The 72,089-nt window shown below is 35.2% G+C and overlaps 1 protein-coding gene across 2 annotated transcripts; it reads right to left on the bottom strand.

Annotated features, from left to right (window-relative positions):
- Positions 1–36,143: 36,143 nt before the first annotated feature.
- On the bottom strand, positions 36,144–68,187 carry LOC149552299 (transducin family protein / WD-40 repeat family protein). 2 transcript variants are annotated; one of them, XM_089787821.1, is made up of 6 exons: positions 67,998–68,187; positions 66,705–67,551; positions 41,879–41,980; positions 40,595–41,224; positions 40,119–40,365; positions 36,144–36,441 (listed from the first exon to the last, which is right to left on the bottom strand). In XM_089787821.1, the coding sequence occupies exons 2-5, from the start codon at positions 67,500–67,502 to the stop codon at positions 40,144–40,146; spliced, it is 1,752 nt and encodes a 583-aa protein (XP_089643947.1). In that variant the 5' UTR covers positions 67,503–67,551; positions 67,998–68,187; the 3' UTR covers positions 36,144–36,441; positions 40,119–40,143. The 2 variants fall into 2 exon arrangements, with proteins under 2 accessions (XP_089643947.1, XP_089643946.1); XM_089787820.1 differs by lacking the exon at positions 36,144–36,441 and having other exon boundaries at positions 39,939–40,365.
- Positions 68,188–72,089: the final 3,902 nt, after the last annotated feature.

Here is a 72,089-nt window from a genome sequence, read left to right as displayed (position 1 = left end):
CTGGACTGGCATAATTGAAGAACTTAATTACTTATTCAATGTGTGTGGCAGCATATTTGATCCGCCATGTGAGGAAAGGTCTTTGAATCACATCAAGGAAAAGAAGATATTGGTGGTCATTTTGCATTTGAAGAATAGTGAATTATCCACTATCATCACTATTGAGATATGTTGGATGTGTCATGCTTCCTAGATTGACCAAAGCATCAATGGCATAATTTGCATAATGACAAAACTTTTGATTCATTCCTTGGAGCAAGCATTGTCTTTGGGCAATGTGGTGTAGAGAAGAGAAAAGAACATTGAACTCTTTTTCTATGTGGAAACCATAATATGGAGGCTGAGAAGGATTTACCATAAAGACTCCAAGAACTTTTCTACTGAGGTAGTCTGCAACAATATTTTCTTTTCCTAGGATATGTTGTACTTCATAATTATACTAATTTAGATATGCTTGACACTGAACATATTTTCCTCTTCCATCCTTTTGACCATTTTCCTTCTCTTTAAAGGTAAGAAATATGGTGCAATCTGTTCGAATGATAAACTTTGGAAAATGCATTAACCTTAAGGAAAACTTTTTGAGACAGTAGATTACACCATAAATTTTCTTATCAGAAGAAATCCATTTCTTGGTATCTATAGGAAATACTCCACTGTTGTATTTAGTGATGTATTCCTTGTTGTCTTTGACAAAACATAAATATCCTCCACATGTTGTATCAGAAGCATCTGTGTAAAAGATAAAATCTTGGGTTGTTGGTATTGTTAGTGTGGGAAGATTTTGGACTTTGTGTTGGATCTTCTGAACTACTTCAATGTGGATAGCTAACCACTGCAGTTTCCTCTTGGTAAGAAGTTGTTGTAATGGCTCTCTGTCAAAACCTACATTTGGATAGAAATTATTTACATAATCCAATATTCATAAGAATCCTTGCAGCTCCTTAGTATTTAATGGAGGCCAAAATTTAAGGATCTTATTCTTAATATGAGGTTGGACCTCAAGTTGTCTAGCTTTAACTATCATTCCTAAAAACTTACGAGAGTCTTGACACCACTAGATTTTTGAGAGGGACAGAACAATCCAAGAATCCAAACATAATTTATAAAAAATATTCAGATGAGATTTATGCTCATCAATGTCTTTGCTAATAAATTAAAATATCATTTATATAAGCACAAAGAAAATAATTGCAACCATTGAAGATCTTATCCATTGTCTCCTAGAAGTATGAAGGCGTGTTGATCAAGCCGAATGGCATGACAGGCCATTCAAAGTTTTTGAACAGGCAGCTGAATGTAGTCTTATGTTGATCTTCCTTCCTTGTGTAGATTTGATAAAACCCTGATTTACAATCAAAGTGAGAGAAGATCTTTGAATTGTCAACCTTTTGCAACAAATTAGATTTATCTGGTATTGGATAAGGGAATGGAGTTGTTATATCATTTAAAGGTTTATAATTAATAAATATTCTTTTCTTTCCTCTCTTTTTCTCTAATTCTTTATTAACCATGCATGCATAACAATTGAAATCAGATTGAGAGTGAACAATATACTTCCCTTTTTTTAGTTTTTCGATTGCCTGCTACATATCATCATAATGATGTGTTGGGGTAGGAATCTTTTTCCCATTCTTCATTTTTTCTTTTGGCTTGATTTTTATCTCCATTTCTAGCATTTCCTTTTCCCAAAATTGTTGTGGGTTGTCAAAACAAACATTCTATATGATCAAAGCCTTTAAGTCTACAAGAGGCTTAGTAGTTTGGATCATATTAACAGAAGGATGTTTTTCTAAAGCATATACAAATCTGAGAGTGCTTATTTTTTCTCCTTGTAGAGTAAACATAACACTCTTCATTGTACAACCATAAGGTGTGTACCTATCTATAAAATTTCTTCCAAGTAGTACATCTACAGGCATTTTTCGCATGGCAAAGAAATCACACTTAAAGTTTTCCCTTCTATTTGTAGAGCTTGTTGGTGGCAATACTTGTCACAGCTAAATTGGTTGCCTTGGACATCATAGGTAGTATAAACAATTTTTTCTGTTAGTTGTTCCCAATTATGAAGGATTTTGCTTTTATAGAAAGAGAGAGAAGCTCTAATGTCAATCTAGGCATCATATTGTTTTCCATTTATTACTATACTAATATACTAGAAAAATTTCCAAGAAGGAGATGTACTAGATATTGTGGTTCTAGTCTTGGAGTAGGTTCTAGTAAGATGGTCATTACCATTCTTATTGTACTTGGATTAGGAATGTTAAGATTGATAATATCTTCTTCTTCATATTCTTCTTGGATTCTAGAGGAGAAATCATTGAAACTTAGGCCAAAGTAAGAAGGTCCTTCATCTATGTCTCTGATGATAACATTGGGTTATTTACTAGAGATTATGGGCTTAGAACTGGAGAGATTTTGGTATCTATTCAGTGCTTGTACAATGGGGTCTGGTTGTGGCTCAGACTTGAGAATTTTCTCTATTTTTGTTCTATTGTGACAAGATTGAATACAGGGGTTTTTTGACATACCTATTCTGTATCTTCATACATGTTGAAGTTCTAAAATTATTCTATGAAATTGCAAACATGATGCTTCTTTTGGAAAGGTGGCTGATATGACATCTTTGGTGGTTGTTGATGCTAGAAGTAATGGGAAGAATGGGCAGGTTCATCTTCATCATCTTCATACTACCAATTGTAACTTCTTCATTTGTTGTTGTTATTGTGCCAATTATTGAATTGGCCTTGTCCTCTTCTAGAGTGATTCATAAAAACACCAGGTAAATACATATTTTCTTCTTCAAGCTATTGTTTTGCAGCTTGCAAAGTGTTAGCAAGATCTTCTAGAAATTCATCATCTTCTTCAGGAACTTCTTCTGCATCCTCTAAGATAGGTTCAAAAATGTTATCTTTCATATACAGGTCTTCTTCTTCATCTATAAGATCCCACCATGATGTTGTGGTTGGATCAAAGTAAATAGCTTTAACAGCTTTATTCTTGCAATGACAATTAAGGGCTTTATGGCCAGGATTATTATGGATATAGAAAATTATCTGATTGGATGCAAATGAGGATGAGAATGCTTGCAAAGAAAGTGATCTTTGGGTGCATAGGATTTGCGACGACGAAAAGAGTGAGGCTGAAAGTGAATTTATTTTGTTTTATTTTTGGCATTTTTTGGTTACACGACGCTGAGATTTGGTGAAAGAATTGCAGCCAAAAGTATCAAGGAATGTAGGGGCAATGTGTTGTGCTTCATGCTTAGTAAACTTCTGTTGGTATTTACAATTGTCAATAAACTAGAGAATTTGGTTCTTGGAAAACTAAATAAGGTTAGAAATAGGAGATTCTTTGAGGGTCGAGGATCAGAGATCCAGATACTGCATGACCTTATCAGAAATATTATAAGGTAAACCTTCAAGATATTTGGTTTTTGCCATTGTGACTTGTTCTTCACTAGTTAATTGATACAAAAGCTTTCTAAAATTCTTTGAATATGCAAAAAAGTCCTTTAAATCATAGTAATTTAGCTGGAGGATATCCTTGATTATCCTTTCATGTTTATTTGAGAATTCAGGGCAAAACTCATTCATTAAACAATTAATAAGGACTAGTCGAACTTGTTGCTGTATAGTTTGTCCTATAGGATCAATAATAGTCTGGAGCACAAACTTCAAATAGAATTTGGCATCCTTTTTGGTAGTTGTCTTGTTGTTCCACCATGCTCTATTTATGCCTCATAAATAGTTAACTACAAATCTACAAGTATTGTCTTGGTCTGTTCCAGAAAAAGTTCCTATGATCAAAAAGGTATTGATCCAACTTTCAATTTTTTGTTTTGGATCATCATCATTGTCAATATCTAGATACCAAGGTTTTATATTCCAGCTTGTTCTCATCATTAGAAGGTGGTATCTTTGAGAATGCTTCTCAAGAGCTCACAAGGATGTTCACAGCACTAAGGTTCTCTAGAACGACTATTTTTCTTGGTTAACTAGCCAATCTAGAGATGTAGTCAAATCTTGTAAGGAATGATCTATATGGGAAAGACTATTGACTAGAGTATCATGATTTTGTTGTGTGTGTTCTACTTGGGCTATAATAGCTTGTAACTCATCAACATTCTTATGAAAATTATTTAAGAGTTTCTTTGTTTGTAGCTTGATTTTGCTCAATGAGTCCTTAATTTCAACTATTCAGATATGGTTTTCTACAGCAATATTTCCAAGCTATTGTACATTGGTATTTAGAGTAGCTAAAGACTATTTAAGAAAAATTACATCTATACAAAGATCATCTATGTTTTGTTGCAAATGATCATAAAATTTTCTAATAAAATTCTTTTGCTTATGATCAAAAGAGGGTTCTTTTTCTTTGGCACTTTTGGGTTGAAAAGCATATTGAAACATTGAAATTGTCCCATGTTCATGTTTAAATTGTCCCTCCATAGGGGGCCATCTACCACTTTATCACAACTTCAAATGACTCTTTAACTTTAAGAGAACCAGCAATGGATGTTGTTAGCCAAATGCTTACGGCTTCAATATTTCTTAAATATCAAGACATACAAAGAAATAAGACACTAGCAAGGTCTAATTTCCAATTCTCTATGTAGAGAAGAGCATACTCTGTACTTGCAAATTGACTCTCTAAGACTCTAGACTCTAAAAAGAAAGGGAAATTTGATGCCCTCTATGCTTCCACATGAGCTTATTTATAACTATCCTAGCAGGTAAAAGTTACTAGGAACCTAATGACCAGGTAAGGCGGTATGTCCTTTAAAGTAAGACAGTCACAGCCATTTACAAAAAGAGATTCCCACTAACTACCCGTACTTCCACTTGATGAGATACTAGCTAGTGACAGTAGTGGAGAAGTCATTTGACCATGATCAAACACATCTTCCCATGTGAGTGGTCTCCACATTTCCAATAAAGTAAATTTGTGATGAATATTCCAATCCTATTGGTTTTCATCATATTTTAAGTGGGGAGCAAAGTAAGATTCCCATCTTAGTTGCATTTTGGTGATGACAAAAATGCAAACTTCAAGATCAAGATGATGATCTGGGTTAACTTTATCTGGACTGGCATAATTGAAGAACTCAATTACTTGTTTAGTGCATGGGGCCACACATGTGATTCGCCATGTGAAGAAAGGTCTTCAAATCACATCAAGGAAAAGCAGATACTGGTGGACATTTTGCATTTGAAGAATAGTGAATTCTCCACTATCATCACTATTGAGATATTCTAGCTGTGTCATGATTCCTAGATTGACTAGAGTATTAGTGGCATAATTTGCATAATGATGGAACTTTTGATTGATTCCTTGGATCAAGCATTGTCTTTGGTCAATGTGGTGTAGAGAAGAGAAAAGAGCATTGAACTCTTTTTCTATGTGGAAACCATAATATGGAGGCTAAGAAGGATTTACCATAAAGACTCCAGGAACTTTTCTACTGAGGTGGTCTGCAAAAATATTTTCTTTTCCTGGGATATGTTGTACTTCATAATTATACTAATTTAGATATGCTTGACACCGAACATATTTTCCTCTTCCATCCTTCTGAACATGGTCCTTTTGTTTAAAGGTAGGAAATCTGGTGCAGTCTGTTTGAATGATAAACTTTGGCAAATGCATTAACCTTAAGGAAAACTTTTTTAGATAGTAGATTACACCATAAATTTCCTTATCAGAAGAAATCCATTTCCTAATATCTATAGGAAATACTCCACTGGTGTATTTAGTGATGTATTCCTTATTGTCTTTGACATAACATAAATATCCTCCCCATGCTATATCAGAAGCATCTGTGTACAAGATAAAATCTTAGGTTGTTGGTACTATCAGTGTGGGAAGATTTTGGACTTTTTGTTGGATCTTCTAAACTGCTTTAGTGTGGATAGCTAATCACTGTGGTTTCCTCTTGGTAAGAAGCTGTTGTAATGGCTCTCTGTCAAAAATTGCATTTGGATAGAAAATATTTACATAATTCAATATTCCTAAGAATCCTTGCAGCTCCTTAGTATTTAATAGAGGCTGAAATTCAAGGATCTTATTCTTAATATGAGGTTGGACCTCAAGTTTTCTAGCTTTAACTATCATTTCTAAAAACTTACGAGAGTCTTGACACCACTAGATTTTTGATATGGACAGAACAATCCCAGAATCCAAACATAATTTATAGAAAATATTCAAATGAGATTTATGATCATCAATGTCTTTCCTAATAAATTAAAATATCATCTATATAAACACAAAGAAAATCATTGCAACCATTGAAGATCTTATCCATTCTCTCGTAGAAGTATGAAGGTGTGTTCATCAAGCCGAATGGCATGACAATCCATTCAAAGTGTCTAAATGAGCAACTAAATGCAGTTTTATGTTGATCTTCCTTTCTTATGTGGATTTGATAAAAACCTAATTTACAATCAAACTAAGAGAAGATCTTTGAATTGGAAACCTTTTGCAATAGATAAGATTTATCTGGTATTGGATAAGGGAATGGAGCTGTTATATCATTTAATGGTTTATAATTAATAACCATTCTTTTCTTTCCTCTCTTTTTCTCCGATTCTTTATTAACCATGAATGCATAACAATTGAAAATAGATTGAGAGTGTACAGTATACTTCCCTTTTTTAAGTTCTTCAATTGCTTGTTGCATATCATTATAATCATGTGTTGGGATAGGAATTTTTTTCCTATTCTTCCTTTTTGCTTCTAGCTTGATTTTTATCTCCATTTCTGGCATTTCCTTTTCCCATAATTTGTGTGGGTTGTTAGAAAAAACATTTTGTATGATCAAAGCCTTTAAGTCGACAAAAGGCTCAATAGTTTGGATCATATTAACAGAAAGATGTTTTTCTTAAGCATATACCAATCTAGGAGTGCTTATTTTTTCTCCTTGTAGAGTAAACATGACACTCTTCATTGTAAAGCCATAAGGTGTGTACCTATCTATAAAATTTCCTTCAAGCAGTACATCTATAGGCATTTGTTGCATGGCAAGGAAATCACACTTAAAAGTTTTCCCTTCTATCTGTAAGGCTTGTTGGTGGTAATACTTTTCATAGCTAAATTGGTTGCCTTGGACATCATAGGCAGTATAAATAGGTTTTTCTATTACCTATTTCCAATTATTAAGGATTTTCCTTTTACAAAAAGAGAGAGAAGCTCTAGTGTCAATTTGGGCATCATATTGTTTGCCATTTATTAGTATACTAATATACTGGAAACATTTTGTAGTAAGGAGATGTACTAGATATTGTGGTTCTAGTCTTGGAGTAGGTTTTGGTAAGATGATCATTACCATTCTTGTTGTACTTGGATCAGGAATGTTAAGACTGGTAATATCTTCATCTTCATATTCTTCCTAGATTCTATAGGAGAATTCATCGAAACTTAGGCCAGAGTAAGAAGGTCCTTCATCTATGTCTCTGATGATAACATTGTGTTGTTTACTAAAGATTACTGGCTTAGAACTGGAGAGATTTTGGTATGTATTTAGTGCTTGTACAATGGGGTCTGGTTGTGGCTCAGACTTGTAGAATTTTCTCTATTTTTGTTCTATTGTGACAAGATTGAATACAAGGGTTTTTTGACATACCTGTTATGTATCTTGATACATGTTGAAGTTCTCAAATTCTTCTGTGAAACTACCAACATGATGTTTCTTCTAGAAAGGTGGCTGATATGACATCTTTGGTGGCTACTGATGTTGGAAGTAATCGAAAGAATAGGCAGGGTCATCTTCATCGTCTTCATACTGCCATTTGCAACTCCTTCCTCTCTTGTTGTTATTACACCAATTATTGAATCAGCATTGTCCTCTTCTAGAGTGATTCATATAAACACTAGTTAAATCCTCATTTTCTTCTTCTTCAAGATGTTGTTCTACAACTTGCAAAGTCTTAGCAAGATCTTCTAGAAGTTCATCATCTTCTTCAAGAACTGTTAGATTGTGGTGACATATTATGGCCGACATATGGCCGACATGTTATAACCCTAAAATGGTTTAATACTTGTATAAAAGGGCTTAGGGTTGGGTATTTTTCATTATCTTGTGATGCAAAATTGGTTCTTGCGGTGGTATTGAGTTGTAAGGGATTACTGATTGTAATCAGGTTGTAATCACTGGATTGTAATAAGATCAGACTTGCTGTTTGGTGGACGTAGCCCAGGGATTGGGTGAACCACGTTAAATCTTGGTGCCTTGTGTTCATTTCTATGTGTTCTATTATTTTCTGTTATTGGTTATATTTGCATGTAGTTTTTTATTTTTGTTCATGGTTTATCCTAACAAGTGGTATCAGAACGAGGTTGTCTTTTAGTTATCCTTTGCAAGAAAGTCTCACGGTTAAGTGGGAGTCTCATGGTTGAGTGGGAGCGATGGCAGATGAGGGTAAGCTGAGGGTTGACAAGTTTAATAGGTAGAACTTCCAACTATGGAAGATACAAATGGAAGACTATCTATATCAGAAGGATTTATGGAAGCCGTTGGAAGGCAAAGCCAAGAATCAGGGAACTATGTCAGAGGCTGAATGGGATCTCTTGGACAGAAAGGCACTCAGAAGCATTTGATTATGCTTGGCACCATCGGTGGCATTTAATATTACAAAAGCAAAGACAACAAAAGATTTGATGAAAACCCTAGCAACACTGTATGAAAAGCCCTCTGTTTCAAACAAGTATTTCTCATGAAGTGTTTCTTTAATATGAAAATGGCAGAAGGTGGATTTGTTGTAGATCATTTAAATGAGTTTAATACTATTACTAGTCAATTATCTTCTATGGGTATCAACTTTGATGAAGAAATTAGGGCTCTCTTGATTTTGTGTTCTTTGCCTGAAAGCTGGAATGGCGTGGTAATGGCGGTGAGTAATTCTGTTCCTGGATCTAGTACCCTAAAATATGATGATGTGATCGGTGTTATTTTGAGTGAGGAAACTCGTAGAAAATCCTCAAGTGGATCTACATCAGGAAGTGCTTTGAATGCACAAAGCAGGGGCAGAACGACTGAAAGAGGAAGTAACTCTAGAAATCGTGGGAAATCAAGAGGAAAGTCAAAGGGAAGGAGGTCTCAATTGAGAGGACCAAATGATTGCTGGTACTGTGGGAAACCAGGGCACAAAAAGAAAGATTGATGGAATCGAAAGAAAAATGAAGGAGATAAATCAGATGGAGACAAGGAGGAAAATGTGGTAAGTAACAAATCCGAAGAGGATGCTTTGCTTCTATCTTTAGAGAGTGTTGATGATTCATGGGTTTTAGATTCTGGTGCTTCATTTCATGCTACACCTCATAGAGGTTATTTCATTGATTATGTCCAAGGGGATTTTGGGCTTGTTTATTTGGGGGATAATGAACTCTGTCAGATTGTTAGAAAGGGAAAAATTAAGATTAAGTTGCAGAATGGGAATCATTGGCTACTACATGAGGTAAGGCATGTTCCAAAACTAAGTAGGAATTTAATTTCAGCAGGGCAACTCGGTGATAAGGGTTGTGTAGTTACTTTTAATGATAAAAATTGGAAGGTTTCAAAAGGTTCCCTTCTAGAAGCAAAAGGTGTGAAAGTAGGCACCTTATATCTTTGTACAGGTCATATTGTTCCTTCTACTTTGATTGTTTCAGAAAAAAATGAATGTTCAAGAACAATTGCTGCAATTGAGCAGGGAGAACAAATAGCTGCTGTAGATTCTGATACAGCGTTGTGGCACAATAGACTTGGGCACATGAGTGATAAAGGTATGAAAGTAATTCATTCAAAGAAAGTTTTACCAGGTCTGAAATGTGTGAATATGGATTTCTGTGAAAGTTGTGTGTATGGAAAAAAAAATAAGTGAGTTTTGTAAAGACTGGGAAGGAAAACAAAAAGGAGAAATTAGAGCTTGTGCATACAGATGTATGGGGACCAGCTCAGGTATCTTCCCTTGGTGGCTCTCATTATTATGTTACATTTATTGATGACGCAACTAGAAAAGTATGGGTTTATTTCCTTAGACAGAAATCTGATGTATTTCAAACTTTTAAGAAATGGAAATGCTTGGTTGAAAATGAGACTGGTAAGAGATTAAAATGTCTCAGATCTGGTAATGGTGGTGAGTATTACAGTCATGAATTTGAATATTATTGCTCCACTAATGGTATTCATAGATAGAAAACTGTTCCAAGGACTCCACAGGAAAATGGAGTGGTTGAGCGCATGAACTGGACTATAATGGAGCGCGCAAGGAGCATGAGGTTGCATGTTGGGTTTCCCTTACACATGTGGGCAGAGGCTATCAATACTGCAGTATATTTGAGTAATAGAGGTCCCTCTACTCATTTGGGTTGTGGTATTCCTGAGGAAGCATGGACTGGTATGAAGGTGAGTTATTCTTTTCTCAAGACCTTCGATTGTCAAGCTTTCGCTCATATAGACTCTGAAAATAGAACCAAGCTAGAAGCCAAATCAAAGAAATGTGTCTTTGCTGGATATGGAATTAATGAATTTGGTTATAGGCTTTGGGATTTTGAAAATCTTAAAATTGTTAGAAGTCGGGATGTCATATTCAATGAGAAAGTGTTGTACAAAGATCTGTTGCAGCAACATGAGAAGAAAGAAGATGATTATGTAGTATTGGATGATACTCCAAAAGCTGATGTTCCAACCATTCCTCATGATCTGTAACAACTATAAAAACAAATACCACACACACCAGTAAATGTTAGATGGTCAACAAGGCAAATTAGACCTCCATAAAGGTTTTCTCCCTCTTTGTAATCTATTTTACTTACTGATGTTGGTGAACCTGAAAGTTATGATGAAGCTATGTAGGTGGATACTAAGATTCAGTGGGAGTCTGCAATGAAAGATGAAATGGCCTCTTTGCTAAAAAATAAGACATGGGATTTGTGCAAGCTACCTGCAGCTAAAAAGGCTTTACAGAATAAGTGGGTTTACAGGTTGAAAGAAGAGGAAGGAGGTAAGAAAAGATTTAAGGCCAGGTTAGTTGTAAAAGGATTTGCACAGAAAAAGGGAATTGATTTTGATGAGATATTTTCTCCTGTTGTTAAAATGACTTCTATTCGTACTGTTTTAAGTCTTGTGGCTACTAAAGATTTGCATTTAGAGCAGATGGATGTTAAAACAGCCTTTCTTCATGGTGATTTGGATGAAGAAATATATATGGCTTAGCCACAGGTTTTTGAGGTCAAAGGTAAGGAGAACTTAGTGTGCAAATTGAAGAAAAGTTTATATGGCTTGAAGCAAGCACCTTGGCAATGGTATCTGAAATTTGATAGTTTTATGCATGAGCATGGATATAACAGGTGTCATTCAGATTACTGTGTTTATTTTAAGAGGTTGGATGATGATAGCTACATTATTTTATGTTTATATGTTGATGATATGCTTGTAGTTGGGTCTAACATGGATCATATTAAAGGGTTGAAATGCCAATTAGCACATGCATTTGCTATGAAGGATTTGGGGGCAGCAAAACAAATCCTTGGTATGAATATTTGCATAGATGGGAAGAACAGAACATTGACGCTATCTCAAACTAATTATGTTGAGAAGGTGTTGCAATGTTTCTCTATGGAGAATGCTAAAGCTGTGAGCACACCTTTACCCGGTTATTTGAAATTGACTAAGGAAATGTGTCCCAAGACACAAGAAGAGGAGGATAAGATGTCCAAGGTACCCTATGCTTCAGCTGTAGGAAGCTTGATGTATGCTATGGTATGCACTAGGCCAAATATTGCACATGTTGTGAGAGTCGTTCGCAAGTATATGAGTCATCCAGGATTTGAGCATTGGAATGCTGTCAAGTGGATTCTCAAATATTTGAGAGGGACATCCAATAAGTATTTACACTTTGGGGGATCTACTACTGATTTACAGGGCTATGTTGACTCAAATTTGGTAGGGGATATTGATACTAGGTGGAGTACTATAGGTTATGTCTTTACTGTTGGTGGGGCAGCCGTGAGCTAGGTTTCTAGGTTATAGTAGATTAATGCTTTATCCACTATAGAGGCAAAGTATGTTGCTGCTACAGAGGCAGCGAAGGAGATGATATGGCTTCAGTTCTTCTTGGAAGAATTGGGACATCCTCAGAAGGATAATTATTTGTTCATAGATAGTCAGAGTGCCATTCATCTTGCTAAGAATTCAGCTCTGCATTCTAAGACCAAACACATACAGTTGCGGTACCATTTCATTTGGTCAATTTTGGAGGATGGACAGTTAAAGCTGGAGAAGATACATACCAATGACAATCTAGTAGATATGTTGACAAAGGTTGTAACAAGGGAGAAGTTGAACTCCTCTTTAGCTTCGGTTGGTCTTTTAAACTGAACATGAATAAAAGAACAGTAGAGTCCAGGGTGGTTTCATCCAGTGGGAGCTCCATGTGGTAGTGGTATTGCTACAGGATCAGTCTCCAACTGGGAGATTGTTGTTTAGTGTGGAGCTTGATCAGTCCCCAGGTGGGAGATTGTTAGATTGTGATGACTGATCAGGAAAGTACTGTACATACTTCATAAATAGTGGGGTTAATTTTGGACCGTGGCCAACATGGTAGCCGACATATTATGGCCGACATATGGCTGACATGTTATAACCCTAAAGCGGTTTAATACTAGTATAAAAGGGCTTAGGGTTGGGTATTTTTCATTATGTTGTGATGCGAAATTGGTTCTTGCGAAGGTATTGAGCTGTAAGGGATTACTGATTGTAATCAGGTTGTAATCACTGGATTGTAATAAGATCAGACTTGCTGTTTGGTGGACGTAGCCCAAGGATTGGGTGAACCGCATTAAATCTTGGTGCCTTGTGTTCATTTCTGTGTGTTCTACTATTTTTTGTTATTGGTTATATTTGCATGTAGTTTTTTATTTCTGTTTTCGGTTTATCCTAACAAGAACTTCTTCTACATCCTCTAAGATAGGTTCAAAAATATTATCTTGCATATATAGGTCTTCTTCCTCGTCTACAACATCCAACCATGCTACTGCGGTTGGATCGGAGTAAACAACTTTAACAGCTTTATTCTTGCAATGACAATTAGGGGCTTTATGGCCAGGCTTAAAACAAATATAACAAATTATCTTATTGGATTGCGGATGAGGATGAGAACGCTTGCGAAGAAAGCGATCTTTGGGTGCATAGGATTTGCGGCGAGGAAAAGAGCGAGGCTAAAAGTGGATTTTCTTTTATTTTTGAAGTTTTTTGGTTATGCGACATTGAGATTTGGTGAAAGCATTGCAGCCAAAAGTATCAAGGAATGTAGGGGCAATGCGATGTGCTTCATGCTTAGTAAACTTCTATTGGTATTTACAATTGTTAATAAACTAGAGAATTTAGTCCTTGGCAAACTGAATAAGGTCAAAAATAGGACATTCTTTGAGGGTCAGGGATTGGAGATCTAGATACTGCATGACCTTATTAGAGATATTATAAGGTAAACCTTCAAGATATTTGGTTTTTGCCATTGTGACTTGTTCTTCACTAGTTAATTGATACAGAAGCTTTCTAAAATGCTTTGAATATGCCAAAAAGTCCTTGAAATCATAGCACTTTAACTAGAGGATATCCTTGATTATCCTTTCATGTTTATTTGAGAGTTCAGGGAAAAACTCATTAACTAACTCATTCATTAAATAGTTAATAGGAACTAGTTGAACTTGTTGATGTACAGTTTGTCCTGTAGCATCAATAATAGTCTGGAGTACAAACTTCTGATAGACTTTGGTGTCCTTTTTAGTAGTTGTCTTGTTGTTCCACCATGCTCTAGTTATGCCCAATAAATAGTTAATTGCAAATCTACAAGTATTGTCTTGGTCTATTCCAAAAAAAGTTCCTATGATCAAAAAGGTATTGATCCAACTTCCAATTTTTTGTTTTGGATCACCATCATTGTCAATATCTAGATACCAAGGTTGTATATTGCAGCTTTTTCTCATCATTAGAAGGCGGTCTCTTCAAGAATTCTTCTTAGGAGCTTGCAAGGATGTTGGTAGCACTAAGGTTGTCTAGGCAGACTATTTTTCTTGGTTAACTAGCCAATCTAGAGATGTAGTCAAATCTTGTAAGGAATGATCTACATGGGAAAGACTATTGACTAGAGTATCATGATTTTTTTGTGTGTGGTCTACATGGGTTGTAACAGCTTGTAACTCATCAGCATTCTTATGGACATTATTTAAGAGTTAAACTGTTTGTAGCTTGATTTTTCTCAATGAGTCCTTAATTTCAACTATTCTAGTATGGTTTTCTACAGCAATATTTCCAAGCTTTTGTACATTGGTATTTAGAGTAGCTAAAGACTTTTTAAGAGAAATTACATCTTTCCAAAGATCATCTATGCTTTGTTATAGATGATCACAATATTTTCTAATAAAATTACTTTGCTTATGATTAGAAGAGGGTTCTTTTTCTTCAGCACTTTTGGGTTGAAAAGCATATTTTAACATTTAAATTGTCCCATGTTCATGTTTCACTTGTCCCTTCACAAGCAGCCATCTACCATTCTGGTAGTATGTGTTATCTTGTTCCTTATACCACTTGAGAGTTTCTGCTCTAGTTAAGGGATTGACCATATGGACAACCGGATGATCTCTTTTTGTCTTTCCCTTATTGGTTCAGGAATCTAAGGACCAATATTTAAGGGTGCTTCATCTTCAACTTCTACAAAAAGTTGGGCCTTTTTCCTGCTAGAACTACTTCCTTGTGAGTTGAAAGAGGAACGAGCATCAGTGAATGGTGAGACAGGCATAAATGGGTTCATTATCCATGTGGACATGGATCTAGGTAATATATTTATCTCATTTTGGGACACATTAAGGATTTGTCTTTTACAAAAAGAGAGAGAAGCTCTGGTGTCAAACTAGGCATCATATTTTTTTCCATTTATTAGTATACTAATATACTAGGAAAATTTTCCAATAAGGAGATGTACTAAATGTTGTGGTTCTAGTAAGATGGTCATTACCATTCTTGTTGTACTTGGATCAGGAATGTTAAGATTGGTAATATCTTCATCTTCATATTTTTCCTAGATTCTAGAGGAGAATTCATCGAAACTTAGGCCAGAGTAAGAAGGCCCTTCATCTATGTCTCTGATGATAACATTGAGTTGTTTCCTAGAGATTATTGGCTTAGAACTAGAGAGATTTTGGTATGTATTCAATGCCTGTACAATGGGGTCTGGTTGTGGCTCAGACTTGTAGAATTTGCTCTATTTTTGTTCTATTGTGACAAGATTGAATACAAGGGTTTGTTGACATACCTGTTATGTATCTTGATATTTTTGTCACCTAAATTTGCACCCTATCAAATTACAAGAGACATTTGATAATTTTAGGCCAACATTGGGATAGCCAAAGGCTATGGGTAACCTATCAATGACTGAACCTCTAGATTCTAGGTCGGTTCCTTTATGGGAAATCACCTGATTGATTCTTCTAACACTACTTTCTTGCTGAGAAAAGGGTTAAGAAAGATTGCAAAATGGAAAAAGTAAACTACTTCCTAAAAGGTGATGCACCAAATATGTTTAAAGAAAGGTTTCAATGAATAACAACCATTTCATCATCAATATATAGGAAAAAAACATTAATAAGCACTCCAAACTTTATATTGGCCTACAATAGTGTTTCACATTAAGGTTTTGATTCTCACTCATTAAGAAAAATAGAAATTTTTCTTAACTTAATAAGATGAAAATTAAACAAACACAAAAGGTGACCTGCAGACAAAATACACTTTAGTCACAAGGTATAAACTGAGACAAATTAACAAGGAACCCTTGGATTCACAGTCTAATCTTATCAAATCAAAAAAACTACACAATACCACTGAAAAAGATTGAGGCTTGAAAACCCTTTCCAAAATGAACCTGTAAAATGTTTATCATATATTGAACTTTTCTTCAAAATAGTTACAAAAAAAAACACATAACAGTACTCAGGATAAAATATCACTCAATATTGTTTTGCATAACTCAGAACTGGCTTCTAATGAGCTCTAAAACTCATTAAGTACAAAACTCAACCTCTTGGGTCGTATGCAGAATGATAGCCTCCAAAATAGGGCTTAGAAACTTCCAAAATTAAGTCCAATAAAGTCTAAGACTTCATTAGCTCACAACTGCACCCCATGACTCATCAAAACCACCCAAAAAATGCTCTAACAAGTCATAAAGAGCCATAAACCAATAGGGAAAAATCAAATTCGACCTCCACACCTCCTCCTAAAAAGGTTCCTTATTTTTTCGGCTTTAACCTTTTCAATCAAGACCATAAAATATGGAACTAATTCAATTCCTCTCCTTTTTGCATTTAAAATAGAAGAATATATATTTAATGACTTATACATTTGTCATTCAAATACATCTTCTTTAAAATGTGACATATACATGCAAAATAGAAAAGAAACAAAATAAATAACCATAAGGTATTAAAAAAAAAAACCTTTCCCTTCCCTCAAATTAAACACAAAGTTTCAAAAACATAAAAAATCCCATCAAATACCCCATGGACTTCAAAAGATCCTTCAAAATGGTGAAGGGTATAATATGTTAAAGAAAACATAAGTTATTGTTTTCTCATTCTGGGATTTTCCAAGTGGAAGAAGGAGTGAGGATTTTAACCCTCGCCGTAGGGATCTTGCTACCATTTTTGGACCTTGCTGGTTCAGTTTTCCTGAGTTCTTTTTACTCTGATCTTGAACTTGCTGGAGACGTATATTTCTTCAGCGATCCCTTGCTATACTTGTTCTTGGATGGGTGCCATACTGCAATCTCTTAACAAATTTTTACTTTGCGAATTCTAAGCTTTCCTGATGCCATATTTCCTTTTCTGAGATTTTCCTGAGGGTTATTGGATTCTGATCTTGGATAGAAGTTATATTGGTGAAAATCATTTTTTACTGGCATGTACTTTTGTTGCTAGCCGTAAGCCTTAGAAACATTGTTATTTTCATAGGTTGTTATGAATATGAACAGTATTGAGACCATACCAGTAAACTTACCTTACATATTGGTTTGCATATCTTCTGTGATTTTTGACTCCATTTGGTAACAAATTCAATGCTTCTTTTACTGTTATCTACTACATGTTGTAAGGATTGTTTCACTTTGTCACTACTTCAAAACCCGAATAAAGTTTACTTGTTTTGTTGAAAGATCTTCATTTCGTTTTGGAACCACTTATAAAAAGAATTGTTGTTGCTCTTTTTGCTTGAATCCGCCATGGCTTTGTTGTGACTGAAGGGCCACCATATCTCTTGTTAGTTGTGAATAAAGGTGATCGAACATATCTGAAACATGTTGTTTGATTGCAGTCTCTGTAGCCTTAATAGCATAATCAGGAAGGCATGCCTCATGTAAGACTTCATCCATCCTCCTGACATCTGATGAAATAACTCTCAATGAATAAATAAGCTTTGTGGTAGACACCACTCCTTACTCATGATTCTGCAAGCTTGCAAAAAGTTTGCTGAAAAGATCTATTGCAATTTCAGTAAGGCGCTTCTCTGAATTGGGGAAAACAATATGATAAGCGATAACTGTTTTTTGCAAACTCGACAATAGAATCCTTTTTTGAAAATTCCATTGATTGTTTGGAGCCTGTGGAATCAAGCATATTTCTAGAAGACTTTTCTGTCTTTAGCAACCCTGGAGTTTGTTGTCTGGCTTCGGCCTAGAATTCTAAAGGGAAGTGTTCTAACTTTTCTTCTAAAACTTTAGTCTTTAGGTTGTCTACCCATAAGACATCCGTACTTCCTTGGAATAAAACATCCTTTCCACTATCCAAAGCCATTTGCAGTAGCTTCATTTCATTTGAACTCCCTCTCTCCTTTTTTCGTGACTAAATATTCCTTTTTTGTTAGCGATCAGCACATGGTTCTTTTTTTTCTTTTTTTTTTAAATGTTTGCTCTTGCTGGTTCCAATAACTTAAAATATATTGAGTCTAGATATCTCCAGCAAGTTCCAAGAAGGCACATACAATCCTCACTTATCAAAGCAATTTTTTTAATTTCTATGTTGCTCTCTTTGCATAACTCATTTGAACTTTTAATAGCAAAGTTAACCTCATTGCAATTGGCTGAAAAAGGAAAATCATTACTAGAATGTTGGTTGCATTGTTTCTTTTATTTGCATCTGGATAAAAATTATTGATTAAGTTGACTTACAGGGTTCGAGCATGGGCTCGTGACACCTATGAACAACTTCATCAACAATTTAGCTTGTCACATGGCACAAACATGTTAGCAATAAAGTCACTTGTATACATGGTTTTGATTTTCAGATTCTGATACTGTTGTTTCGTGATTGATTGAGTTCACTGTTCCTGTTCAAATTAGGATCATGGGTAAATGGTACAAGTGTACATGTATATTTTTGCGGAATCAGACATTTCTTAGATCCATATGGATGTAACCTGTACCTTTCTTTGACTTTTTTCAGGAGTTGGATGCTTAAGAAATTAGGAAGAGCTCAATTTCAACAAGGCAACTTCAGGAATGCGGGCTCAGACCAGCCATATACCCTCAGGAAATGGTTGGTTCCCTCTCTCTACTCTTGCAGGTTCATTTGTATCATTTATTCTGTTTTCTACATGTTCCTAATTTGCACAAGAATAATGAATAGGTTACTCTCACAGCCTTGTGTGAGAGATTTTGATCACTTTTTTCATTCAGTACATGTTCTTTAATCCTTTAATGTATAAACTCCAAAATGAAAATTGTCATCGTTTAACACAAATAAAGAATTTTCTCATTTTATCAATGTAATGTACTTTTTTCGTTTCTGAAAACATTGGCAATTGAATGCAATTAATAAATAGTAATGAATGTTAAAACAAAATTTCGTAGGTAATGAAATTTTGATAACATTTTTCGCAACTTCCATGGGATGTATGCCTTCTATACACGAGACTAGTTGCCTTACAAGTCCATTGGGCTATGGAGTCTGATAATGCGGGAAATAATGATTATTGTTTTCAGCTCAGTGTGATTTGGGTGTCTTGTAATGATGAAGACTTGTCCTCATCATTATGAGTTATGCTAATGATACCGAGCTGGAAGTAATGATGGTTGACTCTTGCATAGGTATCTTGATTGGGCAATCATGCTTATATGTATGTTGTGAAGACATTTGACTAGTTTCTTGTCCTCATTAGACCTAGAGTCTAAATTATGCATCCCTAGCACCTAAACCTGACACAAAGTGACTTCTAAAGTTGTTGGTTCAGTTTTGAATGTATACTCGTGAATTTAATAAAGATGGAAAAACTTATTAAATTGACGAGTATGCAAGGTCAGAACTCAAGTATCAACTTTAGGAGTTGAACCGTCATAGTCGACCATTTGGTAACAAATGTGTGGATGTATGTGTACACTTGATTTGTGTCACACTCTAAACCATTCTATCCAAATGATTCCATGAGTGGGAATGCTTGGATGCCGGCTTAGAGCTCCCTATCCACTGAGTGCAAGAAGTTAGTATTCAAGCATGAAGGCTCTCAGCCAAGCCTTAGAAATGTACTTCTTGCTAGTAAACCATGCAATGGGAGGTTCTTTGAGGTAAGAGCAAGAGTGCAAATATCTTCAAGGAATCCCTCAAGAATGCAATGCAAGTATGGAAACTAAGCTAAGATGATAATGCAAAATGCAGCTATGCTAAGCATGAATGAGAGTATTACAAAACCAAATATTTAAGCTATGTGAGATTATTGCAAGAATGAAAGCTAGATTAACATGAAACTATGCTAAGAATGCCATATGATCCTATGCTAATGTGATGGAATGAGAGAATGTAGACAAGGAGTGAGAAGTTCTCCACAAAGCTCCAAAGAAACCTGTTAGAAAACCTGCAGCATAACAATATTCAAAATATGGATGGATCCTTTGAGGGGGAAAGATCTCTCCCTTTTAAAGTCATACGGATGGTAGAGATCAAGATGAAGATGGTGGATGATCAACGGTGGAATTTGAAAAGAGGAGTGATCCATGTGCATACAAAAGTCAACCAATAGAATATAAGTTGACTTGTCATATAAGACAAAAGTCACAAAGCCTTTTCTTTTAATTGCAAAATAGAAAAAGGACTTTATGTGTGCACTTTAAGTGGGTTAGAAGAATGGGGTCTTTTATTTAATTAAAAGGGGACATGTTCTTTTAATCAAATAATGAACTTAGGATAGCATAATCAAACTATAGGTTATAATCAAATAAATTGATTATTAGCAATTTGGTCTAGGTAAATGATTGAATTAATTTAGCCAAAATGTTGAAATGGGGGCTAATAGTCTAGATGACCATTTTTAAGTGATTACAGTATGGACTTAAGTGCATGTGTGTATGCAACGTATGCATGGATATGCAGATATGTATGGCTGATAGCCAGACATATTTAGTGTTGGCAATATGTATGTGTGTATATGTGTGAATATTGGATATATATATGCATTTGAGCACACACATTTATGCATGCGTGAATGAAAAGGCGGATATGACTGCAGAACAACGTAAACTAGCAACTTAACTAACCTAGACCACTACACCAAAAACAAGACAGAAAACTAAACTAAACTAAAAGTAGATGCATTTATTGAAAACAAGGGAATCTAACCCTAATATGTACAAGGTAGGACTGGAACTCATACCTCAAAACATGTCTTGAGGTGGATCGCGTTCACAGGGATCAGTAGCCTTTCTCCATTCATCTTTGATAACTGAAAAGCATTGTGCTCCTTGCACTCTGTAATGATGAAAGGACCGCTCCACATTTTGTCAAACTTAGTATGCTGTCCCAGTCTACTTTTTAGAACATCCCACCTCAAGACAACATCACCTTCTTTGAACACTTTGACAGTTGACTTCTTGTCAAAACTTCTTTTCATTTGGAGTTGATGCTACTCCATATTCTTCATTGCTTTTCCCCGCATTTCTTCTAACTCCATGAGCTCAACATATCTGACTGCCATTGGGTCCTAACCCTCTAAAATTTCCAACTGACGCACAATCTCCAAAGCTAGAATCTCCACAGATAAGGGTAATCTAGCTTCCTTCCCATAAACCAGCATAAAAGGGGAATTTCCAATTGATCTCTTTAGTGTTATATGATCTGCCCACAATGCAAATTTCAGCTTAGTATGCCAATTCCGCTAGTTATCTTCCGATGTTCTCTTAATAACCCTTATTAGATTCTTATTTATAGATTTAGCCAAACCATTACCTTGAGGGTAATAGTTTGAGGATGTATTCAAATGAATACCATGCTTGACAGCCCAATCAGTGATTCTTAATCCCAAGAATGCCAATACATTGTCAGATATAATTGATTTTGGGACTCCAAACCTGGCTACCAAATCTTCATAAAAATTTAAAATCGATGTTTCATTAGCTTCTTTTAATGCCACTGCCTCTGTCCACCTTGTGAAATAATCAATAGCAGTAAGGATCCATTTATGTCCTGAACTGGATAGAGGGCTAATAGGTCCTATAAAATCTAACCCCCATCTGATGAAGGGCTGATCCACTCGAATTGGCTGAAGAGGTAAAGCTGGCAACTTGTCACTCCCAGCAAAACTAGCATATTTGATACATTTTTTGACCCAAGCATGTGCATCTTTAAACAAACTTGGCCAGTAGTAGCCAGCCCTTAGGATTTTCCAAGTTGTAGTCCTAGGTGCAAAATGTCCTCCTGCTACTCCGTCATGAAACTCATGCAAAATCTTCTCAACCTGATGAGAAGCTACACATCGTAGCAACACGCCACTACGGTCCTTTCTGAATAGCACACCTCCAAGAAAAACAAATGGAATTGACTGCAACCTAAAATACCTTCTTTTACCTTTATTCATATTGGCTAGATATGTACCATGCTACAAAAAACTTATCATTTCAGTCATCCAATCACCTTCTAAAACCTCAGTTTCCTCCTGATGTCTAGTTTGTAGCATTAAAACATTATCTGTCTCAGTTAAAACAAGGCCTTCAACTAGCTACTCACATAAACCTTTACCTCTAACCAGCTTGGTAATCTTGATATGCACATCATATTCCATGACTTTAGTGATCCATCCTTCCCTCTTTTCATTTAAATCCTTGTTTAAGAGGAAATCCTTGATGCTAGGATGAGAAACCATAAGATGAATCCTACTATTAGACACTAGAGGTTTAAATTTTTTTAAAGTTTTGATAACAGCCAGCACATGCTTCTCCACAAAGGAATAACCCTGCTCATAATCATGAAGCCCTTGACTAAAAAATGCTATTGGCTGTTCAAAGTTATCTTCATTTTCTTGGACCAAAATTGCAAAAATACAATCATAGCTCCTGTAAGCATAAAGGATGAAATCCTTATCAAAATTTGGATTTGCTAAAGTTGGAGCTTCACTTAGAGCTTTCTTGATCTTTTCAAAGCTTTGCTTTCCCTCCTTTGTCCAACTAAAAATCGCATGTTTCTTGAGCATGGCTATCAATGGTTTGAGCAAATCTGCAATGTTATGAATGAACCTTCAAACAAAATTGATCCTTCCTAAGAAACTTTGCAATCCCTTTTTATGATGAGGCAAAGGCAGCTGCAAAATAGCAAAAACCCGCTCAGGATCAATGGTGGTTCCTTCTTTTGACACAATATAACCTAACAATTTTCCTTGGTGAACAGCAAACACACTTTTTTTTGGATTTAAGGATATCACGAACTCTCTGCAGCATTGAAAAATCTGCTTCAAATGGCCATGATGATCCTTTGCTTCTTTTGAAAATACTGTTATATCATCAAGATATACCAACACTATCGTGTACATTAATTTGTCGAAAGCCATATCCATAGCTTTCTGGAACGTTTCTCTAACATTAGACAACCCAAAAGGCATCTTTTTATAGGCCATAGTCCCCCACTTGGTTGTAAACGATGTTTTATATTGATCCTCATTTTTAACCAAAACTTGATTGTATCCACTATAACCATCCAACAATGAAAAGCGTTCAGCTCCTAAAACAAACTACAGAATTTGTTCCATTGAGGGAAGAGGGTGGTGATCCTTCAATGAGGACCTATTAAGGTCTCTGAAATCTACACAAAGCCTAAGCTCGCCATTCTTTTTTCTTACTGGGACTAGATTTGAAACCCAGGAAGTATGTTTGATTGGAAAAATTATGTTGCTCTCAATCAGTTTGTTAAGTTCTTTTTGCATTAAAGGCTCTAATTTGGGATTCACAAGCCTTTTTTTTTGCCTAACTGGTTTAGCACTAGCTTCCAATTCAATGGTATGCTAGGATAATTTTGGATCAAAGCCTTTCAAGTCTCCATACTCCTAGGCAAAAACATCACTGAACTCATTAAAAAGCTGCATAAAAGATACTTTCTCCTCTGATGTACACACTTTTCCTAGCTTAAGTTTCTTCCCTGTTGAAACCTCCACCTCTTCGTAATGATCTTGATGTACTTGAATGCTGGATTTTTTTTTTTAGCTTCATCATCAGTATTAAATATTGATTCAAGGGTAACCAATCCCTTTGGAAATTTGTTGTTTTTCAGCTGGATAATCTGATCATCAAAGAGATGCTGAATTTTATCTTGATTCATCAGAGAGAATTTTGCCTCTTCTCTGATAAAATTTACGATTTGCTGGTCACTGTCAAAAACTTGCCAATGTACGCTATTATCAGGTACAGCCCGTCTGAGAACCACCTTAATATGTTTGTTCCAGCCTTTGCTACTGACCTCCTTGGGAACATTAAATTTTGCCCCTATGGCAGCCAACCTGTCAACGTGTCTATTTTGATTTCTTGGAATTGAAATCAGATTTATGGCATCAAAATCTTCTAACAAATCCCATACTCTATTTCTATAAGATTTCAATAAATTGTTCTTGGTTGTATTCAAACTCCTCACTTGATTAACCACTAATTCACTATCTCCATGGATCCTTAAACAACAGATACCCATCCTTCTAGCCCATTCTAGTCCATGTATCAATGCCTCATACTCAGTCGTGTTATTGGAACAACTAAAACAAAAACAACAAGAAGAATAATACCTCTTTCCACTAGGAGATATCAGCATACAACCACCACCAACTCTGAATTTTCTTCTAGCACCATCAAAATACATGTCCCAAACTTGCTCAACTAATTCCTCATCTTGTTGTTCAATTTCTTTGACCAGATTTGGGATTACAGCATTTGGTTCCATCATCATGTAAACTCCAAGGTCTGATTGTTCAACAAGGGCTGACGTATTTTGCATTTGGTCCTGAACAGCCCATTCATCAAGAAGTATATCTGGAATACCTTGAATCAAAGTTTGACTTTCTGCCCCATTATCCTTTAATTCATTTATTATCAAGTTGGCATTGACAAGGCTAGGATTATAGGGCTCAATGTGATCTTTTGCAATAGGTTCAGACTAGATAGTGACTTTGGTGCCATACCTAGTCCTAAACAACATATGTGACCAATCTGAAGATAAATAACCTCTTATCTTAGCAGTGAAATCATGTGAAAGACACAAGGCAAAATAATAACTCAATGATGTAGATATCTTGAGGAATAGAAAAGTTTGGACAGGCATGGAGAAACAAATCCAAACCCTTAACAACACCAATCATGCCTACCGATGTTCCATCTAGCTGAACAACTCCCTTTTCCAAAGGCTCCTACTTAATTCCTAGCTTGTCCACAATTTGTTTAGGCATAACAGAGCTGCTAGCTCCCGAATTGATCATACAGTTATGGACTAGGCTATTTCCAATAATTAAGGATACATAAAAAGGAGGTGTTTTAGGCTGTACCAAAGTTTGAACTGCTTGACTTTCTTCAGCATTAGTCACTATGACTTTAGCACTATCAAGATTAGGCTCACTAGACAAATTCAAATCACACAAAGCTGATTGCAACAAATCCTTTTTCCCCAGAATACTTAAAGAATCCCACAATGACATGGAAACATTAACCTTCTTCATTAAATCTAAAATATTGAAGGTAGGGACACTTACTTTGGCACCTTTAGAAGGAATCGTCGGATTATCAATTGCTGTAGCAGCAAGTGGCACACTTGGTTTGGGTATATTTTCTGATTGGTTAGCAGTTGGTAAAGATTGACCCCCTGGTGAAATCCTTTGGTTGGAAGGAATCTGTTGGGCTTGATTTGTAACCACGGCCACTGCTGGTTTATCTAGTACCACAGCTACTTTTTTCGGTATGTTGCCATCCAAAGCTCTTTTTTTGCTTCTCGTGTTATCTGCTATTGTGGAACCATCCTGGTTAACTCCACAAAAGTCTTCTTTTTTCTAGTTTAACAATGTTGTTTCAGGTTGTTGCTCTACTTGATTGGATGTTGAAACTTCATTGGCTACAGCTTGGTGGTTAACTGGCATACTCTGAATCATCAGTGCCTGATTGATCATTCCATTCACACAAGTATTCTGATTGTGTGCTTGGTTACAAGGATAGCACCATTCGAAATCTTGTACCAGGTTATTCTGAACAGGAACTATTTCCTTTGAAGTACTGGAAAAATTTGAATTATAGGGCTGAAAAGGTCTATTATTGTATACTCTTTGACCTTGATTTTGCTAGAATACGGGCCTATTCCCTTGGTTTTTTTGAAACCTAGGTTGTATAGGTTGTTGATAAGGCCTATAATTCTGACTTTGTTGTTTTTTAATATTAACTATCTCATTACCAAAGTTTTGTAACAAGCCTTTGATTTCTTGAAGTTCATTTGACTGAGTTGAAACATTCATTTGTGATGCATTATGAGATGTTCCTGATGCTGGCAGTGCTGGTATAGCTGGAATGGCTGCTAAAGGAGCCACTTGCAATGGCTCTGCTGGTGGTAGCCTTGGTGCAACTAGAAAAATAGGCATTGCAGGCCTTGGGGCTATTTGACCAGCTTGTATCAAATTATTTTTTGCTCTTATAGCTATTTGATACGCATTTGGGAGAGTATTTCCTCCTAATGATTGAATCATTACAGCAATGTTGCTATTAAATGCCCTTAGGAAGTATAAGAATGTGTGCTCAGTAGATGGCCTTACTGTCGCAGGAATTCTTTCCCAAGTCTTTTGGAATCTGAAGTTGAAATTAGATACCTACTCATGGGGAGTCAGCTTGATAGTTGACAACTGCTCCATCAGAGACAAATGATCTAAGGTATCCTTGAAAAAGTCACACAAGGCTATTCCCAGCTGGTCCCAATCTATAATGGATGCTATAGCTAACCTTCTATACCATTCTAGAGCTTTTCCTTTAAATGAGGCCGCCAAGAGCCTAACTACAATATTGTCTTCAGTCACATGATGTAATGCACATAAATTAGCTACATCTTGAATATGTTCTATAGGAGTGGTTTGTTCTTCTCCTGAAAAGTATGGTAAACTTTTCAAAGAAGCCACTGGTATGGGATCATGTTGTGCTAGATTTAAAGGACTCCCCTGGTCAAATGCAGTAAAAGTTCTTGCCATTTTTGCTCTTCTTCTTCTTCTTCTAAAAAACACTAATGGGAATGGCTATACTAATATTGGACTTGCAGGAGGAGGAATAGATTTTTCTCTTCTTGTCTTGACTAAGCTTTCTTGCACTCTGTCAGTTGTTCTCCTACATCTCCTGGGTGGTGATAGCTCACTGTATTGAAGAGGTGCAGGACTGCTCCTTGTTTTGACTTTACTCATAAATTACTGCAATGAAAATGCTCATACCAGAATAACGGAGTCGCCAAGTGTGCTTATTTCTACCTTTTGCAGAAGAATATATTGTTGAGCATACCAACAACAATATCAGAAAAACACAAAAGAAGTACAAAAACTCCTTTGAGTCCCACCGAGCATGCCAAAAATTGTTGTCACCTAAATTTGCACCCTATCAAATTACAAGAGACATTTGATAATTTTAGGCCAACATTGGGACAGCCAAAGGCTGTGGGTAACCTATCAATGACTGAACCTCCGAATTTTAGTCCGGCTCCTTTATGGGAAATCACCTGATTGATTCTTCTAACAGTACTTTCTTGCTGAGAAAAGGGTTAAGAAAGATTGCAAAATGGAAAAAGTAAACTACTTCCTAAAAGGTGATGCACCAAATATGTTTAAAGAAAGGTTTCAATGAATAACAACCATTTCATCATCAATATACAGGAAAAAAACATTAATAAGTACTTCAAACTTTATATTGGCCTACAACAGTGTTTCACATTGAGGTTTTGATTCTCACTCATTAAGAAAAATAGAAATTTTTCTTAACTTAATAAGATGAAAATTAAACAAACACAAAAGGTGACCTACAGACAAAATACACTTCAGTCACAAGGTATAAACTAAGAGAGATTAACAAGGAACCCTTGGATTCACAGACTAATCTCATCAAATTAGAAAAACTACACAGTACCACTGAAAAAGATTGAGGCTTGAAAATCCTTTCCAAAATGAACCTGTAAAATGTTTGTCATATATTGAACTTTTCTTCAAAATAGTTACAGAAAAAAACACATAACAGTACTTAGGATAAAATATCACTCAATACTGTTTTGCATAACTCAGAACTAGCTTCTAATGAGCTCTAAAACTCATTAAGTACAAAACTCAACCTCTTGGGTCGTATGCAAAATGATAGCCTCCAAAATAGGGCTTAGAAACTTCCAAAATAAAGTCCAATAAAGTCTAAGACTTCATTAGCTCACAACTGCATCCCATGACTCATCAAAACCACCCAAAAAATGCTCTAACAAGTCATAAAGAGCCATAAACCAATAGGGCAAAATCAAATTCGACCTCCACACCCCCTCCTAAAAAGGTTCCTCATGTTTTCGGCTTTAACCTTTTCAATCAAGACCATAAAATATGGAACTAATTCAATTCCTCTCCTTTTTGCATTTAAAATAGAAGAATATATATTTAATGACTTATACATTTGTCATTCAAATACATCTTCTTTACAATGTTACATATATATGCAAAATAGAAAAGAAACAAAATAAATAACCATAAAGTATTAAAAAAAAAAACCTTTCCCTTCCCTCAAATTAAACACAAAGTTTCAAAAACATAAAAAACCCCATCAAATACCCCGTGGACTTCAAAAGATCCTTCAAAATGGCAAAGGGTATAATATGTTAAAGAAAACATAAGTTACTGTTTTCTCATTCTGGGATTTTCCAATTGGAAGAAGGAGTGAGGGTTTTAACCCTAGCCCTAGGGATCTTGCTGCCATTTTTGGACTTTGCTGGTTCGATTTTCCTGAGTGCTTTTTACTCTGATCTTGAACTTGCTGGAGACATATATTTCTTCATTGATCCCTTGCTATACTTGTTCTTGGATGGGCACCATACTGCAATCTCTTAACAAATTTTTACTTTGCGAATTCTGAGCTTTCTTGATGCCATATTTCCTTTGCTGAGATTTGCCTGAGGGTTATCGGATTTGATCTTGGATAGTAGCTATATTGGTGAACATCATTTTTTACTGGTATGTGCTTTTGTTGCTAGCCGTAAGCCTTAGAAACATTGTTATTTTCATAGGCTATTATGAATATGAACAGTATTGAGACCATACCAATAAACTTACCTTACATATTGGTTTGCATATCTTCTGTGACTTTGACTCCATTTGGTAACAAATTCGATGCTTCTTTTACTGTTATCTGCTACATGTTGTAAGGATTGTTTCACTTTGTCACTACTTCAAAACTCGAATAAAGTTTACTTGTTTTGTTGAAAGATCTTCATTTTGTTTTGGAACCACTTATAAAAACAATTGTTGTTGCTCTTTTTGCTTGAATCTGCCATGGCTTTGTTGTGACTGAAGGGCTACCATACCTCCTATTAGTTGTGAATAAAGGTGACCAAACATATCTGAAACATGTTGTTTGATCGCAATCTCTACAGCCTTAATAGCATAATCAAGAAGGCATGCCTCATGTAAGACTTCATCCATCCTCCTGACATCTGATGAAATAACTCTCAATGAAGAAATAAGCTTTGTGGCAGACACCACTCTTTCCTCGTGATTTTGCAAGCTTGCAAAAAGTTTTTTGAAAAGATCTATTGCAATTTCAGTAAGGCGCTTCTCTGAATTGGGGAAAATAATACGATAAGCGGTAACTGTTTTTTGCAAACTCGACAATAGAATCCTTTTTTGAAAATTCCATTGATTGTTTGGAGCCTGTGGAATCAAGCATATTTCTAGAAGATTTTTCTGTCTTCAGCAACCCTGGAGTTTGTTGTCTGGCTTCGGCCTGGAATTCTAAAGGGAAGTGTTCTAACTTTTCTTCTAAAACTTCAGTCTTCAGGTTGTCTACCCATAAGACATCCGTACTTCCTTGGAATAAAACGTCCTTTCCATTATCCAAAGCTATTTGCAGTAGCTTCATTTCATTTGAACTCCCTCTCTCCTTTTGTTGTGACTAAATATTCCTTTGCTGTTAGCGATCAGCACATGGTTCTTTTCTTTTCTTTTTCTTTTTTTTTAAATGTTTGCTCTTGCTAGTTCCAATAACTTAAAATATATTGTGAGTCTAGATATCTCCAGCAAGTTCCAAGAAGGCACATACAATCCTCACTTATCAAAGCAATTATTTTAATTTCTATGTTGCTCTCTTTGCATAACTCATTTGAACTTTTAATAGCAAAGTTAACCTCATTGCAATTGGCTAAAAAAGGAAAATCATTACTAGAATGTTGGTTGCATTGTTTCTTTTATCTGCATCTGGATAAAAATTATTGATTAAGTTGACTTACAAGGTTCGAACACGGGCTCATGATGCCTATGAACAACTTCATCAACAATTTAGCTTGTCACTGTTTATATTTTCTGCATATGGCACAAACATGTTAGCAATAAAGTCACTTGTATACATGGTTTTGATTTTCTGATTCTAATACTGTTGTTCCATGATTGATTGAGTTCACTATTCCTGTTCAAATTAGGATCATGGGTAAATGGTATAAGTGTACATGTATATTTTTGCAGAATCATACATTGCTTAGATCCATATGGATCTAACCTGTACCTTTCTTTGACTTTTTGTAGGAGTTGGATGCTTAAGGAATTAGGAAGAGCTCAATTTCAACAAGGCAACTTCGAGAATGCGGGCTCAGACCAGCCATATACCCCCAGGCAATGGCTGGTTCCCTTTCTCTACTCTTGCATGTTCATTTGTATCATTTTTTTTCTTTTCTACATGTTCCTAATTTGCACAAGAATAATGAATAGGTTACTCTCACAGCCTTGTGTGAGAGATTTTGATCACTTTTTTCATTCAGTACAAGAATTTTCTCATTTTATCAATGCAATGTACTTTTTCCATTTCTGAAAACATTGGCAATTGAATGCAATTGATAAATAGTAATGAATGTTAAAACAAAATTTCGTAGGTAATGAAATTTCGATAACAGATACATGTTGAAGTTTTGAAATTCTTCTGTGAAACTGCCAACATGATGCTTCTTATGGAAAGGTGATTGATATGACATCTTTGGTGGTTGTTGATGCTGGAAGTAATAGGAAGAATAGGCAAGTTCATCTTCATCGTCTTCATACTGCCATTTGTAACTCCTTCCTCTGTTGTTGTTATTGCGCCAGTTATTGAATCGGCCTTGTCCTCTTCTAGAGTGATTCATATAAACACCAAGTAAATCCTTATTTTGTTCTTCTTCAAGTTGTAGTTCTATAGCTTGCAAAGTGTTAGCAAGATCTTCTAGAAGTTCATCATCTTCTCTAGGAACTTAATAAGGTACGCTCATCCTAGCAATTCAAGGAAGTCAATACCCAGTACCTACAATCTACATAAAATCCATGCATATACAAACACATATTCTAAACTAAACAAGCAATGGCAGGACGTGGTGCATCATGTAGATCCCAACTAGCAAGTGACTATGACTCCCTTCCTTAACCACATCAAAAATGTCATACATAAAGAAAACATACACGCACACCATACACATGTAGTATGGGGTTAGTATCCATTAGCAAACACATATAATGATCCATCTAACTAATCATCATCAAATAACTGAAATCACTGTAATAATCATCATAAAAGTATAATCATGCATACACAAAGTAACTAGTACCAAAGTAGTCTCATCATGAAATTAACCATGTGTGAAACAATATCTGATAATTTGAAAGATAATGCTACTAATCATCAAGCATAAACTGGCCTAAAAGAGTTCGGCAATAATAACAAAATATAAATTAGGGGCAAGCACTACAAATGAACCCTAGAAAGTTTTGATTCACCATAATATCAATAATGTAGTCCCTAAGAATGCCAAATCCTAGAAGGAATAGTTAGAAATAGAAGGTAAATCAGTTGCTTCCAATACACACAAATTAAAATCTCCTTAAAGCCTTTGAACCACCAAACACTTGTTCCCAAGTAATATGTGTTGCTAACATACATAAAGTAAAACAAGTAAACATAAATCACTAAACTCCATTCACCATATAGCACAATTTTTTATCATGGAAACTCGATTTAGGTAGAAACCATGATAGGGTTGTACCCCACAATTAGATTAATACCTTGTTAGAAGAATGGTTTATTAAAATACATGGAATGCACTTGCATTCAAACGCATTGCCTAGAGTTCAATACTTAATACAATCAGCCTTGGACACCCCACCCTAAGGATGTCTTACTAACATGCAACTCTGCCTACATAAATGAATCATGTAAGAGCATCTCTATACTTGATTCCATTCCATTGAAATATAGTCAAATCCCTTACTGGAAATCATTTTACCACATACAAACAAGCAATTTAGCCTTTGTTGAATCTATCTAAAACAAACCCCCAGCATCTACAACAAAAACATATCTTGCACAACATACAAATTCAAACCCTTCACCATCATATTTATCAACAATTAGGTCGGTAAAACCTAATCGTCACACATTCATCTCATGGTGCCAAAATCAACTATCAAGATCTATGTACGCCATCCAAACATATTTTAGATCAATCTTCTACTCCTCGAGATCATATCCCTAATCCTAAAATGTTATACCAATCTCTCATAAATTGTTTTATAAGCATCCTTTAGCATGTTGACGTAGAACATAAAAGTAAAACATGTGGCTAAGTAAATCTTTTTGAATCATACACCTCAATCCATGTAAGCTACCAACTCATCAAGCACATAGTTCTAGATCATCTAAGACATCATTAAGCTCAAATAAACAATCGAATCCATAACACCCTTCTAAATTGGTCAGATGTTTTTCCTTATGCTCAAGAGCATTACCTAATGAGTTATTAGAATCACAAACCCTATAAATTGTAGATACATAATCAAGACATGAATGCATTCCCAAATGCACAACCGAATATTTTCTCATATGTTCTTGTGCAAAATCAAACTTCGTCCCTCTACAACTTTCACACTATCAAACATTAAATAACCAATCTTTATATGAGACATCATAACTCAACCAAAACATCATGTCAGCACCTAACACTTTGCAAATAATGCAGACAACACCTATATCACACTACAAGATGCGCAATTCCTCATCCTTAGTAACATTCCTACATAACTTACCAAAACATTCTCTGTTACTGGCAAAACAACACAACATTCATATAAAATTATAGACGTATAATCTATATAAATAGAGATCCAACCTTTATGGTAAACATATTGACATCATAATAATAAACATGTTGACACCAAAGACAACACATCCAACTTGCCAATAAGAAGCTCCCCTTTATGATATCCTCATAGGAGATTCCCTTATGTCTTGTGAAGGCTCTAATGTTTCCAAAAGCATTTGAAAGGCTTAGGAAGTAGTGAGAACCTTGCTATGTAATGCAAAGCTTTGATCACCAATTTTAACATCAATCTAGGCAAAAATCTACCTAGTGGACCCTTGACTATAAGCATAAGCCCCTTGCTCTCTTGCAAAGCTATTCTGATAAAAAATGGAATGACAAAGGTATCCTTTATCCAAAGATTATAACACTCCCCAAGTGGAGGATGTGGTTCATTCTTAGATAGGCTTGTTATGTGCTTAACCTTCCCCCAAGAACTACATCACCATAGACAATTGATTGCAAGCTACAACTTAGGCTAATGGCACCAAGACGTTGAAGATCACTCCTAAAAGTATTTATAGATCTCTGATTAATTTTAATTCTTTATTTAGTCACTGTAATAGTTGTTGGAATGTATCCATTTCTAACAAAGTATGGCAGGGTGCTATCTTTGGTGATTGGATTATCGAGAAGCTTATAAATGTAAAATTTGTAGTGCCTAAATTTGTTAAACATATATATATATATATATAAAGGATATCTGGAACACTTTTTGTTGTGCTATTAATTGGTAATCGGTAGGATCACCAAAATGAATTATTTGATGATTTTTTTCATTACCATCTAAAGCTTTTTACAAAATCAGATTTTCCAAAAATGAGGTGAAATTTAAGGACAATGCGAGGTTTCTTCCCAAAAATCATACTTTCTAATGTTGTTTCACATGTAATAGTCACTCTAAAGATTTCAAAGCAAAAGCTAGGGAAACCATTACAAGGACTTGGTAACACTCAATGATTGGATTGTAGAGAAGCTTAAAAATGTAAAATTTGTAGTGCCTGAATTTGTTAAACATGTCTATATATATATATATATATATAAAGGATATCTAGAACACTTTTTGTTGTGCTATTAATTGGTAATCGGTAGGATCACCAAAATGAATTATTTGATGATTTTTTTCATTACCATCTAAAGCTTTTTACAAAATCAGATTTTCCAAAAATGAGGTGAAATTTAAGGACAATGCGAGGTTTCTTCCCAAAAATCATACTTTCTAATGTTGTTTCACATGTAATAGTCACTCTAAAGATTTCAAAGCAAAAGCTAGAGAAACTATTAGAAGGACTTGTAACACTCAATGCCTTAGAGATATCATATGGACAAACATGGAATAAGTTTGCCCAAGGTCACACAAGGACAAGGGTACTTGGGTACTTAGGGTACGAGTATGAGAGCAACTAGTAAAATAGGGGACGAGGGTACTTGGGTATGTCAAACTTTTTTTTAATTGTAAATTAATATTTATAAAAAATCTGAAATTATGAGTCATGAATGTCATTTTCCAAAACAAGAACAATGATAAAGTTTACAAATGTAATGTATTGTTTTCAGTTACATATTTGTTATATGTTTGTAATAATATATGATAAATGTTTAGATGATAACACAGAAGGTGGACTTTAAACATGAACAAGAAGATTATACATCATATAACAATGACATTGCAAAGTTTAAAGTTTACTTTTAATTAGTATTGTATCAACACTTTACCAAATTACATATTGAATTAAGCTTGATAAACAAGTTGATACACAAACAAAAATCCAAATAAAATAATAGAAATCTTAATCAAGGCCCTTAACTATGACACACTCCACTGATTTGTCAATACTTGAGGTACGTGTACCCAATACTTGGGTATGTGAGTACACACGCCAAGGGTGTGGGTGTGTACCCATGCAACCTATTTATAAACAGAAGAATCAATCGTTCCTCCAAGTTCTCCAAGACTTCGTGAAAAGGTATGATGAGAAGGAACCGGCTAATGTAGTAATTAGAAAGCTAATAAAAGAAACAAAAGCACCAATATACACAGAGAAATCAGTTCAATAGGTTCAAACCATGCATAGATGATCAACCTTTGTATTGTCTATCTTTTGTAGATGATCAATCATTGTATTGTCTTTTTTTGTATGATTAGTCTTTGTAATATCTTTTTGTATGTGGTTTGTATGAATGAAAGCTACATGCCACTATAGATTTTATAATTTTGTAATAGATCAATTGTCTAGAGGACAACATTAGTAATCGTCAAATAAGACAAGAACAATATCAATTGATTGTTTAGTAATGTTTATATATAATATAGAAAGAACATGATGGTGTGAGCATATAATCTATGATGTTTACTTGAAAATTATACTTGGTATTTAAAAAAACTTGATTTATTGTACTATTAATCTTATCAGATTTCTACAATCAAGTTGAATTTTCAATTGCTCTAATTCTTTTTGCATCTTTTAATTAATTGCATTATGATTACCTAGATTTCCACAATTCATTGCACTACGTTATAAAATATATTAATCACTTTCAAAAAATTATAATTAAAAACCTCAAAGACAAATAAATATTATAGATAAGTTAAGGACTTCAGTCGGTTACTAATTAGTGTCCTCAACCATGTTTTAAAAACATACCGGAAGTAATAGGTTAATGACCTTTCAAGATATGACATGTTGCTAATTGACTAATTAGTTTAATCAGCTAAGTTTTAAAAGCATAACGGAAGTAATAGATTAATGACCTTTCAAGATGTGACATGTCGCTATTAAAACCATACAGATATGACTTGAGTAAAGCTTAATTAAAATGTTGAGAAGATTGTAGAACAAGTTCAAAATATAATATACAAAACACAAAAAAAGGCCCAAAAAATCTACAACCAAATAGTGAAAAAATTGTAAATAAAAATACAACCAAATGACTTATCCTGTTTAAGTTGAGAAGGCATACTTGCTTTGGAAGTCCCATTATTTTAGTGAAACCGAAGAATCGCACCCCCAATGAAACCTCGAAGTAGCCTTCCCCAAAATATTCCTGCACTGAATACCTACAATACCCTAGTAATCCCACTTCCACCATTCCTCAACCATACCACCGCCAAGAAGAATGTTCAATTACTCTAGTTCATTTTGCAATTTTTCTATGTTCAAATATTTCAATTTGGTATGTTACAATGAAACATTATTTCATAGCTAACATTTCAAGTTCTATATATATGGAATACAACGGCTACCCACGCTCTACCATCGCCCCCCTTCCAATCCAAAATTGAGGCCCTTTGTCCCTCCTTCCTAACACCCCGACATACCCATTGCTGGTGTTACACTGCATTATTTGTCAATATGAAATATGGCATTCAAGACATCTAGAGTCCCATTTCTTAGGCAGGGAAATGACACTGCTAACCAACATTTGATAATTTTCACGTAACATGTTGAATCTAAGCTTCATTATTATAAGAGAGCGCAAACTTCAAAAAAGCTTATCACAACTTCAAATGCCATAAAATACAAAACTAATGGAGATAACCACAAGAAAGAATTTTATTCAGTTTTGTCAATTAAGAGGCCTTATTGTGTGCTCAGGAAATGAAGTATATACTAACAAATATCCATTTTACACATTGAATGTTAACACAACAAATTTGACATCATTCTCATGTGTCAATCTCGAAACATAGTTCACAGAACATAGGGATCAACACCCCTCTTTGAAGCATTATGAGCTAACATGAACATGAATTTATCCATGGACATTTATTGTTAGAGGTTGCATAAAATCATCAACCATCAATGCTCCCAATCTTCTTGTCCAAACAGCCACCTGCACCAGAAGTTAAATTTGATGTGGGGTATAGAATGCAACTCTACTCATAGAACAAAGAGAGAAGAGAAAATCAGTGCAATGCAAAAATGTTGAAGCTTATTTCAAAGACCATGCTTTAGGACGGCGAAGCGAGAAAACTTGACAAATTGAACATTTGGGCAATTAATCACACATTTCTACCAAATTTCTAGTTATTTTATGGACAACCTCTTCTCACACTTCATCCTATTCCAAGATCAACGACTTATGTAATGCTTAGAAGAAGTTTTAACTTCTTTGCAAAATACCACAAGGCTAAATGAATTTGGAGCCAATCAGAAGAACCAAACAAAGCTTCTACAGATTCCATGCAACTGATGATAATAAACAATGAGCTTTGGAATCACCTGATAAAGAATAAACTTCTTCAAACATCGCTCTGATTTTTAGTAAATATCAAAGCATAAAAACCCCCACAATGTCAATCAACTTTTCTCGAGCATTGACTAAAACCATATTGCATAGCAACTAACGAACGATAAGAAATTTAAGTTCCTTTTATCATTTTATGTGGAACATTGAAGTAATGGCCCATTTGAGCAAACTTGCAACCCAAACACTTGGTATAACAAGCTAAGTCTGTACAGGCAAGGAAAGATGGCAACAGCAATTCTACTTGAAAATAAAATAAGATGAAATCAGCCAAAATGGTATAACAGTACCATTAATAAGCTGCAAATTGATATAATTTAAATCAAAATAATATATATATATGAGCTGTACAATAATACAATAATAATAAAATGTTGTTTTTTATGTTTTCTACAAAATAACTGGCCTCATGGACTATGGGTCCCCAGGGGTCCTTGAGGCTCCACGCAGGGTCCGTAATGGTCGTCTTAGGTCCCTAGGGGTTCGAGCTGGGTCCAGGCCAGACTGGGTACTCGTGGGTCCGCAGAACCTCAGACCCACAGTCTGAGGCGCAGACCCTGGCCAGATCTACCGGTGACCCAGCACGAATCCAGACCCAAAGAACCCAGGGAACTGGCTGGCAGGGTCCGAACCTGGTATCTCAGGTTATTTTTTCTGTAAAATTATTCCTCGCACAAACACTCAATTGTCACTGAACATTCTGATATGGAAAGATTTTTTGCCAACATCTCCAAGAGCCCAGTAGATTATATATTTCAATAATGAGAACAAGAAAATCAAAATGCAGTCTAAAGCTTAAAGTTAACATCCTCAAATATGTCAACGAAGATGATTAATTTCCTAATGTTCTATAATAACCAGTGTAGCACGGGGACTCGCACCCCCCTCCCAAACCTCAAAGTACCCGTCCCCAAGACTTTCCTGCACCGGGTACTTGAGGACTCAAGTACCCCCACCTCCGCCATTATGGAATCATGCCACCACTGGGATGGGTACTTAAATTTCTATTTGAATTTTGATTTTTGAATGTTAATATTGAGTGCGTAATGTCACTATGTTGAATGTTCAATGGTTTTAGTTCATGTTGCAATTTTGCTATGTTCAAGTATATACTATTTAGCAACAATCTGACCTTCAAAAAGATCCTTTATCTCTTGCAAGAGATGACTTAATTGATACTGTTGCAATAAATTCACAATTAGTTTGTTTAACCTTTACGAGTGCACCCTCAAAAGATAACAATATTTCACTTTATCATGTTGAATATGGAAACACCGTCTTTGTGCCACAAGATTTCCTGCGTTCAGAAACCACTAAGGCCCACCTTTCCAAATAAGAGAGCCTTAAAATTTGCTCCATTTCTCTAATGAAGAAATATCTCAAACACAAAACAATAATTCTAACCTTTCAATATCCCCTGCTAGAAAAAAATTACTAATGTAATGCCATTTATTTAACAGACCAATGTGCAGAAGAGCCCTATATGAGCCTCATTACTTGAGATATGGCAAGGAAAGGCTTCCCCAACCTCTACAGCATACAAGCACCCTATTTGTAATGCAGTAAAACATCTAAGTTGTCCTTGTCAAAATAGACATCAAGTTCCAGCCATCTAGCTGAGCCTTCGTAACCAGATTTTAGAAACTTTAACCTGGAAATTAAAATTCACCTTTTCTAGGTTTTATCTATGTATACTTTGGGAATGACCTAACACATTTTTTGTGCATCTCAAGGAAGAGCAACTTTGCTTTTCAATACCATAGTTTCAGGAACTTCCAGAAAATTACTATTATGTATACACTATACAGTGCCATACCTTTAATCTTAGTTACCGATTCTCTGCTGAAATGGCCGGATGCTGGTTCTGATGCGTCAGGATGCTTGGGTGCATTAGGATGTTGCATGGATTCTCCCTGAAAGCACATCCTGGGACTGTGGGTTCTTGGTGGATGCACTGTACTGCATCCAGCAAGAATCCACAAATCCAGGATGTGCTTCCTAGGAGAATCCAGGAAGCATCCAGGCGCATCTAGAAAGCACCCGCCGCTAAAACACCTTTTAGATGTCAATTTTAGCATGTATTTGATTGATGATGATGAGAATGTGGATTTTTTTGAGAATCCTTATGATTCTGAATGACTGAATTTGATTAGTGAATTTGAAGTTGAACTATCAATGGTGAAGCATCATGCTATGGAATGGTCTATTTTAGTATATTTCTTGCATTTCTTTGCATACATAAATTTTAGTACATACATACATATATCTATATATATGGACGCACCCAAATGCATCCAAAATCTCCAAAAACAAAATTCCACAAACCTGCGCATCAGCATCCCGCACCCACATCAGCATCAGAATCAGCATCAGTAACTTAGCCTATAATGAACAAAGCAAGGAAACTTTGCTTTTGAACTCAATACAATGATACTGCCAATAAATATACCAACCTTTAGTTCACAAGAAAATTGTTTTCAAGTAAAGAGCCTATCTGACTATTGGCATTCAACAAATTCTTGCCAGAAATAGTATTGCCAAACAGACCTGAGAAAATGCAGCTCAGTTGATTTTTTTCTTATTTTTTTCAAGGGGTCCTTTAAAACCAAGATTTTCCTCTTCCAGACTCCTTGACTGTTAACTATTTGACCAGTAAAGAGAATTATTCATACAACTCCTGATAAAAAAGCAGACTTCTTTAGATGGACCTGTAAGAAATAGTTTAGCAGATTTTGTAAATACAGAGGCCAACTGCAAATTATAGATTGTTTTAATGGCATAGATGCGCCCCCAATACTTGAATTGTGGTCAATGATTTGTTTTTACCAGATAGAAGCAACAGGGAATACCTAATAGCCTAGAACATATTCCATGACTAGAAACACCCAGAAACAATCACATAATTGCCAAGAGTGTGTTCAGCCCACACCTTAACATATTTGATTTTGGAAATATCCTAGCTCTCTCTGAATCAAGCAGTTGAAGACATGAATTTTACAATTTGATTATGAATAGACATGTAATATTATGTAATGACACCAAATCATGATGGCACACACATTTCACATTTTTTGACGAAAAAATAGTTTTGTGAACAGCCATGCTAAATTGATTATGCCTTGAAATGTAATCTGCATACTTTACAGGCTTAGTCTTTAAAAGAACAAAAAATAAATAAAGATCAGTAGTCAGTATTTACACATGCACCAAAGAAAATAATCATTATTACAATGATTAAAAAGAGCTCGAGATCGGTCATTAACCTCTCGTTCGCTTCTATGGCCTCTTTTATGGCCTTCCATTTGCAAGGTGTACTACTCCATTACTAGAATTGGTACTCTTACTCTTCAAAATGTTTTTGTCCACTCCCCATATGCGTACAGTGTAATCATCACTGGCAGATGCAAACATGTGTGGATTCATGGGATTCCAGCTTACACAGTTTACTGTACCTGAGTGACCAGGCAAAACAGCTAAAAGCTTCCCATTACCTCGATGCCATATGTAGACCTGGAAACCAGAATCAGAAAGTTCAATAAACCAATACCAGAATCAGAAAGTTCAATAACCCATAGGAACACTCTTCAAAGGTAACAACAAAAAAGCCACATGTAGTAGAGCTTGATGAATTGACGAGAAGGGGAATTTCCTTCAGAAAGGACAAAACGTAATGATGAATAAATACTTTGTACAGTTGAAAATTTTAATATAAAACATTTCCCAAGAGAAAATGACAAACCTGTGAGTCTTCGCTACCACTGACAACAAACGCATAATTGGATCCACCAAAGCAGGACCTTATAACATAGCGACCTTGCTTGTGGCCATCATATTTCAATAATAGCTTTGAATTAGCTGTAATATCCCATAAGTGTATCTCTTGATTTGCTAGGTTTACAAGGAGAAACCTACTGTCCTTTGAAACACATAAAGAAGTTATTGATTTGTCCTCTTCAATTAGTCTCTCAGTTTTCGTATCTAAATTGTACATCATAATCTCCTTCTCCCCACAGGTACTGATTATTTGTTTTCCATCACGTGTGACAGCCAAATCAGAAATCTTGGGCATTCGCTGTCCTTTCCATGAATCCAGCTCCTTTCCTTCTAGATCCAATATATAGATGCATTTATCAACACCACCACAGATTACACGTGTGCCATCTGGAAACCAGCCACACGAAGTGAAACCAGTGCTGGCTTTATCATATGTCCACTTGCATTCTCCAGTTTCAACATTCCAAAGCTTGACGAATTCCTCAATACCACAAGTAAGCAACATTCTGTCATCAGGACTCCAAGCAACAAATGAAACTGGTTTACAGTGTTCAGCTAATCTACATTTCATTGACACAAAACCATTATCGGCTACCTGCATCAATAACAATTGGTAGGTTACTTAAAAATATTATGTTATAAGAAGAAAAATATATGAAGAACAAAAAAAACCAAAACCATATGTACCACAAGAAGTATTCACATTAAATAAAACTGATAATCAAGTACACAGTATCCCAGCCTTGTTTGCAAACAAATTACAACAATTTAATGATCTGCAAACTGTCAACGGGAATAAATCCTAACACAGAGGCAATGCAGGCCACAGACAGTGGCACGTGTTTCGCAAATTCAACTGTTGTCCCATATTCTAGGACAATTTACAGAATCTCAGATGTAAACACTAAATTACTAAATTCTCATCAGCTGTGCTTCTAAAAATTGGCAACAAAGTTTACTATTGATCATTACAATGATGATAAGCACAAAGAGATCATCATCCAACTTTCAACTATAAAACTATAATACATTTCCAGTAACTTGCTGTCCCATGCAAGAAGTTGATGACCTCACTTGTGGCAGCAGTGAAACTTCCAACTGTTAGACATTGCATAATATGATAGTACAGATCTCATCAACTACACTTTAACATCTTTTGCTTAAACCAATTTTAAACAAACTCAAGTCCAATAATGTACAAATAAAAATAAAATTTGTTTCATAACCTTGGATAGAAATTATGACTGACCTCCCAAATTATTGTAGTGCAATCTTTTGATGCAGATGCCAAGTACTTCCCATTATTTGAAAATTGTAAATACCAAACTTCATTCTCATGTGACTGTAACACCTGAAACATAAAAATTGTGTTAACAAAACAAGGTAAAACAGAAAAACTGAATTGGGCTCTCTTGATACATGGACTCGAACATCTGGTCATTCTTCACACTGTGAACCACATATTTCATTACTCATAGCCAAACATTCTGTGACCATTACAAATGATTTACAGTTGTAATTGTGAACCATTATCTCTAACAAAGTAGGGAAATAACTAAACAAACAAATAAGGTTTTAGGTTTTGAACCTTGATCTGTCTGAAATGATAAAATATATTAAACTGGCCACAATCACCAGAGGGGTCTTGTAACAATGAAATCATGCAAATCACCGTCAAATTGATGGTGTAAATAAAGGTGTATTTGAGAGAAACACAAGCATCTATCAGACTCGTGATCCAAAGAGGCCCACATAAAAGCTTTGACTTAAATGACAGTCACCTAGCGCAAAAAGTATAAAATCACCAGCCAAATTGACAAGCACTTTGTACATTTGACAAGATGAATCCATAATTATTAATTTGTTTAATTTCTCAGCCTAAACCAGCCTACAACAGCAACAAATTGCTCATAATTATGCTATGGGTTTATCATTTGCATAGATGCACTAAAAGCCAAAAATATTGAATCGTACAAAAACCAAATGCTGCCAGCTTCCAAACAAGTGATGCTACATCGCTACCAGTAAACCACATTATACTTCCTTCCAGTATAAAATGAGTTATTCATTTCCAACTTCCCAAAAACTTCATTGATTTCTATGTTACAAGGATGTATATATGTGATTCTAAGATACTTTTGATAATCCGCCTAAAATGATTCTAAGATATTCTCATGTAAGTCCCAAATTTTTCAGACACTAACTGCTAAGGAGATATATTTTAAGTTAAAAAGCAATGACAACTCTCCACACAAAATGAAAAAATAGATGATATGAAATATTCAATAACCTATCTGTTATTCAAACAACACATGACCAACATCCCATATGAGAAAACCAAAGCATTCGTCAGTCTTGTAAAAAATATTTTCAATTTGAACTCTTGAATTACACTATCTAATATACCTAAAAGGATGCACAAAACAATTAGGTGATGTGATAGGAATTGGAAACTGATAATCATTGATGTGACAAGAAAACTCGTGCAAAATAAAAACACGTTTAGTAAGCTACAGATGCCTAAGGATTCTATGCTGCCCATTCATGAACAAAAATGTGCAAGCCATACAAACTTCAGCATCTATCAACCACCTCAGACATGCAACACCTACATAATCCAATATATGTATTGGTTATTCATATCTAAAGACTATCAAGACATTGTAATACTAATAACCCCTTCTTGAACTATATGGAGAACACAAAGGCAGGGGAGTGAATTGGTATTTTAAACTTTTAAAAACATAAAACCACATAGAACATAGTGAGAAAAAAGAAGATGAAAACAACGAATTTCACATAGAAAATAATTTGAAATAAAAAACCACGAAACTCAATAGCTTTCATTAGCAAAATGTGCACCAACCCAAATTACATAAGTGGGCACCAACTTCAGTTTGAGCACCAAATCAATTGCAAAATAAATAAATTTTAGAACACAAACAGTAGTATAAAGAAAGCAGCATTAATTTTATGAATACCTCCACACCAATCTTTCCTTCACCCACACACCTCCTTCAACCACAACAATCATAAATATTATCAATAACTCCACACCGATCTCTTCTTCAAACACGCACCTGCTTAAATCACTTATCGCAATCAGAATCATACATTAAATAAACTTATCCACCCCACTCCTTTGTCGCATAGTTTCATAACAGCTTCATACCTCAAGATTGAACATCTTCAATCAAAACACTTTCAGATTTCACATAAAAATCTTTGACATAATCAACTAAATATGTATGCTCTACTTCATAAAAACTTGACTCAATGTCATGCACACTAACATACTCTCCTCCATAACCGTCCCTCCATGACACTACTCAAATTAAAATAATCATAAATATCAATCATTCCAAGTGATACTAAGCGTAACACTCAGCACAAGGGAAATTCTTGTGCAAAAATAGAAGAAAGAATCCAAACTTACAAAGTTTTGAGGCTGCCTCACTAACAAAACCATTACAAAATAGCTGGCATCTGAATCAAGCCACCCATTCATGTTCTTCCTATATAGCTGCCCCACACACTTGATATTTTCTCCACCTGTTCATCAATATATTCTACCAAGGCGCACCAATAATATTACTCACACCAATCAGTAATGAAGCCACTAATTTATATATACCCCCGCACATATAATAATTGACTAGAATTTATCTTTGATTTTCATAACAATAAATGACTATTATATATAAATTAAATTAATTCTTCCTTTCAATTAAATGCTATTCCAATCCCAACTTTTAATATTAAGGTTGTCGCTGAAGTAGACAAACAACCAACCAAGTGAAGTAGGCAAGCAACAAGCACGAGCAGAGAACCATGCAAGTGATGTGCACAACCAGGCAGCTCAAGCACACAACCAAATAACTCAACCAGACAACCAAGCAGCTCAAGCACATAACTAGGGAGCTCAAGCACGCAAGCAACCAGCTCAAACAAGTAGCCAACTAGCTGATAAAGAGCTAATGAATAATCAACAGCTTTATAAGTACTTCATTCCATTTCTCTATCACTAGAGTAATCCACCAAAATTCATATGACCTTGATCATCAACCTTTGACAGCAATAACAAAATATTCAACAATCTCCCCCTTTGTAATTCAATGGCAACTCCGTCTAAAATCAAATTGAACCAAAACTGCTCTGCAAAATTGTTGCTCTCCCTGACTCGCTAATCCCCCTTTGACATCAATGACTGATACCAACCTCCATAACTAGAATGGGGCTAGTAAAATATGACAATGAAAACTAACCCCAAGTCAAAATAACAATTCAATGGAATAAAATCAACCCCAACTTTTCATTTATTATATCATCAAGAATGTATAGATTGTTACCTACTCTACTTGCATCAACAATATGTTTGCCATCTTTATTAATTCCATGACCATTTGAATTGAAAACTAAACGGTGCCCCTATCACACAACTGACTCACACTTAATAGATAGGGTTTCAGACATTCTACATTTAATCATTCTCAACTTTGGACTTGCTATCATCGAAAACAACTGTGCCTTTACATTTGTTTTTTGCAAATGGCTCCACTTGTGCTTTTGGAAGTGAGAAACTTTCTCTTCTCTTGTCATATGCTTTTAAAAGCCTATTAATATACTATTTGTCTTTTTCAATTTGTACATGAAGAGTTGTTTGCACAATCAAGAATTCCACTAAAACTTCTTTCTCCTTCCTCCAAACCTTAGCAACCTCTTTTGTTTTGTCCTCTTTCTCAACTTTCTTGTTCTTCTTAGAAAAATCCTCCATTCCACTTTTAAAAACTTTTGCAGTGTGACCAAAGTTATTACATTGATAACATATAACACTGTAGTTCCTTTTAGGAGCAGGTGAATTTCTACTCATAAGTCTGAAAGCATTTCTTGTAAACATTCTACAACTGATGCGTGTCCAAAATAATTGCAAGAGACAACCATAGATAAAGAGTTATTAAACCTGTTCATATGCACTTGTCTTGAGATACAAGACCTTTTGAAAGCATCATTTCTGAATTTTTATGGTGAATCCTTTATGCTATAAAAGTTGATCCTCTATTGTTCTTCTTTTGCAGACTTAGACTTTTGACTACCTTCAAAACCGACTCCATCTTTATCAATAGGCAATTTTTCTGAGGCAATTTTTCTGAGGCAGTGACCTTGCCCAAGGACATAAAGAAAGTTGATTTATCTTTCATGATTCTGTTGTGTCAAAGATTTATTCAACTTAATAAATGAAACAATTTCAGCTTCAAGTCTTTCTGATTTCTTCTTCTATTTTATTTGCTTCTTCAACCTGAAGCTTCAAATCAACTATCATTTTTTTAACTTCTCCACGAGCTAGAGACGTCTTGGTTTTTGCCTCATTCTCTTCTCGTAGCAGCAACTTCAAGTTCTGAGTTGTCACCATTCTCTTCACGTAGCATCAACTTCAAGTTTTGATTTTCCTCATTCTCTTCTTGTAGCAGCAACTTTATGTTCTGATTTTTCTTGCTACGTCTCATTATTTCATTTAAAGCACTTATTAGCTCCTCCTCGAGATCTACTTCTCCTTCATTAGTATGATCTTCATCATATACTTTTTCTATGACCATGAACAATATTTCTTCAATTAAAGCTCTTCATCACTAACATCGATGAACCACTTTTCCTGCTTCTTGTTGGACTTGGTCTTATTTTCATAGTTGTTGTCCTCACTTTTTGCATATGGACATTTAGCTGGAAAACATCATACTTTGTCATAGCTAAAGCGCTTGGAAGGCAACTTGCCTTGATATTTTACCTAAACTTTTCTTCAACTTTCCTCATCAATGTCTCTTCAAAATTAGATTCTTCATCAAAACTTTCACTAGATACATGCTCCTTATTTTTTCCTTTCATCAAGATTTGTAGGCTGCCTTATCTTTGGATGAAGAATCAGAGTTGTGATCATCTTCAACTTATCAATTCCTTCATGTCTTCAATCACTGAAACCTTTAAATCAAAACACAGAGGAAGAGACCCTATAGTGGACTCCTCAACCTTTTCTCCTAAACCTTTAATAGAGTTCAGAACATTTTCCTCCCACAAAATAAGCAACAACATTTTCCTCTTCCTGCATCATGAGACTTTCAAAATTTCCTCTATGGGTTTGCAGCTTTGCCTTCTTGACATCTCCTTGATATGATTTTTGAAATTTCTCCCAAATCTTATTAGTTGTATCACAATGCATGGTTTTCACAAATTCAGTCTCTAACAAACCACATAAGAATACATTCAGGGCTTTTGCATTATTTTCAAAGGCCTTCTTCCCATCAGCATCCATTGGAGTTGGAGGAATCATGTGACCAACCCTCACACAATTCGAAACATCAAAACCAAGAGCCATTAGATAGGTAAACAATTAGACAATCCAGAATTGATTATTAGACACCAAATAAAGGTGCTCTATTCATAGCAAGACCTCCATGAGAACCCATGTGTGCAACCAGGATTAACCTCAAAGGGTTTAAAAGCTCTCTTTTTGAAGGCAAAGCTCTCTTTTTGAAGGCACCCACTTTAAAAGCTCTCTTTTTGAAGGCACCCACTGCATGACTTTCACAAATTCAGTCTCTAACAAACCACATAAGAATGCATTCAGGGCTTTTGCATTATTTTCAAAAGCCTTCTTCCCATCGGCATCCATTGGAGTTGGAGGAATTGTGTGACCAACCGTCACACAATTCCAAACATCAAAACCAAGAGCCATTAGATAGGTAAACAATTAGACACCCCAGAATTAATTATTAGACATCAAATAAAGGTGCTCTATTCATAGCAAGACCTTCATGAGAACCCATGTGTGCAACCAGGATTAACCTCAAAGCGTTTAAAAGCTCTCTTTTTGAAGGCACCCTACTCTGATGCCAGATGACAAGCACACAGAAAATATTGAGAGGGGGGCTATTTTAAGCTTTTAAAAACAATGAAACCACATAAAACAAAGTGCAAGCAAACATCAAGATGCAAACACAGAATTTCATGTGGAAAACCTTTCAGATAAAAAGTCACAGCACACAATAGCTTTCTTTAACAAAATGGGCAGCAATCCATATTACATAAGCACCAACACGCATAGAGCATCAAACCTCCTCAAAGCACCAACTTTGATTAGAGCACCAATTCAATTGCAAAAATCAATAAGTTTTAAAACACGAACAGTAGAATAATGAAAGCAGCATTAATTTTTATGAATACCTCCACACCAATCTTTTCTTCAACCACACAGCTCCTTCAATCACAACAATCAGAAAACAGGCACATAGAATAAACTCATACACCCCACTCCTACGTTGCTTGGCTTCATAACATCTTCATGCCTTAGACATCTCCAATCAGAAGTCATAGATTTCATATAAAATTCTGACATTAGCAACTCCTTATGTATAATTATATGCATCGAATCATCCCTCAGATGGCCTTGGCAAGGTTTCCAAATACCCACAGCCTATTGTCTAAACCTAATTAACAACACAAATTACCGCAAGCTGTTCAAATCAGTTCATAACGTCCAGCTGACCCTTGTTCAAATTTGTCATATGCAGCAGAAGTTTGTGCCAAAATAAAATATCCACTCTAGTAAAGCAAGTTGCACAATAAAGGAAGGTCCCCCATGAGAAGGTGAAAGTCCATGCACAGGGATTATCTCCTAAGTTCAGCAAATCACAAATAAAAACCACCAACAGTTACTATTGGTCGTCGAAAACATCGCACCATGACCATGCCCAAATGAGAGAAGAATATATTAAACTGCCAATCCTCATGCCTAGATGTAACACTAATTTCCATGACCCTCAAAAGGGATCTCACACTAAGTAAATATTCTCCTCACACCTTCTGGTAGAGCATCTCCATAGTCACCTTCAAATCACAAGTTCACATGCTCGACTTCATAAAAACTAGACTAAAGGTCATGCAATGCTGAATAAAATACTCAACTTCATAACCGTCCTCCACTTAATGACACTGATCAACTTAGAATAATCATACACATCAATCATTCCAAGCAATATTAAGAGTAATGGCCAACATAAGGAAAACTCTCACACAAAAATAGAAGAAAGAATTCTACATTACAAAATTCTGGAGCTGCCTCATTGACAAGACTGTTACCAATATCTGTCATCTGAATCAAGCCACACCACTCATGTTATTTCTAGAATCTATATTAATGGAAGCACCTGAAGTGAGTGTGCAATTGATACAGGTGCCACAGACAATATTTTCTCCACCTGTCCATGAATATATTGAATATTCTAAGACACGCCAATCAGTAATGGAACTGCTAATTTATATCTGCCCAAACACATAATTATTGACAAGATTTAATCTTTGGTTTTCATAGCAATAAACAACTGGCATATATAATTCTTCCTTTCAGTTTCAAATTTTCAATGGTTATCCAATCCCAATTTATAATATTAAGGTTGCTGCTTTAGCAGACAAGCTGACAACCAAGCAGCTTAAAAACACAACCAAGCAGCACACAAGCAACCAGCTCAAGCAAGTAAGCAAGTAGCTAGTGAGGAATAATCAGCAGCTTCATAAACATTTTATTCCAATTCTCTATAACTTTGAATAATCCTTCAAAAGTTTTACAACCTTAACATCAACCTTTGACATCAATGAATATTCAACACTCTACACTTCTGTTGTTAGATTCTAAACAATTTTGATTTTGATGGTATATTTCCGATGATGATTTAATATATGTCCTAACAGCAGAATGGTAATGTTTTGATCTTGTCTTGACTTCTACGGGATAGACACTGCTAATGGATGAAGGACTGAAATCAAAATTTTGAATGTGATGGGGGACTTATGGGTGTTTACAAGTAAGTTAATGATTTCAGTTGATACACCATCCAGATGACCACCATGATCAACATTTCACGTATGTTTGTTTTGTGATAATGTCAGATGTGTTGGTGCACTCTCATGCATTTAAACACCATCGGGATGACCATAATGGTCACGTTTCACCTAAGTTCGTTTTGTGATAATGTAAGATGCCGTGTTGTGTTCTTTTGCATTGGCAATTAATTGTATGTGCCTCTTATCATACAAAATAAGTTCAATTTATGTGTTAATTTATTATTAATTGCCTGTGGTGATTGGCAACTCAAAGAAATAACTATAAAGCAGTGTTGTTCTTTTTGTGAAATTATCTAAGTTCAATAATGTTAGATTATTTCATAAGGTCCTAAATTTAACCTTAGCCCAATAATAAATTCAAGTAAGAAATAGATAGAAATATCAAATAAGTATCCACTTGATTCAAAAAAGCCTGTGACCTGGCAGGTCGTACATATCATATTTATTAGGAATGGACCCAATTAAATCAAAAGGGAGTTTTGGTGAGAGCGCTGCCTAATCCTGAGTTTAACTCCGAGTTAGATTGAAAGGACTCAAATTAAATAAAAATGTGATTTCGGAAGGAGGACTGCCTTGTTAATTTGCAGGATCTCTGATAGAAATGATAACAGATTATATCAGACTTTTACTTACTTTGAGATACTTCTCATATGCTGAGACTGGAATGCAGAATGCTGACTGGAAAGTAGATTTATAATCTGCACTGTTGTATTGTTAATTCTGGGACTGCAAGTATGTTATGTCTTTCATATTGCCTTGTATATACAAGTGTGAAGAGTTATGTCCCTGTAGGGGCATGACTCTATGTGGCCAATGGCCACGTAGGGTCATAAACAAATGTTTGTTAACCATAACCACTCAAAGGTTAATCATAACCAATAACATGTCCAATAATGATCTCAATGTTTATCGATGGTAATACAAATGAAGCCCAATCCCTGATCGGTGATGACAGATAAATCTGAAAGTAATCCGATGTGTATTGGTGGCAGTCGTAATATCAAGAATGATAGAACCTGATGTGAATCGATAACAGCAGTAATATATATATATATGCCCAATCTAAATCACATCTATCTAAGTTATCCATATATATATGACAGAGCATAATATATTCAAATGCTCAGTGTTACTCGACTAAAGCTAAACTTTCAACACTCCCTCTTTAGCAAGGGAGAGGTAATAAAGAATCCAGATGTTAGAATATCTACAAATAATACATTATTTGAGACTACCACTCTAAGAAATAGAGACTCGTCAAATAACACAAATCACAATGCTATGAACACTATCATATCATAAATTATGATCTCTAATTGTTCGAAAGAATATCTAGAGTAATCATAATGTATTTGTTATTCATGACTTTCGGAATATCCAAACCAACAGTCATAATAACAGGCATATCATTTGTGAGATTGTCACTTTACAAAGATTACCTTCCAAATATATCTGCTCATGAAAGATCGTCATCTTTCATTACATATCAAAAGCAACAATCAAAGAAGTATAAACAAACGATTTGAAATTAAATTCAATGTTCAAAATTTACAATTTAATCATACCAAGTTTTTCTCTGAAGTATACCAACTTCACTTTCGCAAGAGGCTTGGTAAAAATATCAGTTGTCTGTTCATTAGTACTGATGTACTCAAGTTTAATGATATCTCCATCTACCATATCTCTGATGTAGTGATAGGGAATTTCAATATGCTTTGACCGATTGTAAAACACTGGATTAGCTGAAAGTTTAATACAACTCTAGTTATCACAATGAATGATAATAGGCTTCAAGGTTTCTCTGAACATATCAAATAAAAGCTTTCGTAGCCATACAGCTTCTCTGGCACCAAAGGAAGTGCCTATGCATTCTTCTTCTATAGAACTTAGTGCAACTAAGGATTGTTTCTTGCTGAACCAAGAAATCATCCCAAACCCAAGACTGAAGCAACATCCTAAAGTACTCTTACGCTTAGTAGAACTGCCTGCCCAATCTGAATCTCAAAAACCATGAAGATTTATCTCAACTTGGTCATATCTGATTCCCATGCCAACAGTTCTTCTTAGATATCTTGGGATATGTTTAGCTATCATCAAGTGAATCTTCTTCGGAGTAACCATGCACTGACTCAAGGTGTGTTAGTAGCATAGCGTATGTCAAGACAAGTATTCACTAAATACATCAATGAGCCAATAATCAGTCTAAAGAAAGTAGGATCAGCAGGTTCAGATTTATCCATGTCTTGCTTCAATTTATGTAGATTAAGTCCCATAGGGGTAGAAGTTGGTTTGCAGTCCATCATTCTGAACTTAGTTAGAATATCAATAGTATATTTTCCTTGGTTTAGAAAGATGTAGTTTTCCTTCTACCAAACTTCCAATCCTAAGAAGTAGTGAAGAAGACCTAAGTCTTTCATGTCAGATTCAGCTATCAATTCTCGTTTGCATTTGCTTATTAGATGTTCTTCACCTGTAATTAATAAGTCATCAACATACAACACCAAAATAATCATGTCATTTCCATCTATTTTGAAATATAGATTAGGGTCAACTTCATTTTTAGAATACCCTAGCTTTGTAAAATAACTATCTATTCTTTCATACATGCTCTAGGAACTTGATTCAGCCCATATAGTGCTTTCTTTAACTTGCATACATGAGTATTCTTGTTGTGAGTAATAAACCCTTCTAGTTGCCCAATGTACACTTCTTCATTTTCACCATTTAGAAAAGTTGTCTTAACATTCATTTGATGGACTTTCCATCCTTTAGATGCTGCAATGGCCAAAATGGTTCTAGCTGATGTATACTTAGCAACTGGAGCAAAAGTTTCCTCATAATTGATACCTTCTTTCTGTGAGAAACCTTGTGCTACAAATCTTGCCTTGTATTTCTCAATGTTGTCGTGTCATCAAGTGCATGTTTGATTTTGTACAGCCATTTGGAAGATACTATTGATTTATTTTTACGTCTAGGTACAACATCCCATACATCATTTTTTAATATTGAATTGTATTCTTCAATGATAGCTTCCTTCCAAGGCTGACTTGGTAGGGCTTCTTTAGTGTTCAAGGGTTTTGATTTGATAAGTTCTGATACTAATGCAACATAACAAGACTGTGTTCTTGTTTTCTTGCTTTCTTTTAATACTTTATCAGATTCAACATGATTTTCTTCTATGAATTTTTTGGCCGAAAGTGGTCTCTTTTTATTGTTATTATTTTCAACATCATCCAAAGTAGGTATAGGAGATGGAGTATCATTCTCCCTCTCATTCTCTACCGGATGATCTTTATTTGTCTCGGTGGTAAGTTCTGTGAATGTCTCATCATTATTTTTAAAAAGGTTAAAGGCAATGTCTTCTTCAAATTTAACATCCCTACTAATTTCAATTGTTCTCTAACCTGGAATATAGACCCTATAGCCTTTAGAGTTTTCACTATACCCGATGAGAATTCCTTTCTTCCCAAACGGTTCTAGCTGTGTTCTCTTTTCTTTAGGAATGTGCACATAGACTGGACACCCAAATATCCTTAGGTGACTTAGATCTAGTTTAATGCAAAAATCTTTAAAATTTTCAGAGGTGTATTCTCCTCCATTATTTGATCTTAAAACTTTGATTTTCTTTCCTGACTAATTTTCTACTAGGGCTTTGAATTCTTTGAGTTTTGAGACTGCTTCACTAGATTCTTTTTGTTCCGGGAAATAGATCCAAGTTCTAGAATAATCATCAACAAAGATTACATAATAGAGGCACTCATTTAGAGAGGGTGCAGACATAGGACCACAGATCAAAACGAATGAGTTCAAGATTTTCTTTCAATTTATGAACAGTTTTGGGAAAGGACTTCTTGACATTTTTACCTAGGGCATAGCCTTAGCAAACACCTAAATGATCTGGTTTTAGATTAGGTAATCCTTTGACAATTTTCCCTGTAGATGATAATGCTTGAAAATAAAGGTGTCCTAATCTCCTATGCCAGATATCTGTAGACTTTGAAATTTCATGACTTAAAGAAAAAATTTGTTGATTACGGAGTTTATATAAGCTCCCATCTCTAACTCCAATAGAGATAGCTTTCTTGATGTTAGCATTTTTAGACCAAGATAGAACTTTGTTTTCTTGAAAAGCGATTATGTATCCTTGATCAGAAAGGCCAAATATAGAGACTGGATTTCTTTTAGTTCCAAGTACATATAAAAGATTCTTGAGTTGAAGAGTAATACCTAAATTTAGATAAATGGAGCAAGACCCAATACCCTTAATTGGATGAGTGGAGTTATCTCCAATGGTTACTTCTTCTGAATTCTGTTCTGAAAAGCTTTTGAATTTGTCTCTAAAACCTATTATGTGTAGAGACGCTCCACTGTCTATGATCCAAATGTTTTTGTTAAACACGCTGGAGAGTGCTAGATAAAATGCATGATTTTCTTCTACTTCCTCCTTTTCTTCTTTGACTTTTACTAGTGCTGCTTGAATCCTTTTTCGTTCAGGACAGACATTATGAGAGAAATCAATTTTGTCGCATTTAAAACATCTTACTTTTGACCAATCTCTTTTCTTATATGGTTTGTTTGATTCTCTCCTATTTTGATTAAATTTTCTTTTCTTATTGAAGTTTACTTGAAGTGCATGAATGTCTCCCTCTTGATTTAAGCTTATCCCTCTTGAGACTAATCTTGATTCCTCTTGAGTACATTCATTCTTGAGTAATTCAAATTTAGAAAGCTTAGGTCAAGAGATTAGTCCTCGAATAAAGGTTTCCCATGATAGAGGTAGACCCCTTAGGGCAATCATGGTAAGTTCTTTATGGCTTCCAATTGTAGCAAGTTGATCTTCTAGTTCAGAGATTCTTAGAAAATAGGAAGTGATAGTTTCTCCATTGTTCATTTTTATGTATAATAAATCTTATTTTAAAGTCAGCAGCTTGCTTGTATTATTGATTTCAAAAGTGTTTTTAATGGTAGAGAACATTTCAAATGCTGTAGAAAGGCTGGAAATAGATGGGAGAAAATGATTCTTAACAGAGTATAATTATCTTCATGGCTTCATTGTTGTGCCTTTTCCACGTTGTTTTGTTTGGATAACTATCTGGAATAATTTTATTTGATTCTACATATTCTTCTAATTCCATTTCTCTCAAAATTATCATGACACAAATTTTCCATGAAAAAAAATTTGAAGCCCCCTCCAATCTATCCTCTAGCCTTATGTGATTTACCATTTTGATTTTGAAAGGAAAAGAAAATAAATAAAAGGTAAAGTCTAAAGCTTTTTATATGTATATATGAGCTGAATAAAATTTCTTATCAGAATGGCTCTGATACCATGTTAATTTGCAGGATCTCTGATAGAAATGATAACAGATTATATCAGACTTTTACTTACTTTGAGATACTTCTCATATGCTGAGACTGGAACGCCAAACGCTGACTGGAAAGTAGATTTATAATCTGCAGTGTTGTATTGTTAATTTTGGGACTGCGAGTATGTTATGTCTTTCATATTGCCTTGTCTACCGATGAGATTAACTATATATACAAGTGTCTAAGAGTTATGTCCCCGTAGGGGCATGCCAAAGGCCACGTAGGGTCATGACCCTACGTGGTCATAAACAAATGTTTGTTAACCATAACCATTCAAAGGTTAATCGTTCCTGATAACATGTTCAATAATGATCTCAATGTTTATCGATGGTAATACAAATGAAGCCCGATCCCTGATCGGTGATGACAGATAAATCTGAAAGTAATCCAATGTGTATCAGTGGCAGTCATAATATCAAGAATGATAGAACCCGATGTAAATCAGTAACAGCAGTAAAATATATATATATATATATATATATATATATGCCCGATCTGAATCACATCTGTCTAAGTTATACATATACACATGTATACATATATACGTATGCATATTATCATATGTATACATGTGTGTGTGTGTGTGTGTGTGTGTGTGTGTGACAGCATGATATATTCAGATGCTCAGTATTACTCGACTGAAGCTAAACTTTCAACATGCCTGATCCTGGGTTAAATTCTGAGTTGGAATTATTGCGTTTGAATTTTGCATGCATGCTTCAATTTTTTCATTTCTCAGATTACTAACAATAGCTCTGAGCTATAGCAAGACCAGCAGGAGAATATCACAGATTTGTTTTCTTCATTTTCCACTGTCTTGCTTATGATTCTTCTGTTATGAAAATAAATCAATACAAAGGAAAGAAAATTAAGAAAAAGGTTTCTCCCCCAAACAAGACTTTTAAGATTACCCTAATGGAATTTCAGAATATATATTTGTTAAAGTTGTCCTTTCTCAAAAAGTTATAAGCCAATTATGGAACATGTAAATTGAGGTTGTTTGACCGATTGTTTATATTCTTCTTCATTTTCTTCAGTCTTGTAGAGGCTTGGCCCTAAAGCTATAAGTTTATCTAATCAAGGTTGAACCATCATACTAATCTGGTAGCTTATTCACCTCTTCTTTACCTTTAGACTCATATTGTTACTAATATTAGATGGAAAGGATATCAAACACTTACTGGATCTGACTGTGAGTCATTGTAGTATCCCAACTTGTCCTCTTAAAGATTAAGATGAAAACATATATAGTTCTTTGATCATATTTGATTTGTGTCACAAATAAGATGAGCCTGTTCTAATGGCTGTGGAGATTTATAACACAAATTCCTGCAGTAATAATGCCGTTCACTGCAAATTGAGCCTGAGCAGAGCCAGAGACAGAACATAAAATATTAAACATGCATTTGGGTGAGTATATTAAAATGTTTGGGTATTCTTGGACAATGATTCTATCTGGTCAGGATGCTGAATCTGTTGGGTGTCTATTTCTTATGAAGATCACATGCGCTACCATAACTGTGGAGCTGTGCCAAATGGGAAGCCTATGGTTTCACCTTTGTACACTAAACACTGTTGCACTTATGTCACTATAATGGTCTTGAACTCTAAGGGCCATCCATGACCCTTATGGCTAAATTCAGAGTTCTTCAAGGTTACTCAATAATCATAACCTAATCATGAAATTAAGCAATACAATGATCCGGTATTTTGACCACTCCCCAAAAGTGATTCAAGAAACTGCTGGTTGTGGAATCCTGAGATACTGATCCGGATGCGGAAAATCTATCATACTGCTGCTGCTAGGAAAATAAGTACTAAAGCTAAGCTTCAGGGTTTTAAACTGAAAAATTTTGTAACCACTTAAGTATCAGGTGGATTAAGTATAACCATCCAAGTGTAAGAATAGTTGTAAAATTAAAAATACTTATGCTAGACCAGTTAATGGGAAGATTGTGTAGCTATAGGCTGGGAGACCAAATGTAAACGAACCCTGAAAATTTCTGTAACCACTTAAGTGTGAGGTGGATTAAGTATAACCATCTAAGTGTAAGAATAGTTGTAAAATTAAAATACTTGAGCTAGACCAGTTACTGGGAAGATTGTGTAGCTATAGGCTGGGAAGACCAAATGTAAACGATCATACTGTGTTGAGATCCTTAAAGGGATTACTAATTAAAAGAATTCAGGATGAAGTGAAATCTTCTAAAAGAAAGCTGACTTAGTTTAGCTATTTACTAAGGAACACTTATGTCTAACACGTGATTGCACTCACACAGTTAAGCATCATAAGTATGGTATATAATCTTGAAATTTAGCATTATCATTTCAACTAGATGCTACAGTCAGTACAGTAATTTTAAGAACAAACATGCTCCCTTCAAGGCTGTAGATCACAAACATGTTCCCTTCAAGTCTGTAGAAATTAAAGAATCTATGCACTGGACCCTAAACAGTTAAAAGATATTAATAGACAGTTTTGAGTTAGTTATACTCCCCATGATTGACAAGAATGCTGGGACAGACTCTTCACGTGCTCTGCAAGACTGATAAAATATAATGAGAAATAAGTGTCCATTGACTTCTTTAGTGACAAACTCAGAAAGGATATAAATATTGAAATGCTGGAAAATAAATGGTTGCTTAGACAAACAATTCAATGAGACATGACTTTATATGGTTTATTAGGTATGCAATGATCTTAAATTTTATTGAAAAGGTTATTAAGTTTCTAAGCTAGACTCAAACTAAAAATACAGATACTCTGATTCAAAGACTTGGAATGTAGGGACGACATCCTAGATGTTAACCCTTACCTAGCAGATGCTTATATTAAGTTTGGATGAGCGAAGTTGTCAATGCATATGCTAAGTGATGATTAATATGCATGAGCTTTGATTATATTGGGAAGATTGTGTTTTGATGGTCACAGCGGAGCAAAGGTATATAAGCATCTGCAGATGCAAGGGACAGCAAAGTACTAATTAGATATTTGGGATATCAGCATAGTCGCAATTTTGGTATTTATCTATACTACTTGTAAAGTTGTATATTGTTGTAAGAGCAATGAACTCACATTTTTGTATTACAACACCTAACAGAGTTGAGGCCTCTAACAAGGACAGATACACTATATGTATGTAATAGACTCCTAACAAAGTCAACACCTTTCACAAGGTACTATTATTTGTGGATCATTTTGTATGTACCATCCCCACCAAGGTTTTCCCTTAGCCAAGATTTCCCTAGTTAACAAAATATGGTGTTATGAATTTCTTTGTGGTTTGCTTATTATTGTTGTTAAGTACATCAATATATGCAAATTTAATATTTATTTCTGATATCCATAATTGGGCAAAAAGTGTTGGAATACTAAATCTGCAAATGCTCATATACCTCTGCTCTATTGTGATCATCAAAACACAATCTTTCCAACATAAACAAAGCTCGCACATATCAATCATCACTTAGCATACACATTAGAAACTTCACTCATCCAAAAGATCCGTCTTTATACCCTTTTCCATAAGTTTCCTGTTCAATTGGCCTTATTAATTATCACATTACGAAAACTTAAAATTAGCATTTGCTGGGTAAGGGTTAACATCTAGGATGTCATCGCTACATTCCTAAGTCCTTGAGTTTATCTCTATGATATCAAACACTCAACTGGCTTTCTATCCATAACTTATGCCAACTGCAATACTAATATATTCCAAACATTCTAAGATAGATGAAACTTTGAATTATGTACTTAGGAAGTAATAGCACCTCTTCTGGACAATTTTGGAAAAGAAAAACAAGGTTCAGATCTGACATATTGTTAAAATTATAAGCTATAGCAATCCATATCAGAATGCACTATAATCCGTTGTAACAATTTACAAAGAATTATGAAAACCAATATGGTAAACCAAACTCCACAAATCGGCAACTAAAATTTCACATTCAGGCTTGTGCACTGGCAAAGAATAAGATTATTTTATAACAGTTCAGTCTGGATTTGATAGATTGAATTTGTTAAAGACCAAACCCTTGCAAAAGTAGTGATGGAGCTCAAAAATTTTGACCTCCATTTGACAAAGAATGTTGGATGATCCTAAATTCATAAAAGCATCTCATATCTTTTCACTAGATCAACTAGATTCCAGTGTATACACTTTCCTTGTATGTTCTGCATATCATTATTCATCCCACCTTTGTCAAGAAACTCCTCATATTTCTACACTCTCTTTGCTACCTTCTACTACATATATATCATTGTACTACACCTGCAATAGGCATATTTCATTCCTTTATTGATATGAACTTATTCTCAAAGCTTTCTCAGGAACAGAAAACTTGCAATCACAAACACATCAGATACGTAGCAGCATTAATGAGGAGTGATGCCTAATTTTGATGACTTGAGCAATGAGCAAAATACAGTGCATATGAAGTCATACTGGAATAATCACTCACAAACAATGAAGGTCATTATCGTGCCAGTAAAAATTAATATTTCAGAAGTATCAAACATTTAGAACAGATTAAAAGCATCGGGTATATGCAATAATCAAAGCAACAAACATCTGGAGTCAAAGCTCGACTTGAATATCTAAATAAAATCTGAATCAAAGTGTGGTGTTGTCGGGTCTCACAAAGTCAGAGGATGAGCCTCATCATTCATCATCAAAATAAAGATGCAGAGTGTAGACATTTTGCAGACGGGACTAACTTTTTCAGTCACCCTCGACTCAGTGAAAGGAGCCATCATGACTCACGTTGTATGCAGTGAAAGGTGGGATTGATAAATTTGCAAAGAGAGAATTCACCAAAGTTGAAGGCGGGCGCTCTTGAGCCTTATGCTGGACGCCTATCTGAGTGTTCCCCAAAATCAAACTTGACATCTACCTACGCGAAGGAGACATGACACCTATAGAAGTCACGAACAAAGATGGAGCAATATGCTTACTAGATGAGAAACGCGCAGCATGAAGCATTTTCGAAATTTAATTATCCAACACGGGCAGAGAATGGGCGGGCATGTTATTTGAAGGTCTGAAGATTAAAGTGACAGCAAAATATTATATCTAAGGTCTATCTCCCACGATTAAATGAATGCCATAATGCATTGAAATACAATTAAAGATTTAATTAAAAGGTGTGAACTATATTTGAATAATAATTAAGAGGCTGCAATTAAGATGAAGAAAGGTTATAAAGATGTGCATTAATACAAATAGTGATTTGTTAAAATCAAAGGTGTATTATTATTGAGAAGATACAACTTTATATTTTGAATAGTCATATCATCTCACGCAAAGATATAAATACAAGTTATAATTGAAAGAAAGAGAAGACATTTTCGACATAGAACATTCATATTCTCGGAGTATTTTATATTATTTTGTATGGAGGGATAAGGAGCTCAATATGACTTTATAATGTAAATTCAAATATTTTATTTTAATAATAAAATAAAAAGTCCTTTGTTTATGTTTAATGGCATGGAGATTTAAACTGTAGATGATTCATCCTTTGTAATGATTTTTTTAATTTTGTGTACAATTTAAATATCAAATAAGTGGACACAGTCATTTAGCATCATAAACTCGATCATCACAGATCTTGTGAAATATCAAATTGTTTCCATATTTATGTCCAATTTGTCTCCCTACCAGAGGAGTTAAAGTTCAATCTTGACTAATTTAAGTTTGCATATATATTTGATCTGTCCAATCTTGATTATTTAATTGTTGGCAGTATAAGTGCATAGAACATTATAAAGTTATACATGAAAATCTTCACTGAAGTTGACTCTATTGCCCGAATGAGTAGAGGCATTGGTCTTTTTATTATTGAAGTCAGAAAATCTATAACTTCCTTCTTACAAGCATTAAATTCATTATAAGCAAACCTTATACAATTCATACAATTCAAACACTCAGCATTTAGTTTCATTTTAATTGAGTTCAAGGACCTTGCCAGCCGGAGAACTCCAAAGCTTATATTCACTTTAGAAAAGCTCTTAACCAAGTGATCAAGTTCAAGGAGAAGGTCTACGCGCCTAGATGTAGCGGAGCCTGAAGTGCAAGGGAATCAAGGTGATTCTCATTCGTTGGCCAGAACTAATTGAGAGATCCTATTGGAGAAGTGGTGGGCTCTTTGATTTCCAATCTGTGGTTTTGGGAACCAACAAGTAGAACAGGCCATAATACCAAATTTGTTAGATGAATATATCAATTAATAGAATTATCAAGCTAATTTATTCAATGGTTTTGTTGAAAACCAAAATCATTAGTGTTTAGTTATATGCACACACTGAAAAAGGATTTAAAATAAGGTGTCCTCAACGAACTGAAGGGAAATACAAGAAATTAGTCATTAATAGATGGACAGAATAACTTGAAGGAGTCATGTTGAGGCACGGCCAGAAAATTCAACCATACAAGATGGCTCTTTGAAGGGCCACACTAAAGTTTAAGCTTCCAAGAAATTACAGGGTTATAAAAAACGATTCAACAAATTTAATTAAAACCATAAGGTAGAATTACTGAAAAGTTTATAAAACTAAAAGGTCTACTATCATCTTTGTATAAGTTATCTGTGCAATATAAAGTAATTAAAAACTGAAAAGAGAAAATAAACAAAAACTCTTGATTGAAGAATTCATTAAAAATTTAAAATTGATAACTTAATAATAATAATCCTCACAAGGCTTGATAAGTTACATGTAATATCTATAAAATATAATGTCTAATATTAGGATCATTAATAACTTTTGGTTTACAAAATCATTACTACCTTGTATTTAAGGAGAGCACTCTAGGATGCAATCAAGGATAGGCTCGAGTAAATTAAAACCAACCAGATATCCCAAAATAGAGTAGGGATCAGCAACCCGAACGCCTTAAGGCATTGTACCAAGAAAGGCTTAAGGGCTTGAGGGAACACATACTGTGGATTGGTGTCTAAGCAACTTGATTACACTTGAAGCCTCCTTAAACCTAAAGTAATTTCCAACATTATCATTATCTAACATATGGGAGGAGTATAATGTTATCAAGGAGGAGCTTGTATAAATCCAAGCTGACAGATTTTATCCCAATAGAGGGGCTTGGTAAGCAATCCATAAGTCGGTGAGATGCGAACATGGACCTATAAACTTTGAGGGAGTCCATAGCTGGTCTCTAGGCAACTTGGATAGCATCTATACCTGTTATCCAAAAATCTAAATAATAATATCATTGAATAATTGAAATTATTATTATGGTCATGTTCTTAAGATTTATATACGTTATGATTAGCTAAAGAAAGTATCAATCATGACCAACCCTAAAAGGGGACATTACAATTGAATTGAATTGTTATGTGGTGGGAATGTTCTTCTATCTTTCATGTTGCTTTATCTTGAGCTGATTGAGGGTAGCGTGCATCTAGGAGAACAGTGCTACAACACAGCACACCATATGTCAATAGATATAAATCCATTTGAAGCCCTTAATGGTTATGATGCTACTTCCTTTATGGACTTGATTATTACAAATAGTAGAAAGCTAATTATAAAAGATGTGGTACAGCAAAATATGGGCATCTTGTAATCTCTCAAGGAAAATTTGTAATCTCTCAAGGAAAATTTGCAAGCCCAAAATCAGCAAGAGCTATATGCTGATAATTTGATGGTGACATGGAGTTCATAAAATTGCAGCCTTGTAGGCAATCTTCTATCCAAAGGAGTGCAGCTGAGAAGCTGGAGCGGCATTTTTATGGGCCATACAAGATACATTCCATGTCTCCCATCATAAGAAGGCTCTTGGACAGCATATCACTCCTTCACAAGAGCTACCATCACTCAAATACAAAAGCAAATTAATTCTAGAACCTGAAATGGTACTGGATGTGAGGAAGAAGGGGTTGAGAAACAAAGTTAACCACAACTATTTGGTGAAATGGAAAGGACTTTCCCTTTAAGATGTCACATGGGAGGGGGGTGAAATTTTTTAAATCCCAACCTGAAATTGCCTGAACACAAGCAGTTATGGGACAAGAGAACTATTATAGCCTTAAATTAAAAGCTAGTCTGTCAGCCTTAAATGTAATGTTTGCTAAACATCAAGGGTGCACGGGAACAGGGGTACTTGGGGTACTTAGGGTACAGGTATGGGTATGGGTATTTTTTGAAATAGGGGACGGGGGTACTTAGGTATGTCAAACTTTATTTTTTATTATACTTTTCCATTTATAGAAAATCTGAAATTATGAGTCATGACAATGGTTTTTCAAAACAAGAACAGTGATAAAGTTTGCAAATGTATTTGCTATATGTTTGTAATAGTAATATATGATAAATGTTTAGATGCATAACATAGAAGGCAGACTTTAAACATTAACAAGAAGATCATAAATCATATGACATTGACATATTGTAAATGATAAACTTCTGACTTGAACAGTGATAAAGTTTATTGTTAATCAATATGATATCAGAGATTCAAACTGATTAGGTATTGAATTAAGCTTGATAAACAACAAGCTGATACGCAAACAAAAAACCTAGGGAAAAAAAAATCAGAAATCTTAATCAAGGTCCTTATAGCTATGATGCTCTCCACTGAGTACCTGGTACTTGGGTACATCAGTACATGTACCAGGGGTGTGGAAATGAGTACCCATGCAACCTTGCTAAACACCCAATGGCTTCACTTTGTCTTTATTGAAATAGGTGATAAACGGGAAGTATAAATAAATATAATTATTGTTACTTACAGTTATAAGAATGGCTCTTTGAGGTCAACTAATGTTTTACTGTTAACTTCAATAAAAAATGACTCTTTGAAGCCTGTTTTTTGTGTGTCAGTTTTCCTTTGGGGTCCCAATCATGTCTGTGCCGGTTTCCTTTGTAGCCAACATTTGCAAGAGCACATATATACATATTTAGATATCGTTCGAGGGAAGGACCGTCACCAAGTTTTATATGTTGAGCATTTGGCAAATGCTTAGTCCTCTCAGACACAGACCACAGGAGACAGCTGTCAAGGCAGGACAAAATCCCTGCCCAACATCACAGGTTTTTCATTTAATTTCTGATTTCCATTGCCCTGAGTTGACTATTTCAGAGTGACTGATCAGGAAACACAATAGGGAATGCCAAATGAATGCAGGCATGAAGGAGCTGGCATGTGAAAATAAACTCTGTCATGAGTCATAATTGCGCGCGCCACTGCTAAGGTGCACTGCCATAATCACCTTAAAACAAAATTAAATACTGGCAGAGTGCAAGTAAAAACTCTGAGATCTGATTAGTAGCATTTTAAGTTGAATTTTTGTTCATCTCTATAATTGCATCTGGTGATGATTTATTGTGACTGGGCGAACAAACTCAAAAATATAGCTGTGATCACATTGGTGTTGATAAACTGCATTCTAAAGAGAACTATTACAAAATAATTACACTAGGAGTTTGATGCCTGGTTTTATAAATTTCCTTATTCTAACTTTGGATCAAAGCACTTAAGTCTCGTATGAAGATAACCAAATAAATTCTCAAAATCCAACATATCACATAGAAACTTAGGGTGTGTAAAATTAGCTACAACAACTACTGGTGTACTTCCCCTATATTACCTCATCTACCAACTAGACAAGAAATACTGTTATTTGCAATACTGTAAAGACATGTACTAACCACCACATGTCACTTGCTAACTTCAATTTGTCCCCTTCAAATAGCTTGTTTGGAGTTCATTCCCTTTGAAATAGTTGGCATTTAAACTAGCAATAGTTATTTAATGATCTTAGTTAGTTGGTATTTAACATTATGCATGCCTTATACAATCAAGTACTCCAGATGCAAGGGGGTTTATACCTTAGGGGACCACTACTACTTGGATATAATTTTAGCAGAGGACTACTTTCTCCAACCTATTATTCACATTGAATGTGACCCCTATTTCATTTTTACTTGGCAATGTCATTCATCAAGCTTATACTTGAACTTGCCAAGTGCCTTTCCATGATATAGCCAAGGATGAACTTATTATTTCTGAGCCAAATCAAAGAGATCGTGAAAACTAAACCTTTACAAAAAGAGAAAATAATGGTCTTTCGAGTTTTCAAATTCTAGTGAGACCATTTGCCTTGAAAAAATGGAGGCATGAATGTCATTGGTTACATTCTTCCTATAAGCCTATGATTTCTCACACATCCATGCCCTCGTTGAATTCCCCATAGCTAATCATGTTGAGTTGACCCTCACTCACTATTTCTTCTCTACACACCAACCTGCCTACTTCGGAACCTGTAATGCCCAATCATCCTGCAACTCATTTACATGTAACTCATGCAAAGACTGGGTGCATCCAACATTGCATCTTGATCACCAAACTAGCTTTTGAGATGATGTGACCCTCCTCAATCACTCTGGCTAGGGTGTACAAAGGTGATTTAATGCTAATCTAATCCTATGAGCTATAACACTTAGTTATTTACCTTCATAAAAAACTAAGGTTCTAATCTTCAAAACCTCCAGAAATGGTCTCACCAAGATCCCACAAAAGATCAATAATACATTATAACATCTTATACCCACATTTACATATCTTCTAATATTATTGTTTCTCTGTGATCATAACTTTGTAACAAGAGTTCCCGTTCTATTTGGACAATCTGTGCTTTCCATTTTGTAAGCTATGATGCATCAACACTATGATTAAGCCCAAGTACCTGTTGAATTATCAGGTTCAAAATATAGGGTCTAAATTTAGGAGCAGTGGGCTAGGCAGCTCATACTGTACGTATGTGAACTATTTTGGTCCAGCAAATGATCCCATCACAAATGGATGATTGTTAGCGCAATGTCGAAATTCAAATTTGTTATCCAGCCTCTTCGTATATAGCATTTCACTAGGCTGATCTTTAATCCTCGTACGCTTATATCCACAAGCTATCTTGGCTTAGCCTCATCATAGATCTTTGCTTCCTAGTCCACTCCCAATGATGAGTATTTATATTCAAGAGTAATTTGTTTTTTAGTTTATTAGCATTTTCATTGAATAGCTCCCTCTTGGTAGAAAATCTGTAACCCCCACTTCTCCTTCCAAAAAGAGGCTGATAAACAGATCTGTTAAAAAAGGCATCTCCCTACAATCACTCACTTAGCCCCCAGACACTTTCCTTTATTGGGTCATTTCCTTTATTTCTTGATGACTTGGTCATCTGCAAACTTTATACATAGTATCATTCAACTTATGGCCCAAAATATGAAATTTTCCAGATTGATATATCTAACAATATAAATATTGACATTGGATCATCAAACTTCAAATTTAGAAACTATTTAATAAATTCAAACACTATCATTTAAAATCTCTACCATGTAGTTACTCTCTGAGAATTGCATATTATAGTTACTAGAGTTTGTTTGAAAGAAATTATTACCCGGCTGATTGTCATGGTATATGCATGGAGATCAAAGCATCCATTCTATTTTTTTACGTGGTATTTAAAGGAAGTGGACTGGAAGGTTTTAGACAATAAAGATATGCCAAGTTTCCTCAGCTTTTTGGATCTGAATACTCCAATGTTAATTCCTAAGACATGACAGGAATCCAAAAAAATTGTACTGATTAATTGTATGTGAAATATTTACGATGAGAACCTTAAGTAAAACAACAAAACTTAAAAAGGGGTACATATTCAATTAAAAAACCTAAAAGACATGTACATATAAAATGCTCAAATTAAATTTTGAGCATGATTAGAACAAAAATAGAATTGAAATCAACACAAATTCTACACATTGGCCTCTGAAAAAACATAAGGAAGGGAATTGAAACCTGTAATGTAGTAGTAGGAATTTGATCTTCTCCACAATGATGATCAGTATATAGAGAAAGTGCATTATCCAGCGAGTTGTGAAAAACACATGCTTCTCGCTGCACATTGAGGGCCTGCTCAATCAGAGATTCCAACCTCTTCTCGGGAATCATTATAGAAGGCGGTAACAATTGTTGGATGTCTTGGAGAAGTTTCATTCGTTGATGGAAGCTCGAATCGCCATTCTTTTTATATCCAAGAAGCTCACATCTTGAAGGTGATATGATGCAGCTTGAAAGTTCACGAATTGCCTGTGTATTGATTTGTAGTGGAGATATCTCTGACCTAAGGGTCTTTAGAGCTGCAGGTATATTGGCTCTATCCAATAGTTCTAAGAATTTGTGCTGCAATATCTGGAAAGAAGCAGCCTTGAGCGTGCTTTCCTCCAGATGACCAATGCGGTGCAAAGTGAGAACACTTTCATCCCACTTTCCATCAAGTATTTGATTTCTGAATAAGCTCACAATCTCAGACTCAAGCGGTATTCCTGACTCGTCTTCCAAAACGGCACCTGCTTTCTGGTATCCCAAAGAATACAGAGCCTGCGTTATAATCCTTACAAACTCCACCCTCCTTATCAGTCCTTTGGAACCTAAAATCTCTGCCTCTGTCTTTGAATCTCCTTCTTGTAAGGGCAATGACTTGGCCATTAGAATGTCCGATGACAACCCTCGTATATTCCTTGCCTCTGCCTCTGCCTCCAGTGAAGACAGCTTAATGCGCTTCAAGGGTGGTTCCTCATCCTCTTTGCCTCCCATCAAAGGCCACAATTTAGCCCATAAATAGCCCTCTCCACACCATCAATACCTGCACACGGATAAACGATCGTTTCACAGCGAACAAAAATACTAGCCTGGGATGTGAATAATCAAAATCCTATATGTGTACTCAGAGCATCGTCTCAGCTGTAGGAAGTGAAACAAGAAAAGAAAGAGGTCATCTAACACAATGTTTAATCTCCTTCCTTCCTCCCATCCAGGGGGGCAGTTTCTAATCCAACGCTAATTCACTAACTGTGCCCAAACAATAAGATAATCTCCAACAGTAATATTTCTACTCAGAGGCAATCTAGTAATGTCAAGAAGAAGATCCAGGTGTAACCCAAAATGTTGATGCGAACAAAACATACGGAAGTTTTTACAAGAGGATTTCACTGTAAAAAAAATACCAGTAACCAATAACAATTGAAACTAAGAAAAGCAGCTGAGGAAAATCAATAACCTAGTTGCCTGAAATTCCCAAAATGGGTATACCTTAATGGGCAAGGTCTCTCTTTTCAAGACTATTCTGATAGGGTAGGGATTGAGATAGAGTTGCAAGCAAGCAAAAAAGTGTCCCAGATGCCTCGCCTCTCCCTTCCCCTTTAAGTAGAGCCGCCAAACCCTCGACCTCGATCTCCCACCGTCTTTCTGCTCTCTTTTCCTACAAATGGTGATTGAATATAAAGAAATCGGTGCTGCTCCTAGCGTAATGTATAGTCTCTCCAAAGGGCAGAAGATGACGGGATACAAAGTATGTTACTTGACGCTTCAAAAGCCAATGCCTCCCTCGCTCATCTATTTCGAGAATTCCGCTATAGAGTGGAAGTTAGGACCTCCCACAAAACTCCAACATACGAAACCATTGAATCCAATATGTTTTAAGTTTCTTGTATAGGAAGAAAGAGCATTTTTTGTTTTGTAAAATCAGTATCAAGCATTATATTGGAAAAAACGCTCAAAGTATGAAACAACATTTGAAAAATTCAAACTTATGTGCTAATGGAAGTCAATATTTTTAAGACTAAAATCATGATCTTTTTTATGAAAAAAAGTCATTGATGTGCAGTCATGTTTGAGAGCAGTTTATTAATTGTGGAGGAGAACAAATATCTAAGAATTGACTTCTATTATAGATTAAGTTTGAAAACATAGAAATCAAAAAGAATACAGGGGGATGAAGGCCTCTTACCTTCTTCAAAATAGATGCAAGAAAGTGGATTTGTGGGATTGGAAGACTAGGAAGACTCTCTTTAGTTGTTTGGCGGTTCTAGTTATTCTTTATAGATGTGAGGTATGGGGGGAGCAGGATATCAAATTATAAATGGCACTCAAATAGAAAGAATTCAAAAACATCTCATTGTTATTAACCTCAAGGTCAAGTCAATGGTTCCTTACGAGATCCTTTTGGCAGAGGGGGCATGTTTCTAGTGGAGGTCTTAGCAATTATCTTATTGCTAAGCCATTTTTTAAAAAGTGGAAATTGTGGGTAAGCATTGCTAGCCTGAGTTGGTGGCTGACGAAGAGCTAAAATATAGAAAAATATGGATGAAAAAAAACTAGCAAGTTGTTGAACAAATGGAGCATTGATCCTTAAGAGTGTTTGAACACCAATATAGAGATAAAGAAATGGGTGCTAGAGAAATTTAGGATTGTTATGCAGACAAATCAAATCATAGAAGAAAAAAACTTTATTACGTTAAAGAATTTAATCACACATGAGAACATGGGGATAAAATATTTAGGATCCACAATTAAAGGAAAGGTCAAAACTTTAATTGCTCAACTAAGGACCAACTTTGATCATTTATGATGTGAAATTGCTAGATGGAAGGTTCCTAAAGGAGGGTAGGAGGTAAGAATCTATACTTCTTGCAGCAAGGGAATGGTGGAAAAGGAATGGAACTTTGTCAAAGATTGTGTTCCATACGAAGATATTTGTAGCCAATACAAGGACAGCTTACAAGTGAGTAGGATAAAGGAATTTTTCTTGGAGATAAGATAACACAAGACAACTACCTTTCTAATGTAGATCTACAACAAAAGGAACAATCTAGAGAAATTGCAGGAGGTTGATTAAATGGCACTTCTTTTGGTACCTTAGACTGGTGGTCTTGCAGACGTCATTTAAACCCTTTCAATTCATTTTATTTATTCTATTTCATTATCAAAGAGCTTGAGCATTCTTTAACTTAGAGGGATCTTAGGTCTCACTTGTTTTCTTCACCTTTTGTTTAATTTTTGACACATTTTTTACCTTGAATACTTGATTATCTTTTTGAAACTAATTTTAATGATATACTATCATTCATTTTTTTTTTTTTTTAAGATATGAATCTTTTTATTGATATCGTTGTATGTATTTGAATTTGTTATATTTTGCATGAGTTGTAGTTATACAAATGCAAAAAAAAAAAGCATGCCTAAGATTATGCATATATACATATAATCATTTGTGGTCCCAACTGGTACTAAGAGGGGGGAAACGGGGGGTGGAGGTGTGGATTAGTACAATCTTTCAAACCAATCACTATAACTACTTTACCCACTATTCTAACTACCATTCTTTATCTAGTAAAAATGATGATAAAAGTATGCAATAAAACCATGCAAGATCACATAAAAGAGCATACATCATTAACACGAGTATTTATACGTGGAAACACTCAATGTGAGGATGAAAACCACTGTTGGAGTAATACACCCATTAGTCTTTCATTGCAAGTAAAAGGGTGCCATGTTAAAGGCTATGTTGCTCTTTCCAAGAACACATCCTACTAGGAATATACATAATTTGTTAGGATTACATAAGCATGCTAAGGCTACCTTGTTAGAGGATTTAAGATCTATTTCTAAGAGATACCTTGCTAGAGGATTGCAAAGACTTACATACAAGTATCTCATGTTTAAGTCTTACAATAGTTGCAATGATAACAAAGCAAACTAATGTTTGGATATAAAGTGTGGCACACCTTGCCTTCTCATCCCCTGTGTTTACCTCGAAGACTCCTTGATCTTCTCCTTTTGTTCTAGCTTGCCCCTATGAACTATCCTCATTCAGTTCTTCCACTTTTGTGTTTTTGCATCGGTTTGCCACTCTAATCTCTAATTTATCTTTTTTGTTATTAACTACTCTCTTTGTAGTTGCACTCTTCAACACTAGTAACAACAATAACAACTTCATAATGAAGTTTATACAATATATACACTCTTTTCATTTCAACACCAAAACCCTAAAATATCTTGCTCAAATCTTGAATTCAAATTTTGAATTTTGCATACTAGCTTGTCACAAAATATCAGTGACTAGTACTACCTATACATAGGTGCCTATTCACATAGGCTTATCTGTCTTTCTGTGAGTCTATATCTAGATTCTCATGCTTGTGTCATTTTCTCATGCAATCCTTAATGCATGTCACATCATACACAAACTATCATTTTGTATTATCATATTCCTAATGACTCTTCTTGGATTATTTGTGCTCTACTATCTTATGTGTCTATCTGTCGGTTGTAGCCTTGACTACACCATTCTCCTTATCTTAACTGGTATGCTAGTTACCAATGGTTGTATTGTCTGGAAACACTTCATCTTTATCAACTGGTTGCCAATCAATGACAACACTTCAAGTCTTTGTGATAAAAAGTATTAGTCATCACCTTTTTTCTATCCAAATGCCAATGTGCCTCTTTAAGTCCAACAATCTCGCCCTTTGGCATTGATAAAAAAAACCTCTCAACAAAACCTCTAATTACCTTACGCGCTTTGTCACATGTTACACTCCCCTTGTCAAAAAGATTTTATCTTCTCCTATGTGATCTTCATTTTCACTCATGTCTCTCTTACTCTTTAGTATAACATTTCTCCCTATTTCATGGATTCCCCCCTTATTCTTCTCTTCTTCTTATTCTCCCCCATTTTCCTTGATCTTTTCTTTGCCTCTTGTTCTCCCCCTTTATTCTTATCATATATTTTCCTCTTATTCTCCCCTTTTTTGTCATCAAATGACAAAGGGTAAGTCATTCTCATGGCTTTTCAAATATGTCTTTAAAATGATCTCATTTTTGTTAGCATGAAAACTGATGATATTCGTGTGGGGGAGTATCCTATAATTGTTGGAGAATGTGGGAGACTGCTAGTGAGATCATATGTTGCATTCATGGTAGTGTTTGTCATTGATGTCAACATATTTGTTATTTTATGAAACGGACATAGTAGCAAATAGTGTTTGATGTCGTATAGTTTGAGGATTGAAGATGAGGTCAAGCTTAGTTGAGGACATGTTCTACAAAGTGTTTTGATTCGGTGGTGAAGAGCACATTTAGAAAGTCAAAGATTGGTGACAACTATTCGAGATTTATGAAAGACAGCAAACAAACATAATTCATCAAAAGTGGTCTCTAGTAATTTAATTATATCTCCTAATAGGGATAAAATCTAGCTATGTGTAATTGTGCAAAGGTAGAACACATCATGATAATGATCTAAGTGAGCATCGAAAGTCTGAGGTCACAAGTATGAAGACTTGTGAAGACTCTGAGTTGACAATGTTATGTAATTATGAAAAGATGTAATGTAGCATG

The sequence above is a fragment of the Cupressus sempervirens genome, chromosome 6 (assembly GCF_028749045.1).
Source record: "Cupressus sempervirens isolate cs-2001-9-10 chromosome 6, ASM2874904v1, whole genome shotgun sequence".
Taxonomy (NCBI): domain Eukaryota; kingdom Viridiplantae; phylum Streptophyta; class Pinopsida; order Cupressales; family Cupressaceae; genus Cupressus; species Cupressus sempervirens.
The sequence above is the reverse complement of the archived record's forward strand: the minus strand, read 5'-3'. Positions and strand labels throughout refer to the sequence as shown.

Coding starts and splice junctions, on each gene's coding strand:
- LOC149552299 (XM_089787821.1), bottom strand. CDS start 67,502: ATGGGAGGCAAAGAGGATGAGGAACCACCCTTGAAGCGCATTAAGCTG. Junction 41,225..41,878: donor GCACTACAATAATTTGGGAG/GTCAGTCATAAT, acceptor TTATTGATGCAG/GTAGCCGATAATGGTTTTGT. Junction 40,366..40,594: donor GTGGTAGCGAAGACTCACAG/GTTTGTCATTTT, acceptor TCTGGTTTCCAG/GTCTACATATGGCATCGAGG.